General features: G+C 34.9%; 2 protein-coding genes across 2 annotated transcripts; both read right to left on the bottom strand.

The window, feature by feature from the left end:
• Positions 1-24,810: 24,810 nt before the first annotated feature.
• LOC117908497 (cytochrome P450 CYP72A219-like) lies at positions 24,811-37,637 on the bottom strand. The gene is made up of 3 exons (XM_034822120.1): positions 37,343-37,637; positions 25,237-25,367; positions 24,811-25,089 (listed from the first exon to the last, which is right to left on the bottom strand). The coding sequence occupies exons 1-3, from the start codon at positions 37,633-37,635 to the stop codon at positions 25,064-25,066; spliced, it is 450 nt and encodes a 149-aa protein (XP_034678011.1). The 5' UTR covers positions 37,636-37,637; the 3' UTR covers positions 24,811-25,063.
• Positions 37,638-40,925: 3,288 nt separating this feature from the next.
• Positions 40,926-43,322, bottom strand: LOC117908496 (cytochrome P450 CYP72A219-like). The gene is made up of 3 exons (XM_034822119.1): positions 42,875-43,322; positions 41,435-41,652; positions 40,926-41,058 (listed from the first exon to the last, which is right to left on the bottom strand). Exons 1-3 carry the CDS (start codon positions 43,146-43,148, stop codon positions 40,975-40,977), a joined length of 576 nt encoding a protein of 191 aa, XP_034678010.1. The 5' UTR covers positions 43,149-43,322; the 3' UTR covers positions 40,926-40,974.
• Positions 43,323-66,666: the final 23,344 nt, after the last annotated feature.

Genomic DNA, 66,666 nt, shown 5'->3' on the forward strand with positions numbered 1-66,666 from the left:
CTTTCAAGGGAATGTTCCTAAGTCCTATTAGGGGGAAGATGTTCTTACTACCACATACATGATAAATAGAATTCTCTCACAAGTGTTAGACAACAAAAGCCCTGTAGAGATACTTAAGACTTTCTATCCACACTACAGAACCTCAAATGGGCTCACTCCTAGGATATTTGGGTGCACTGCATTTGTTCATGTCCATAGCCAACATAAACACAAGCTAGACCCCCGAGCCATAAAATGTGTCTTCTTTGGTTACTCATCCACTCAAAAAGAATACAAGTGTTATAATCCCTTAACCATAAAATTTTACATCTTTGCAGATGTCACCTTCACATAAAATAAACCTTTTTTCCCCAAGTCCTCTCTTCAAGGGGGGGAGATTTCAATGATGGAAGATAGTCTTTGTGAGTCCTTTGAACCACTTGACCTTTCTCATGTCTCAACCCATGGTGATGAAGAACCTGAGTCATCCAAGCCAATCACACCCGAGTCACCCAATTTTATCACTGAACCCATGTCATCCCCTGTTCCAGCCAGTGTCACTCGCAATTTTTCACAGTTTCCTAAGGTTTATTCAAGGGAAAAGGCCATTCTAGAAAAGAAAAAAAAAAACAGGTACAAGAATCCAACTCAGACCCTGGGAATGAAATCACAGTAAGATCACACCCACCTTTACATACACAACCTGGTGAAACTTCCACTGACTCATTAGACAACCTAGACCTAGACCTTCCTATTGCTGTCAGAAAATGCACCAGAGAATACACTAACCGACCACTCTATCCACTATCACACTATGTGTCTCTTAAGCACCTATCACCAGCCCACAAGAATTTCATTGTGAGTCTAAACACCACTATCATCCCTAACATTGTTTTTGAGTCATTGACAAAAGGGGAATGGAAGGATGCTATGAGAAAGGAGATGAGTGCATTAGAAAAGAATAAAACATGGGAGATTGTTGAAAGACCGAAAGGGAAAAACATTGTTGATTGTAAGTGGATTTTCACACTGAAATATAAGGCTAATGGAACTCTTGAGAGACATAAAGCAAGATTGGTAGCCAAAGGGTACACTCAAACTTATGGAGTTGATTATCGAGAGACTTTTGATCTAGTTGTAAAAATGAATACTATAAGAATCCTGTTGTCATTGGCTGCCCACTACAATTGGAAACTCCTATAGTATGATGTTAAGAATGCATTTCTTCATGGTGATTTAGATGAAGAGATTTACATGAACATCCCACCGAGATTTGAGGGAAACACAGGTAACAACGTGTGCAAGCTGAAAAAGACCCTTTATGGGTTAAAACAATCTCCTAGGGCTTGGTTTGGGAGATTTGCAAAAGTCATGAAAGAGTTTGTGTACAAACAAAGCCAAGGTGACCACACTCTCTTCATTAAGCACTCAGCTGCAGGGGGAGTAACTGCTCTTCTAGTCTATGTTGATGACATCATAGTGACTGGAAATGATGAGAGAGAATAGCATGAAGTGCAGCAGAGAGTAGCAACAGAGTTTGAGAGAAAGGAACTAGGGAAACTGAAGTACTTCCTCGGTATTGTGGAGACATATTCAACATAAGGGATCTTCATCTCTCAACAAAAGTATGTGACTGATTTATTGGTAGAAACAGGGAAGATTGGGTGTAAACCAGTCTTTACCCCAATGGATCCAAACCACAAGTTGGGAGAAGCTAAAAAAGAACCAATGGTGGATAAAAGAATGTACCAAAGGCTGGTTGGTAGGCTCATATACCTTGCTCACACTCGGCTAGACATTGCCTACTCAGTGAGCGTGATTAGTCAATTCATGCATGATCTAAGAGAACCTCATCTTCAAGCTGCTTACAGGGTGCTGCATTACTTGAAAGGCAACCCCGGGAAAGGAATTTTGTTCAATAAGAACAATACTCCTGCTCTAGAAGCATACACCAATGTTGACTATGCAGGTTCCCTAGTGGATCGAAGATCAACTACAAGGTATTGTACTTTTCTTGGAGGTAATCTGGTAACATGGAGAAGTAAAAAGCAGAATGTGGTAGCAAGGTCATCTACAGAATCAGAGTTTAGGGCCATTGCTCAAGGGTTGTGTGAACTACTTTGGCTGAAGATTATTCTAAATGATTTGAGAATCAAATAGGAATGTCCTATGAAGCTCTATTGTGACAACAAGTCAACTATCAATATTGCTCATAACCCTATACAACACGATAGGACAAAACATATTGAGATTGATAGGCATTTCATCAAAGAAAAATTGAAGGAAGGAGTAGTGTGTATGTCCTATGTTCCATTAGAACATCAATTAACTGATGTCCTAAAAAAGGGTTGAACAGTTCAATATTCACGATCTTGTATTCAAGCTAGGAATGGAAGACATCTATTCTTCAGCTTGAGGGGGAGTGTTGAGTTGTAAATAAATAGTTTTATTAGTTTCCTATTTTTGTAAATAGATAGTTTTATGATTTAGGAATAAGTTAGGTTCCTATTATGTCTCTTGTTTCCTATTTCTTCTTTTGTAATCTCCTATATAAACTATGTGTATAGTCAATCTAATATATAGAACTTATTATTTTTCATCCCATATTTCATGTCAAGAAGGTTACATACTGTCAAAAGGTATGATCATTTCTACTAGGGATCATTTTAAACTACACATTTTATTTTATAGAGCCACCTTGACCTTATAGGGTAAACTTAGGCCTAATTAGGTGATTCGTCCCCATTGCAATCATGCCATTTGATTCTGGCTCAGACGGGTGTTATCAACAAAATTTATAAAACCTAAATCACCTCACGCTAGGGAGCTAACATAGTATAGTGGCTCTAGGATCGTCCACAGGGATGGGTTTTCATCGTACAGTTGACTTTAGTGAAGAAACTAAAATGGTGTTTTTCCTTATGAAAATTAGCTTTTAAAGAAAATGGAATTGTGGTTGCAAAGATTGATTTTAAGTTAAGCAAAAATAATAAGTGAAATTAACTACAAAGAAAAGGTCTCTTGAAGCTTTAGGTCACTAGGATTGGGTTCCTTAGACAAATGAGGAGATTCCGGATCTTCTCCTCATGTTGGGGACAATAACATAAAGGATGGTTATCTCCTGAACCAGTTTTATATTTAGCAATTAAGATTTGATCCAAATGATTCATGAAAAATAATAGTTACTTCCCATTAATGGCTTCAAACACTAAAGACCCTCACCTTGAACCACCTTCCAATGGCTCGTAAATGTTAACTAATAGACATCCATGGATCTAGCAATAAGCATCCATAGAATCCGGAAAGCTTACCAAGTATTGGCCATTCAAGGTGATTTTAAGGGATTTAAGGTTAAACCTTGAAATAAAAACCATTGAGGGTTAACAACTACTGTCATTTAAAGCAAGGACAACTCCCACCTTTGCATTCAGGTCCTTCACCTAGCTTCCATCACTCCAAGAAACGTAAAACCTAGCCACTCATCCCCTGAGAATTCATCCTTAGAGGTTGCCTGGCCAGAAAAAAGAGTGAAAACAAAAAAATGAGAAGGAAAGGCAGAGCAAAAGCTCTGTATATTTTTTACTATCGGGAATTCACAAGTGTTTTATGAAAGACATTCTCCCTTTGTCTCTCTCTCCTTATATATGATGTTACCTCAAAAATATACAAAAAGATATAAAAGAAAATATCTAAGTTGGTTACAAGGAGAAACTAGGAAATTACACAAAATATCTGAAAATAAAAATCTAATGGAGTCGGTGCATAAGAAGATTTCGCATACCATGCGAAATTTGGCATGGTGTGCGAAATCCTTTGGCTGCCTCAAGTGGTTTCGCGTGGTGTGCGAAATTTCGCACAGCCATGCGAAAATGCTGGTTGTTGGATTTCTTCCTCTGGTTTTTTTCCTTGCATCTCTAATTGGCTTGGAAAAGGGTTATGAAGTGCTCCAAATCTTAGATTCTTCATGTATTTGAGCTTTAACTTGCATTGCCATGAATTTCACCAAATTTTCCCTCATTCTTGGCTTGTTTCAATGATCGAATAGCTATCAAAAACACCAAAACTTGCCAAAAACTTATTAGTAACCCTTGCTAGGTTCCTTAATGTGCTAATTGAGTTAAAATGTATTAACTACTACTTAAAAGTATTTAAAACAGTTAGTTTCAAGCTATAAAAGAGTACTTTTTTAGTAGTAATCACTCCCCCCAACCGACATATTGCTAGTCTCTTAGCAATGAAGGAGAGATAAAGAAGAATAGACAGTAAAATAATTTACAAAATCATGCTAATCACTCCAAAAAATTTTCAAGTGGCATGATGTGGATTATTCTCTCTCATGGAACATCAAAGAGGCAAAACCCAACCTTCAACAAGAGTCATCAAATCTCCTGCCTAATTACAATCTATAAAAAGTAGGTATTATGCAAATTTAAACATCAAAAGAATTTCCACTCCCAAAGGTTCAATCCTTATTTTTCCACAAAAATCTAAGTGTTAAACTTATTAGTTTGTGATTATCTTATGTCGGACTATTCTCTCCCCCCAACCTAGATCTTTCTCAAACTTTAGCAACCTGACCAACCTCCAATAGGCTAAGAACACACCTCTTTTATTTCACAATTTTTTCATTGTAGGAGTGCAATGCTAAATATATTGTTTTCTAAAGTGTCCATGTAACAGGGATCCATCGATGACTCCCAACCAATCAAGGTTTAGGGCATCAAGCTTTAAGGATCTTTCGACCACTAACTCCTTAGATTTTTTCTTGAACTTTTGAGATTGAAATTCAATACTTAAGCACTTACAATATGTTAAACTCCACCTATTCACCCTTGTAACAAGCATTGAGGTCGGTGACTCCCAACCAATCAAGGCTTAGGGCACCGGGTTTTAAAGACTTTCGCCGTATACCTCTCGAACCTTGCTCGGGTTTCAAGGCAAGCAAAACACTTTGTTCTTTCTCTTTTTTTTTTTGAAGGCTCATTAGCCTTTTATAAAATGTCCCAACACTATTAAAATGAGGTCAAAAGTGCCAAGTTGAAATTTTCCTAAGTTCAGGGGGTGAGATATTTTTTCATCTTATAATCGGAATCTAATGTGAACAGTATGTGGTAAGATTAAAGTGGAAGAAATAAGGTTGAATTTCATAGAAGTTTTAATAATTCATCAACTTCAATAAGCATAATACAAATTCTAAGATTCAAGTAAAAATGCAAGAATTCGATTTCCCCCATTTCATTTTGATTTTTCCTTAATAACCATGAAGAGTATGGTAAAAAACTTTTAAAATTAAGCAAAAAGTAACTAAATTAACAAATTAACCTAGCATTATTAACAAAACTTCCTTCCTCAACTCTCCCCCCAACTGAGATCAACATTGTCCTCAATGTTTCAAGAGCAATTGAAAATAAAGGGAGGAAGTGGTACCTCTAAAATGAAATGGAGTTTGGGTCATATAGGAGAAACCACATGAGTAAAAAAAAAAACAAAAGGGTAATGAGTAGAGGAAATAGAAAAATGCCAAGTAATATGAGATATAAAAAATAATGTCTATATATTAATATGAAAAAGTACAATATTAGATATGATCAGGTAATACATCCAATCCCAGAATATAAAGTATCAAAACAAGGATAAATCTCCAATAATATAATATGTAAATACAATAAGATAAAGAGATGTCCTATGATCAAGTAGTGGGAGCCTCAGGTGGAGATGATGCATCCTTAGGCGTAGCTGTGACTATGGAAGGCTCATCCTGAGGTGGTGGAATCTGAACCTCTGCTGGTGTAGTGTCCTCAGCTGGAACTATAGGCTCTGATGATGCGGAAGGTCAGGTTGAGGTGGAGGTAGAAGTCCCAGGTGCTGCTGAATCTGGTGGAGCATAGCAGTCTGCTGGTCCTAATGGGCATGCATATCAGCCATCTACTGGAAGAGAGCATAATGGGTGGTGGTGAGTGTCTGAAAGGTATGCACAAGGGCGCGAAACTCCAAAATTGATATGGTAATGGAAGGCTCGAATGTAGTAGGCGCGACTGGTGGAACCGTAGGAGTCATAGGCGGAGTAACAGAAGTAGCCTCGGGTGTGGGCACTAGTGGTGCAGTCTCTGTCGGGAGCTCGCCCTGCTTTGGCTGTGGGGGGCACTGGAGGTGCTACCATGTGAGGGACTCCTGGAGGTGCAGAATAGCCCGCCAACAAATTCCATTTGTCGAGAGTGAATCACTCTCAACAAAGGCGGCGACGCTCGAGCCGAGGCTTAGTAGGAAAGCCTAAATACTCTAAGATCTGGCATAGCAACCTCGGGAATAATAATGGAATGGTGTCGGCCCTCTAGAGCTTCTTCCTATGGACCTTCTCCTCAAAGTGAATGAGGGAGGCCATGATCAAGTGGTGCGGGCCAAAGTAGAAGCCCTCTGATATACGGAATAGCGCGTCCAAAATAGCTCATCTCCTTTGTATTGAATGCTGTAAGGGAAAGAGGTTGGAGCGTAGCACCACGTCTATGAGGAGCATCCCAGGTGGAAGCTCCTTTCGTAGAAGGATCGAATCAGTAGAGGTCTCCCTGGATAATATGTGAACCATGTCCCTTTGAGATACTGGGGACCATTGTTGGAAAGCAAATGGATCCTCTGGCTCGTAAGGAATCTGTAGAGCCACTGCAATATATCTGGCCTCGAGGATACCATGATGTCCATCAATGGTGAAGTGAATCATGGTAGGACTCGGGACGCCATGAGTAGTCACAGACTGGTAAAAGTCTAATGCTACTCTGGGATAAAAGAACTCACGAGGAGTCATGAGGTGCTCAAGGTGGTACCTCTGGAGTAGGCTGTAAGAGTCTCAGAGCTCAAACTACTGTCGCATGGCCTCCTGATCAAAATATAGCTCCGAGTGGAAGGGTATCACTCTACAATCTGAGTTGCCCTCAATGGGCGGTGCTGTGACCATAGGGTGTCTGATAATAGTCTCCGGTGACAGGTCAGAAGGAACCTCCAAATCTATAGGAGACTCAGAAGCTTTGGATGACTCGCTTAGGGTTGAAGTCCTGGCCCTCTTTGCAGGAGGGCGCCGTACTAAACTCTCGGGGCACGAAGTAATCGTCCCTAGGGTAGTAGGTGGTCTCCTCATCTCGTATCTGCGTTGAGGAGTAGGTGATGAAGTACCAGTGGCTGCTCCACCCTCGAAAGGTGGAATGCGCGGGGCCTCCATGGCCTGAGATGGGGAATCACTAGGTACTTGAGTAGATGAGGCTCTCTGCCTCAGAGTGCATCTCGGTGAAGGGGCGGGAAGGGCTCCTTTGGTCCGCGCCATGTCGAAAATAGAAGGCGACCCTCAGGTCCGTGCTTGAAAGAGGCGTGGTATTGAATGATGAGGGGTTCGCAGGGTGGGGGGTGTTTGTGAAATGAGGATTTTAGGACTCGGGGGGATTTAAAAAGAAATGGCAGGTGACCTTTCATTTTCGCACAACACCTCTTGGTTTTCGCATAGCGTGCGAAATAGCGTTGGGGGTGCGAAATTGGTTTGCAGACCCCTTAGGGTTTCGCATAGTGTGCGAAATGGTGTTGGGTGTGCGAAATTTTTTGCATGGTCTGATTATTTTCGCTGGGTGTGCGAAATTGATTCGTAGGGTGTGCGAAATTTCACACCCCATGCGAAATGAGTTTTGAAATTCACATGCCCTTCGAAAATTTCGCAAGGTGTGCGAATTGTTTTGATTGTTCCTCTGTTTGAAATACCCCCTGCAATCGATCATCAAAAACCTAAGTTAAATCAAACCAAAATAAAATTATAATGAAAAACAAAGAACAAAACAAGTAACAATACCGAAAAAGTCTTAAATCAGAATTAAAATAAAAAGATATGGACTCAATTAGTCTTTAGAAAGACTAAGTCCATAAAAAAAAACTGGACTTGTCAAGTTTGATGTGGATCAAGGAAGATGAATTCCTTCTTGTCGCAAGAAAAAAGCTCCACAAAGGGCTTGAGACGGTGGCCATTCACTTTGAAGCTCCCTGTGCTGTTGGAGTGGAGTAGTTCCACTACTCCATTTGAATGCATTTGGTGAATGGTAAAAGGATCTATCCACCTTGATTTTAGCTTGCTCGGAAAGATGTGGAGCTTAGAGTCATAGAGCAAGACTCTTTATCCCTTTTGAAAATTCTTGCGGGAAATCAACTGATCATAGCACCTCTTTAATTTCTCTTTTGTAATTTTTGAATTGATGTAGGCCTCATTTCTCAATTTCTCCATCTCATTGAGGTCTAAGAACCTCTTCAACCCAGATCTGCTCAAATCCATGTTGAGTTTTTTAATTGCCCACCAAGCTTTGTATTCCAATTCCACAGGGAGATGGCATGCTTTGCCATAGACTAGGCGATAAGGAGACATCCCGAGAATGGTCTTGTAAGCTGTTCTATATGCCCATAGTGAATCAAGGAGCTTGATTGACCAATCTTTTCTATTTGTGTTCACCGCCTTCATTAATATTTTTTTAATCTCCCGGTTTGCCAACTCAACTTGCCCACTAGTTTGAGGGTGGTAAGGTGTAGCTACCTTATGCTTTATCCCATACTTGGCTAGGAGAGTTTCAAACGGCTTGTTGCAAAAATGAGTACCTCCATCACTAATTATGGCTTTGGGCACCCTAAATCTTGAGAAGATGTTCTCCTTGAGAACCACTCTATGGTCATTGTGCTTACATGGGACTGCCTCAACCCACTTAGAAACATAATTTACTCCTACCAAGATGTAAGAGTAGCCAAAAGACATAGGGAATGGTCCTATGAAGTCAATTCCCCAAACATAAAAAAGATCAACTATCAAAATGGGGTTCAAGGGCATCATGTTCCTGCATGTTAGCTTCCCAAGCCTCTGACATCAATCACAACTCCTATACATGGTGTGGGCATCTTTGAAAAGAGATGGCCAACAGAAACCCGATTGCAACACCCTCATGGTTGTCTTCTAAGAAGCAAAGTGGCCCCCACATGCATTTTCATGGCAATGACTGAGGATCCCTTATTGCTCTTCTTCAGGAACGCACTTCCTTATTATTTGATCTGCACAATACTTGAATAGAAATGACTCTTCCCAATAGTAGGCATGAATTTTTTCAAAAAAGTGTTTCTTATCTTGTGCTTTCCACTCACTTGGAACTTCTCCTGTGACTAGGTAGTTCGTAATGTGAGCGTACCAAGGAGCAACTTCTACCAACATGAGAGACTCCTCTGGAAAATCATCATTAATGGGCAAACCATGAGAATTATGTGCGATAGCTAGCCTTGAAAGGTGGTCTGCTACCACATTCTCCACTACTTTTTTGTCTTTGATCTGGAGATTGAACTCTTGAAGCAAGTTGATCCATCTAATCAGCCTTGCTTTAGCATCTTGCTTAGTCAACAAATACTTCAAAGCAGAGTGATCAGTGAAAACCACAATGAAAGACGCCACCAAGTAGGCACGAAACTTATCCAAGGCAAAAACTACAACTAACAATTCTTTCTCGATAGTTGTGTAATTTCTTTGTGTCTCATTCAATGTCTTACTCACATAGTAGATCACATAGGGTTTTCCATCTTCTATTTGCCTAAGAACAACTCTTATAGCAAAGTCATTGACATCACACATTACCTCAAAGGGTAGTTGCCAATTGGGAGCCCTCACTATTAGTGTGGTTGTCAGAAATATCTTCAATTCTTCAAAACTCCTTTGGAATCTATCATCCCATATGAATTTAGCATCCTTGACCAATAGTTCACAAAGAGGTCTTGCAAGCTTAGAGAAATCCTTGATAAACCTCCTATAGAACCCGGCATGGCTAAGGAATTGCCTTACTCCTTTGACATTTGTTGGGGATGGCAACTTAACAATGAGTTCAACCTTTGCTTTGTCAACTTCAATGCCCTGCTTGGAGATGATGTGCCCAAGGACAATCCCTTGGTGTACCATAAAATGGCACTTCTCCCAATTAAGCACTAAGTCTTTCTCAATGCATCGGTTCAGAACAGCTTCTAAGTCGACTAAGCATTCATCAAATGCACTTCCATATATGGTGATATCATCCATAAAGACTTCCATAATACGCTCCATCATATAATTAAAAATGCTTAACATGCATCTTTGGAAAGTTGCGGGTGCATTGCATAAGCCGAAAGGCATTCTTCTATATGCATAGGTTCCAAATGGGCATGTGAAAGTGGTCTTCTCTTGGTCTTCAACATCAATTTCTATCTAAAAGTACCTGGAGTAGCCATCCAAGAAACAATAGAAAGGATGCCCAGAGACCCTCTCAAGCACCTGATCAATAAAGGGCAACGGGAAATGGTCCTTCCTTGTCACTGTATTCAATCTCCTATAATCGATACACACCCTCCAACTTGTAGTGAGGCGTGTAGAGACCTCTTCTCCCTTATCATTTTGCACCACCGTGATCCTAGACTTTTTTGGTACAACTTGAGTAGGACTTACCCATGGGCTATCTGATATGGGGTAAATAATACCAGCTTGAAGTAGCTTAAGAACTTCAACTTGCACTACCTCTTGCATGTGAGGGTTCAACCTTCTCTGAGGTTGACGAACTGGCTTAGCTTCATCTTCCATGTAAATATGATTGGTGCAGACTAAAGGGCTGATCACTTTCAAATCAGAAATTTGCCACCCTATTGCCTTCTTACATCTTCTAAGGACTTCAAGTAGACAATCCTCCTTATGAATGGTAAGAGCTGAAGATATAACAACAGGGCACTTCTTGTCTTCTTCTAAGTATGCATACTTCAACTCTGTGGGTAGTGGCTTAAGAATAAGCTTTGGGGGCTCCTCCTTAGCAGCTCTTTGTGTCTCATCCTCATTGAATAAGGGTAGAATTTCTTCTCTCTTCCTCCAAGGGGGCAAGGTAGCAAGCAAATCTGAGGGTTCAGGTAACCCTTCATCAAGATCCCCATAACTCTCAATCAAATCCTCTTGCATTCTCTTATCACAATGCTCCTCCACTAAAGTGTCAATCATGTACACTTCCTCTAGGCCTTCTTCTTCTTCTGGATGGATATGCTTCTTGTACAAATGGAAGATGTTGAGCTCTAATGTCATGTTGCCAAATGTGAGTTGCATGACTCCATTCCTACAATTGATGATTGCATTTGATGTGGTTAGGAATGGTCTTCCAAGTATGATAGGAACATAATTAGTTCATTTGACAATTGGATCCGTATTAAGAACAACAAAATCCACTAGATAATAGAATTTGTCAACTTGAACTAAGACATCTTCGATCATCCCTCTTGGAATCTTCACTGATCTATTTGCCAGAGATAGAGTGATGGATGTTGGCTTCAACTCTCCAAGTCCCAATTGCTTGTAGATAGAATAGGGTAGCAAATTCACACTTGCTCCCAAGTCCAACAAAGCTTTCTCCACATAGGTCCCTCCAATACTTACAAAGATAGTAGGGCGGCCCGGATCTTTGTACTTCATTGGAGACTTGCACTGTATGATGGCACTCACTTGCTCAATCAAGAAGGCTTTCTTTTTCACATTTAACCCTCTCTTTATAGTGCACAAGTCCTTCAAGAATTTGGCATATGTCGGCACTTGTTTGATTATGTCTCGCAAAGGGATATTGACCTTCACTTGCCTCAAAACTTCAAAAATTTCTAATGCATTATTGGTTCCCTTTTTTCCATGCAAAGCTTGGGGGAAAGGTGGAGGCATGTGTTTCTTTATCATATCTTCTTTGATCACTATCCTCTCGGGTTCTTGTTCTTCATCCACACTAGACTCATGGTCATCTGTCTTTGTACTTTTTCCTTTTCTTTTCCCTTTAATTTCTTCACTCTTTTCCTTTTCTGCTACACTTTCTTTATCATGCTTTGGCTTGGATGTGGGCTGATCAACCTCTTTACCACTCCTCAAGGTGATAACTGCTTTAACTTCCCTCACCTTTGAAGATTCTCCCTCTTGAGACTCCACTTCATGGATACCCTTGAGATTTTGATGAGGTTGAGAAGGAAACTTTCCTTTCTCTTGCACTGTGTTGAGGTTGGTAAGCCTTGAGTTTGCGTATTGGACGCTGTCTATCTTGTGAGACAGATCATTTTGCATCCCATCCATCATCTTGTGAGACGTTCCCTTGGTGTACCAATTTGAATTGTAGGTGTTTCCATATGAAGCATTGTTATTGGGCTTGAATTGACCAATAACATTTGCTTGATCTCCAAACATCTCTCTCACTACTGGAATTGTAGGGCACTCTTCCACCAAGTGCTCATAAGATTGACAAATGGAACAAGGCATAGATTGCACTGATGTCTCAGAAATGGCTTGCACTTCTTGTATCTTCTTCATTTCTAGCTCTTCCAATTTCCTTGCCATAGTTACAACCTTTGCCTTCATGTCAATGTTTTCATTCAAAACATACATCCCACCCTTAGCATTAGGTTGAGACTTCATTCTTCCCACCTCTCTAACGTTTGGTTCATCCCATCCTCTTGAAACTTCAGCCATATAACTCAAAAAGTCCATGTCTTCTTCCTGATTCTTACTCATGAAGTCTCCTCCACACATAGTTTCTAGGAGTTGCTTCATTGAAGAAGACATACCATCATAAAAATAGCTCATTAAGAGCCATGGTGAGGACAAGCATTAATAGCTTCCATGTACCTCTCCCAACACTCATAGAATTTCTCTTTCTCTTTAGCTGAGAAGTTATAGATTTGCCTTTTCAAACCATTGGTCCTATGAGTAGGGAAGAAATTCTTAAGAAACTCGGCTTGCAAATCAGTCCAAGTTCGGATACTCTTTGGCCTTAGAGAATTAAGCCAAATCTTGGCCTTATCCTTTAAGGTGAAAGGAAATATCTTGAGCCTCATCAAGTCAATTGAAGCTCCTCCTTCTTGGAATGTATTACAAACCTCCTTGAATTCCTTAATATGCGAGTAGGGATTCTCACTTTCCATCCCATGGAGAGTAGGTAGGAGTGGCACAATGTGAGGTCAGATTACTAACTGCTCAGTGGGAGGCATTATGCATGATGGTGCACTCATACGAGGTTGATGCATGTGGTCCCTCATGGATCGATATGCGTTGAAATTATCCTTTTGACCATGTTGGCTATTCTGGTCTTTAGGTGGAACATCCATGATGTTCAAACACACTTCCAACTCAGTTTCTTGAGGAGTTTCAATCTTCACAAGTCTTCCCTCAATATCCCTTATCCAATAAGGCATACACAACTAAAGATCACTGAAACAAAAACAAAGAAAACAAAAGAAATACAATACTAGGAAAAAGTTAAGGTTAGCCAAAAACTAAATAAAAGATAAGCTAAAATATAGACAAAGAAAAAGAATTAGTAAAAGAAAAATCACCAAACTTGTGATGAAGATCACAAGTGTTCACCAAAGGTCATGTCAATGTACTTTGGCACCATCCCCGACAACGACGCCATTTTGATTTGTCCCCATTGCAGTCATGCCATTTGATTTTGGCTCAGACGAGTGTTATCAACAAAATTTATAAAACCTAAATCACCTCACACTAGGGTATCATAGCTAACATAGTATAATGGCTCTAGGATCGTCCATAGGGATGGGTTTTCATCGTACAGTTGACTTTAGTTAAGGCAATAAAATGGTACTTTTCCTTATGAAAATTAGCTTTTAAAGAAAATGGAATTGTGGTTGCAAAGATTGATTTTAAGTTAAGCAAAAATAAAAAGTGAAATTAACTACAAAGAAAGGGTCTCTTAGAGCTTTAGGTCACTAGGATCAAGTTCCTTAGACAAATGGGGAGATTCCGGATCTTCTCCCCGCGTTGGGAACAATAATATAAAGGATGGTTATCTCCCAAACCGGTTTTATATTTAGCAATTAAGATTTGATCCAAAAGATTCATGAAAAATAATAGTTTCTTCCCATTAATGGCTTCAAACACTAAAGACCCTCACCTTGAACCACCTTCCAATGGCTCGTAAATGATAACTAATAGACATCCATGGATCTAGCAATAAGCATCCATAGAATCCGGAAAGCTTACCAAGTATTGGCCATTCAAGGTGATTTTAAGGGATTTAAGGCTAAACCTTGAAATAAAAACCATTGATGGTTAACAACTACTGTCATTTAAATCAAGGACAACTCCCACCTTTGCATTTAGGTCCTTCACCCAGCTTCCATCACTCCAAGAAACGTAAAACCTAGCCACTCATCCCCTGAGAATTCATCCTCAAAGGTTGCTTGGCCAGAAAAAAGAGTGAAAACAAAAAAATGAGAAGGAAAGGCAGAGCAAAAGCTCTGTATATTTTTTACTACGGGGAATTCACAAGTGTTTTATGAAAGACAACCTTTTTCTCCCTCTGTCTCTCTCTCTCCTTGTATATGATGTTACCTCAAAAATATACAAAAAGATATAAAAGAAAATATCTAGGTTGGTTACAAGGAGAAACTAGGAAATTACACAAAATATCTGAAGATAAAAATCTAACGGAGTCGATGCACAGGAAGATTTCGCATACCATGCGAAATTTGGCATGGTATGCGAAATCCTTTGGCTGCCTCAAGTGGTTTCGCGTGGTGTGCGAAATTTCACACAACCATGTGAAAATGCTGGTTGTTGGATTTCTTCCTCTGGTTTTCTTCCTTGCATCTCTGATTGGCTTGGCAAAGGGCTATGAAGTGCTCCAAAGCTTAGATTTTTCATGTATTTGAGCTTTAACTTGCATTGCCATGGATTTCACCAAATTCTCCCTCATTATTGGCTTGTTTCAATGATCAAATAGCTATCAAAAACACCAAAACTTGCCAAAAACTTATTAGTAACCCTTGCTAGGTTCCTTAATGTGCCAATTCAGTTAAAAGTATTTAAAACAATTAGTTTCAAGCTATAAAAGAGTACTTTTTGAGTAGTAATCGTTAGGATTTCATTCCTACATATGGGCACATCTATGGGCCTTAAAAGCCACCTTGGTCACAAGTTTGGGTCTAATATTCCCTTATTTTGGGTCTCCTTTTAGGTGTGCTTAGAGTTTAACGTGAGTTTGAGTATTAGTGGGACTTTCTTTATGCATTGTATAATTTTCTTTTATCCTTTAAGTCTAACATACACTCTCCCTTGGTCTCCTGTCAATTTTTCCTTCTCCATGTATGTGTTTCACGATGTATTATCATCTTAGTGTCTTCTCTTGTGTCTCTCATCATCCTGTTATGTTTTTTTACCTTGTAAGAAGTTAGTTTAGGTGAGTTAGTTAAGTTTGGAGTCGCAATGTTGAAAGAGAGTTAAAGGTAGATTGGTTAGATTAGATTCTCATCAAAGTTTAGATAGATCAGTAGAGATGTCAGAAGAGTTGACTTCTACAATTGTTTACATTTAAGAGGTCATGACAAGATTTAGTCGACGTTTAGATCAGATAGAGAGTTCATGTTAGGAGCATCAACCAATAGGTGTGGGTACAAATGAGACAACTCTTCCTATATCTCAAGTTCCACAAGTTCTTCCGCTCGGAGTTTCACATAGTACTCCATTCCACTTATCATATCATTATAAGATTGTTCCACCACCTATTACCACAATTCCACCTCCTTCCATTCCTACTGTTGATGATGCAAGATTGGAAGAGTATGAGGCTAGAATGGAGAGACTCGAGTCTAAGATGAGGTAGATGAGGCTGTAAGAGGGGAGTTTGACGTAAGATGAGAAATATTATATATTGGTGGCTAGCTTACCCACCAAATTCTACATGCCAAACATTGAGCGATAGAATGGAGTGGGTTGTCTGAAGATTCATTTGAGGCTCTATAGTATAGTCATGAGAGCACACAAATTAGATGATATGTAGTTGGTTGCTCTCTTCCCCATGTCACTTAGTTGAGCAGCATAGAGGTGGTTGGCATCAATTAAGCCTTCAAGACTCTGCACTTGGGAGGATGTGGCCTATGAGTTTCTAACACAGTTTACCTTTAGTGTCGATATTGATGTTTTCTTTACTAAACAAGACGTCGAGAGTGTTACTTAACCATCCCTATAGCAAAAGAAAAAGTTGTTGCCTTTAGTGCTAATATTGATGTTTCTAGGCGAGAGTTAGAGGCTACTAAGTAAAGGCTAAATGAGTCTATTTCTTCATTTATTAATCATTAGAGGGTTAAGGTGGTTAGTATGATAGATTGACTTAGAAGTAAGATCAGATTGACATGGTTCTTCGGAACCTTTAGTCGAGATTTGCCAAACGTCTTGTTGGTATTCCATTTCAAGACTTCTGAAGTTTGGTTCAAGTGGCTTTTAGTGTTGATGAGGGTATTGCTAGAGGGTTATGGAAAAATGCCATTCCTTTCCTAGACAATAAAGGAAATAAGCCTGTAGGATTATCAGGGAGGCCTGGAGAGGTTAACACTATCAGTTATCATCATCGAGGTCAACTTATCAATCATACTAAAAGCCTCCTACAATCAGAGCCCACTTTCCTCATCCATTGTACCAATAACAATTAACCTATATTCAACAACCTTTCATTGCTTGGACCAGTATGCAACCACGACCGCCATATCCTAGAGCCATTGGTCCTCATTTATTACTCATGTTCCCACTCATATTTTTTACACACGTGATCTTCATCAAAGAGGGGCATATTTGTAGACCCTCCATTCTGTCTCCTTAATACATGCCCTATTAAGTGTTCTTCCAATACTCCACAATGGTTCCCTAGTGGCTCTTTGCTGCTCATATAGCCTACCTTTTTTAGCCACCTTAGAGACTTTGGTTGAGGAATTTATTTGACCCCTCATTATGACCCTTGGCAGAATCAAGTTAGATTTAGGTTTTTCTTTTTTCTTCTTAGGATAGCTCCTTTAAGTACATCTCTAGGATAGAATACTTAGGCATCATTTTTTTTTATCACCTTGGACAATTTAGGCACATCCAACCCATTTAAGATCACCCTAACCCATTTAGATCACCTTGGCCAATTTAGAAACATTTGGCCCATTTAGGTACATCCAACTCATTTAGGTCACCTTGGGCCATTTAGACACATATAGGCTTATTTAGGTCACTCAGGCCTTAGGCACACTTGGCCCATTTAGGCACATTCAACCCATTTAGGATCATCGTAGCCTATTTAGACACATCCAACCTATTTAGGATGACCTTGTCCCATTTAGACACATTTGTCCCATTTTTGGACCCATTTAGGTCACCCTAGCCCATTTAGACCACTTAGGCCCGTTTAGGCACATTAGGCACATTGGACCCATTTAGGATCACACTGGCTTGCTTAGGCATGCCTTGACCCATTTAGGTCACTTAGGCCCATTTGGGAACACCTTAGCCCATTTAGGTCACTTAGCCCATCTAGGCACATTTGGCCCATTCAGGATCACCCACACCCATTTAAGCACATTCAACCCATTTAAGTCGCCTTGGCCCATTTAGAAACACCCAAGCCTATTTAGGTCACTTAGGCCCACTTAGGCATGCCTTGGCCCATTTAGGTCACTTAGGCCTATTTAGGCACATTCGACCCATTTTGGATCACCCTGACCCATTTAGGCATAGTTGGCCCATTTAGGATCACCATGGCTCATTTAAACACACCTTGACCCATTTAGGTCACTTAGGCCCATTTAAGAACACCTTAACCCATTTAGGTCACTTATTCCCATTTAGGCACATTTGGCCCATTTAGGATTACCCCAGCCCATTTAGACACACCCAGGCCCATTTAGGTGACTTAGGCCAGTTTAGGCACATTTGGTCCATTTAGACACTTTGAGCCCATTTAGGATCACCTAGTCCCATTTAGGCACATCCGGCCCATTTAAGATCACCTTAACCCATTTAGACACATTCGGCTCATTTAGGATTGCCTTGGCCCATTGTAACACATTTGGCCCATTTATGATCACCTTAGCACATTGGGCCCATTTAAGGTCACTTAGGCCCATTTAGGTACATCCTAAGCCCATTTAGGTTCACCTTGACCCATTTAAGAACATCTTAGCCCATTTAGGTCACCCGTTGTCTCACTTCTTATTGCATGGTTTGCGTGATTGCATTGCTGAACTTCTTTGCATGGCTTGCATGACACTTTTTTTTTGTTATTATTAATTACTTATTTATTTTTATTTATTATCTTGCTATTTATTTATTTATTTACTTATTTATCTATTATTATTTCATCATTTTCTAAATTATTTTTAATTATTATTCATTTGTTCAATCTAATTTTATTTCTGTGTTTTTGTAGGGAAATTTACTAAAGAGAAAGCCAACAGAGATGGAAAGTAAGAATCACCTAAATGAAAAAGGAAGATAAAGGTGAAAGAGAGTAAAACTTACCAAAATGAGAGGGGATTGTGAGTTGCATTATGAAAGTATGGAGAACACATTTTGGGAAGTTTATCAAAGAGAGAGTCAATGGAGGTATAAAGCAAGAATTACCAAAAATGAAAAAGGAAGACAAAGCAGGAGAGAGTAAAACTTACCAAGAGAAGAGGGGATTGAGGGTTGCATTATGAAAATATGGAGAACATGTTTTGGTAACTGAGAAATTCAGCATATGGGAAAGGTTTTGGAGTAAGGAGAGGAAGAATTTAGTCAAGGTGGAATTTTAAGAAAAAAAGGATATTCAACGTGGTAGGAAAGAATTTTTAGCATATTAAGGAAGAATATGGGGATTGGTAGGGGGGAAAAAGAACGATTGCAATTTTTATTTTTATTTTTTGGTAGAGAGAACACTTTGGCAAATTTTTAGAAGGTTCAACATGCATGTACAATAAGATCTCTTCAGAGAGCACGTATAGAAGAGGGCACAAATTTTTTTAGGAGAAAATTAGTTGCATCTTAAAGGGAATTGAAGGTAAATATTGATGATGATATTGATTTTATTAGTTTCGAAAATATTGATATTAGTTTCATGAATATGAATGTTTTAGTTCAAATAGATATTGATGTTTTAGTTTTGAAAATATTGATGTTTGCTTAGATGTTTTGATTTAGATAAATTTTGACATTTTAGTTTTGATAAATATTGAAGTATTGGATGTGTTTCCATGTTTGTTTTTTTTTTAAAAAAAAAATTCCCAGAATGTTAGTTTTCATGAAATTGATTGTTAGTTATTTCTAAACAAAAATAAAAAATAAATAAAAAATAAAAATCTTGGAATGTAATTTTGATTAAATTAATTGTTAGTTGTTTTTTAAATAAAAAATAAAAAATTCTTGGAATGTTCATTTGAATAATTTTTTTTTGTTAATTTTATTTTAAAAATTTATCGAATGATTAGTTTGGGTATAATTTGTATGTTAATTTTATTTTAAAAATTCATTGGATGAGTAATTTGTATAATTTACATGTTAGTTTTATTTTTAAAATTCATTGATTATTTCAAGTATAATTTTTGTTAGTTTTATTTTAAAAATTCATTGGATGATTAATTTGAATATTTTTTTTTATTAATTTTATTTTTAAAAATTCATTGGATGATTAGTTCAGGTCTAATTAGCATGTTAATTTTATTTTTAAAATTTATTAGATGATTAATTTTTATAATTCACATGTTTGTTTTATTTTAAAAATTAATTGGATGATTAGTTCTGGTATAATTTTTGTTAATTTTATTTTAAAGATTCTTTGTATGATTAATTTGTATAATTTTTGTTAGATTAATTTTTAAAATTCATTAGATGATTAATTTGTATAATCGGCATGTTAGTTTTATTTTAAAAATTAATTAGATGATAAGTTCAAGTATAATTTTTGTTAATTTTATTTTAAAAACTCTTTGTATGATTAATTTGTATAATTTTTCTTAGTTTTGTTTTAAAATTTAATTGGATGATTAACTTGGGTATAATTTTTGTTAATTTTATTTTAGAAATTCATTTGATGATTAATTTGTATAATTTATATGTCAATTTTATTTTAAAAATTCAGTGGATGTTTAATTCATATAATTTGCATGTTAGTTTTATTTTAAAAATCCATAAGATGATTAATTTGTATAATTCACATGTTATTTTTATTGGATTATTAGTTTGGTTATAATTCAGATGCTGGTATTAATTTAAAAATTCATTAGATTATTATTTTGAGCATAATTTTTGTAATTTTATTGGATGATTGGTTTGTATAATTTTAATGTTAGTAGATTTTAAAATTTTATTAAATGATTGTTGGGTTAAATTCTCATGTTGAATGTGTTTTAAAAATTCATTAAAAAAATAAAATAAAAATTCTTTGAATGTTTGTTAGGTTAAATTCTCATGTGAGTACGTTTTTTTTAAAATAAAAAAAATCATTTAATGCTATATTTGGTTGAATTTTCATGTCAGTAGTTTTTTTTTTATTAAAAAAATTAAATTGTTGAATGTTTGTTAGTTTAAACGTTTATGTTAATATATTTGTAAAATTCATAGGATGTTATTGACTTAATTCTTAGTTCCCCTTATCTTGATACTTATTTTGTCTCCTTGAAGAATTCTTATATTTGATTTTTTTTTAAATATATATATTTTTTTACTGTTATTTTGAGTGGAATTGAAAATTACTTTTTGAAATAAAAAAAGGAAAAAAGAAAAAAAAAATTTCCCATAATGAATGAGGCTGCTTGTTTCCAAATGAAAGACATATGAAAAAGGAGATCCAAGTTCACTTTTTCTTTTTCTTTTTTTTTTCAAATCTCTCTCAAAAAGAAATAAAAATCCTTATTGTGTATATATTGTTTGAGGTTTACTAATTCACTTGATCTTTTTTTCTTCCTTAAAAAGGAAAAAACCATCTTCAAAAGTATTTAAACCATGAAAAGGATTTGGAAACAAATACTCATTCTAGGTTTAAGGCAAGGACCATATTTTCTTTTAAAATCATGCAATTTCTTTCATCTAAGTTGCATTCTACTTTCTTTTTTTCCCAAAATGTTGTTTTTTATTCCACATACGTTTGAACATATGCTCTCAGGCTAATGAGAATACATAGGTTAAACTTATGAATATTAATCGGGGACTTGATGAGACCCCAACATAAAAAAATCATTTCAAAACTCACATTTGCTGCCACTTTTGCTACTCATTGTAATCATAACCATTGTTTTTTTTTTTTTAGGAAACATATACATGACTTATGTGATAATTGATGATTTCATATACCCTGGCTATTTATGTTAAGTTATTTAGGTGCAATGCTTGATAGGATTTAGAATCACATTATTTGTTTTTATAATTTACTCTAACCTTCTTTATCTTATGGAAGCACTTTGTAAATTACTCATGCTATCCAGGTATGCTCTCTACTTTAGACGTTTAAATTTTATGAATGTGTATGCTTGTGTGAACTATATCCATGTTTGATATTGTTCTTGACTGTCTTAGTTTGTTTCATTTCTTTTGATGAGATGCATGTTATATTTCTTTTTGTTTGATGTAACCTATTGTCTTATGATAGCACTTTAAGAAGCACCACAAGAACGCTTGCTAACCCTGCTTTATTATGTGATTAAGAATGATTGTTTGTTAGCTCAATATGCTATTAGGATTTAAGTAAACACCTTTGCTTTCTTGGTACCCTAGGTAAATCAATTAATTGTCACACTTCTCTTAACCCAATCAATAGAGACCTTTTTAAGGCTCATAAGGATGTTACCTTTTAAGGTACCTTCCTGATAGGTAACTTGATTCCCAAACCTAGACTCGGGTTTTTTTTGAAAGACACTCTTTTCCAAAATTCAACGAGTCATTTTTTCTTAAGGTTTTAGTTTCTTATTTTATTTTCTCTTAAAAAATAATAAAAATAAGTGGCGACTCTAGGTTTTTTTATAAAATATAATTTTTCATCTTAAAAAGTGAGTCTCATCATTAGGAACGCACATGAAAAATGTAGGTCCACAATTGAATTTGTAGAAGTGCTGGCTAATACAAAAAATTAAAATTTGAACCAAACTTCCAATTACATATTACAAAAAGTAGATTAAAATGCAAGATAATCACTTCAACAAAGTAGTAGAAAGAAAGTTCCAGTGTGTTTATGGAGGATGGCAAAGCTAGCTAATTCCTAACCTCATATTGGCACCGAATCGATTAGCATGGAGGTTATGAAATCCTATAGAACAGTCCCAGAATTAGTATAGCCATCTTCATACCTATATATAACATCTATAACACGTGCAAGATTTACAACTCGCATGAGGATGGGCATTGGAACAACTGTTGGAACGAGGCACTCTTCATTGATATATATCCTTCCATACATCTCTTACTTGTTTATTGAATTCCTTGTGTGTTTCCTGTCAATTAGAGTTGTCAAGTAGTTAACAAGTGATTCGTCCCCAATTGGTGTACCCTTGATTCAGTCCTTAGATAGGAGTTATCAACAAAAATTATAAACCTAATTCACCATATACTAGGGTAGCATAGCTAGCATAGCATAGTGGTTCTAAGATTGTTCACAGGGATGGGTTTTCATTTCACACCTGATATTAGTTTAAAGAATTGGATTGGTGTTTTTTCTTTTATAAGTTAGCTTTAAAAGAAAACATAATCTTTGGTTGAAAAAAGGTTGGTTTTAAGCTAACAAAAAATAATAACTGATTTTAATTACAAAGAAAAGGTTTCTTGGATTTTCAGGTCACTAGGTTCAAGTTCCTTATACAAAAGGGAAGATTCCGGATCTTTTCCTCGCATTAGGGATTTAACCTATAGTTATCCTCCCAACCGGTGTGTTACAGTTGCTTCCTATTAATGGTTTCAATGCTAAATCCCTCTCATTGATGCATCTTGCAATGACTCGTATCTCTCACTTAGCATTTCCATTCAAGGTGATCCTTAACCTTGGATTACCCTTCAAAAGCTCGCAAGAGATAACTAATAGATGTCTCCAGGGAGTCCAAAAGCTTACCAAGTGTTGGCTATTCTAATTAATCCTACCTTTAAACCACCTCCCAGACGCTCGCAAGAGATAACTAATAGATCTCTATGGATTGAGTCCGAAAAGCTTACCAAGTGTTAGCCCAGGTGATTATAAGGGATTTTAAGTTAACTAAAAATATAAAAACCATTAACAGGTCACAACTTCCTCTTCATTAAAAACTAAAACAAGGAAAACTCCCACTTTGGTATCGGGGTCCCTTACCTAGCTTCCTTCCGTCCAAGAAACAAAATCTTAGCCACTCATCCTCTAAGAAAACATCCTCAGAGATTATTTGGCTAGAAAGAAAAATACAATCAAAGTGAGTAGGTAAGGCAGAGCAAAGCTCTGTATATTTCTTACTAAAAAATGTACAAGTGATCCCCAAGAATGTCTTCCGAGATTCTGAGATAGATATTACAAAGAGATATCTTAAGATATATAAAGAGATATTTTCAACCCCTCAATTAGATATCCTAAATATATTAAAAGATCTTCAGCTGATTACAAGAAGAGAATAGATAATTACACAAAATATCTTAAGGTAAAAATCTAACAAAGTCGATGCAAAATATCTGAAGATTACATGAAGATTTCGCAAGTCAAATATGGAGTTGCGAAAATTTCACAAGAGGAAAAGGAGTGCGAAATTTTTGCAATGCTGAAAAGGAGATGCGAAATTTTCGCAAGTGAAAAGAGTGGCTGCGAAAATTGTGCAAGTGGTGAAAGGTGGCTGCGAAAATTTCGCAAGTGGTGAAAGGTGGCTTCTTCTTCTGTCTTGCAAAAATTTCGCAAGTGGTTGCGAAATTCTTCAGTGTTAGATTCCTCATCCGATTCTCTTCCTTGCACACTTGATTGATTTGGCAAAGGCTTTGAAGCTCTCCAAAACTTGGATTCTTCATGTAATTTAGCTTCAATCTTGCTTTGTCATGGATTATACCAAGTTCTCCCTCATTCTTGGCTTGTTTTAATGATAAAAAAGCTATCAAAAACATCAAAACTTGCCAAAAACTTATTAATAACACTTGGGTCCTTAATGTGCCAATTGAGTTAAAATGTGATAAATACTACTCAAAAGTGTTTAAAAGAGTTTATAAGAAGCTATGAAAGAGCACTTTTTGAGTAGTAATCACTCCCCCCAACCGACATATTGCTAGTCCCTTAGCAATGAAGGAGAGAAAAACAAAAATAAAAATAGTAAAATAATTTACAAAATCATGCTGATCACTCCAAAAAATCATAAGTGGCATGATTGTAAAGCATACTCTCACATGGAACATTAAAGAAGCAAAACCCATCCTTCAATAAGAGGATATCAAAAATCTTACTTGATCATAATTCATACAGAGTAGGCATTATACAAATTTAAGCAATGATAGGATTTCCACTCTCCTAGGCTCAATCATTATTCTTCCACAAAAATCTGTGTTAAGCTTATTAGTTTCCGAATATAGTACTTTGAAATAATCTCTTCCCCCAACCTAGTTCTTTCTCAAACTTTAGCAAACTGACCACTTCCAATAGGTTAAGAATGCACCTCTTTTATTTCCCAACATGGATGTTCGAGTATCCAGCTCTTTTCTTTAATTGTGCTTTCTTCTTTTTGTGCTAACATCTGCTTTCTCTCCAGCATGCAAGTGTGTGTCCTAGGCAGCTCTTTTGTGCTTTAAATGAATTGAATACTTGATCTTATTCTGCCATTGTTTTGGCTCAAACCTAAGAAGTATATTTACCCTAACTTCTTTTCATGTCTTCAACTTATTGAAAGGCTCACAAGTCTCATTGGAAATAAGCAGTTAAGGATTTTTGAACTAAAATTATCAAACATAGTCTTGCAATACTAGCATATATACTAATAGGTTATACTCTTTTCAACAGTTTAAATTGTTTTTGTTGATAGATTATATGGATGTTTTAACACTCCAAGAAATTAGAATGAAGCAAAATATGCAGAAAGAAGAAATGACTGTCAATAGATATATTTATTCTCTTTTATTTCTATTGATACTAAAATTTTTAGGGATGAAGGAATTGTTACTGTTGTCCAAATATTTAAAATTCATCTGGATCTGCAAGAAACCTACAAGGGAATATTTTCTTACAATATGAAATTAAGAACCAAAAAACAATAATATTAATGATTTAAGGATGACGATGTATTCCAGACTTCCAATTACCTGGTTTCCACTGTGATTTGATCATTAAGGGTAATTAGCGTTGGAGGCTGCTGATGGAAAAAAAAAATGTATATAATTGTGTGAGAGTGAGAAAGATTAATGGTTACATTCATCAATGACATCTTTGGCACTCATTCCAATCTTCGTGTTATTTTGATGTTCTCGAATTTCTCTAAAATTGGATTCCATTAATATACCTAATAAGTCACTATTAGCAGTTTTGCCAACCTCCATTGCCTTCTCCCTTTTGTTGATGATGCCCCCCAACAATGCATGTACTTCTTTGCTTATTTGCTTCATCCTCTTGTTCGTCTTTGTGGGAAAAAACTTGCAACTTAGTAATTCCAGTAAATAAAAGATCACATGAAGAACACTGACATTAATTTTTTGAAGCTTGTATAACACTTCATAGGCAGAAACTATCAGACAATAACTAATGGTTTCATCTACACATGTATTGCGGTGGCATCTTATCATCTTGACACAATATCCGGCCAACACAAGGCATGGGGATGCTAGACCTCAATTTATGAAACAGACTACTTTCTAAGTGCATGCTACACAAAGAACAGAAAGAACAATCCTAGTAAATGAAGTATAGAGGCATGAAAACATAAATCACAACCACATAAATCAACCACCCACCCATTTTTCAAACTTCCAGCTCTCATGCACTGGAAGAGTTTGATCCTTTTAAAGATTAAAGTAGGCATCTAAAATTTTATTGGTTTCAAGGTATATGGTGCACTAGGTTCCAATAAAGAGAACCTTTTTATTCTAAATATTTAATAGTAGATTCCTTTCTAAGCTTACCAATCAATATATAGAAATTACTCAGGACCTTAAGAAGTTGATATTACAATTTAAACAATGTTATATCATGTATTAGGAGAGAACCAATCTCACCCACAAATCAAGAGCACTCAATTGTCAATTCTTAAGTTCATGACTAATATATGTATACTAATATAGTTTATGTATCTTTTGGAAAGTCATTTGTATATTTAAAAGATTATAGTGTACACCAATAATAATATACTTGCAACATTCATCTATGTACCTCTTTCTGGTATCAGAGCAATTCTAGCTCCCATGAGTTCTTTTTTTCTCCTTCATCCTATGTTTCACCACGGCTGATGCAAGCTCAACCATGCTATCCCACTTTCCCTTACCTACCAATACCACCATGAACCTTAACAATCTCATTGCCATCAACACAATTAGCTAGCCAACTTCCACTCAAGCTCACCCTCACTAACTATTACTCATGAAAAACATAGTTTGGTGCACTGCTCTTTGGATATGACCTACTTGGCTACATTGACGGAACAAAGCCAGGACAAACAAATCTCAATCCTAACTACACTTTTTGGACAAGTAGGATAAACTTCTTATAGGGATCATCGACTCTCTCAGCCACAAAGTCGTACCTGTTGTTCATTCATGCAAAACTTCCACTAAAGCTCGACATCATTTTTCAAAGCTCTATGTCAATCCCTCATTCTCCAGAACCATGGGATTTGTAGAGCAACTCATTCTTCTAAGCCATGGCTCTTAACCAATGGTTAACTACCTTGCAACAATCCATGATATTATTGATGAATTGGACCTTCTTAGAGAAGCCATTCCAAACCAATAACTCATCACTTACGCATGCAAACGTGTCGCCCCCGAATTCAATGAATTGTTGTTGTTATATGCGCATGAGATATTATGATCACATTTGATGAGCTGCATGACAAATTAGTGGAATGTGAAGCCTTCCTCATGTAGGAAGAGCTTTGTTCCACTAGCACTCTTGGTACCATTAAAGTCAACAATACACAATTTTTATCTTCCCATAGTGACAAAAACACTATCCAAAAATATTTCCCTAGTAGGAAAGGATACCAAGGCCAACGTCCTCCTCATTTTGGGAATCAACACCCCAGCAAGAACGCCACTATGATTTGCCAATTCTGTGAGAAGAAATGTCATACAGCTTGCTAGTGTTACATTGCTAAGAAATTCTTCCTTTCATCCACACCTACTACTAGTCCAATTATCCCCACAAACATCTCCTTAACCAATTGGTTCGTAGATATCAGTGCCTCACATCTTGTTACATCTTATCTTAACAACTTGTTTAATTCTCTGCCAACCAATGAATCTGGTCATTAATATTTTTCACATTTCCTATACTTGGAGGGTTGTTCCAAGATTAAATAAAGTCTTTTCCCATGCTAGTCTAAATATAGTCTTTCCCTTTTCTTGGAGGGTTGTTCCAAGATTAAATATGCTCAGTTTCAGAATTGAAAGGATTTTTTCATATTGGTAAGAAAAAAAACCTGTGAGTTTGATTTTTCTATCAAAGTTCTTATCTCTAAGGTGGATTCCTTTAATGGTGAGCTTAATTGTGAGTTCTTATCTTTAAGGTGATGAATTTCTTATCCTTAAAGTGGTGAACTTGTGTTATTAACTTATCGTCTTATTTCCTTAAAACGGTATCATTTTGAGTCAGAAAAAGTAGTTACAGGCTCCCTTCAAGTTTCTCATGTATCAACCCACAATCAACTTGTGGATATACTCAACAAACCATTACCCAAGTCCTGCTTTACATCCTTTCAGTCCAAGATTGGCATTTTTTATGGAAGCACCATCTAGCAAGGGCATATTAGGAGAGAACCAATCCCACCCACAAATTATGAGCACTCAATGGTGAATTCTTAAGTTTTGGAGTAATAGATGTATACCTTGTATAGCTGTTGTATCTTTTGGAAAGTCATGTGTATAAGATTGTAGTGTACATCAATAATAATATACTTTCACCATTCATCTATTTACCTCTTTAAGGTGGAATGACAACTACACCAAAAGATAATTTGGTGCCTATACATGTAGTAGTTTTTCAATTGAATTGGTGAACAAATGCCATGAATTGAGGTATTACGAGTTATTAAAAAGTTAAACTTGATTTAGAAAGTTTCTAAAAATTAGAATTTCACTTAGTTTAAGCTAACTAGAATATTTTATTTTTGGCAATTTATTATTTTCTATATTTTTTTATGAAGTTTTATATTTTATTATTAGGAGTTTTTATTTTATTAGGTGTTAGTATCTATAAATAAGATGTTATTTAATAGTTGAATAAGAGTGGTGAAAGACAATAAATTTTTTCTTAATTCATCTCAGTTTCTTGTCTCCCTTTATGTTATTATTTGTCATATGTTCTTTCAATCCTATTACTCAACAAATGGCTATCAAGGTCATTCAAAAAAATGGAAATTGGGATGTATCTATTTCAAGTCCACAAACTCAATAAATGCAATTACAATAAAGGGATATGAAACTACTCTATCCTAAAATTAATCAAAAAGATTTTTTTTTTAAAAAAATAAAAGTAAGAAAGATAAGAAAGCTCTTACCTTCATCAATTAAGCAATGGATGAAGGTACTTTTGAGAAGATTTTCAGTGCAACCATAACGAAGGATGTATGAGAAATATTACATTTTAAGTACACATAACAAAGTTAACAATATACAAAAGGTTAATCTTCAAATTCTTATAAGAGAATTTGAAAGTTTGAGTGAGAAAAAAAAAATCGAAATAAATTTTTAATTATTTTTCTAGAGTATTAGCTGTTGTGAGTTTACTATAAAAATACATTTGAATGATAGTCATGTGGTAAAAAAATATGTTTAATCTTTAGATTCCAAATAAGTTTAACTTCTTGTTGTTGTCATTGAAGAATCTAAACATTTAGATTCTATGACCATTGATCAACTCATGAGATCACTACAAGCTCATAAAAAGAGATTAAAAAGAAATAACTAAGAAAAATTACAGCTTTTTTAAACAAATTAAACTTACACTAAAGGAGAATGATGAAAACATTAGTAAAAGAAGTCAAAACAATCATGGATATGTCGAAGACATGGTCATAGCCATGGCTAAGATAATAGAGGAAGAGATAGGTTTAATTTATTAAACAGTGAAATAACAAGTCAAAATTCACATTCCTCAGGAGGACATGAAAGATGACACAACTTAAGGCAGAATAAAAGAAGACGATATGATAAATTTCAAATTGAATGTTATAATTATATAAAATATGGTCATGATGCTTATGAATATAGAAATGCTACAAACAATATGAAAAGACACATCAAAGGTACTAAAAATAAAGATCAAGAAGAGCCAACCTTATTATTGGCATATAAAGGAGAAAGCTAGGAGAAAATTACATGGTATCTTAACCTCTAAGTAAAATCATATGTGTGGATTCAAAAATGTGTTTGCAGAGCTTAATGAATTTGAAAGTGGCAATATTGCCTTTGGGGATACATGTAAAATTCCAATCAAAAGAAGAGGTAAAATCTTGATTCATATGAAAATGGAAGGCATATTTCAAATGTCTACTATGGTGTAACATGAAAAACAATATATTAAGTTTAGGTCAACTCTTAGAAAAGGGCTATGATATTTATCTCAAAAACCAAAGTCTCTTAATAAGATACTAACATGCAAATATAATTGGTAATGTGCCCATGATATAATGTTTTTGAATAACATTGAAAATAATATTGTAAAATGCCTAAAATCTCATGTCAATAATTCCTCTTGAATTTGACACTTATGATTTGAACATCTTAATTTTAGAGGATTGAAATTGTTAAGCATGAAAAACAATGAAATAATTGTTCTTTAATAATTTGTGTCAATTGTGTGAAAGATGTTTACTTAGAAAATATGTCGAAAAAAGTTTTCCAAAGGAAGAAACAACAAGAGAAGAAGCTTTTAGTGCTCATTCATGTGGATAATCCAATTTTAATTTTTATGGGTGATTCTAGTAAAAAAAAAAAAAAAAAACTTGGTTGTATCTTTAGCTCAAAAATTTGTTGAAGAAACTTAATTTACCACAAGAGAAACCAATAAACATCTATATGAATATAAAATTGGTGATTGCCTTATAAAAGATATCTAGTTCTCCATGATTGAAGCAAGTATATTAATACAAAATATCATTTATTAGAAAGTATATTATGAAACATGAAGTACAAATAAAATTTGCAAAATCTCATAATCAAATTTCGAAAATACTTATAGAGCCTCTCAAGTTTAAAGATTTTAGATAGCTAAGTATGCTACTTTTACAAATCAAGTTGAAAAGGGCATGTTAGTTTAACTATGTTTAGCAAGTTTCTAAAAATTAGAATTTGAGTCTTTCTAAATATTAATTAAAATATTTTATATTAAAAGGTTGATTTAGTTTCACCCTTAGAATCTAAGCCTTTCAAAGTGCCAATAGTTGTTAGTTGTAGATAAGGCTTTCCTTTTTATAGCTCTGGGTTCTAATCTATATGACCTCCTAATGGTACAAAGTGCACCTTTTTCACAGAGACAAGTAGTAACCTAATGCTAGCCCCTTGACATGGACTATGAGGCACTAAGGCCTCATGGGGCAATAGCTTGACATCATGAGTAATCTATGATAGCAATAAGGTGGCACAAGGGCACAATTCCTTGTGCAAGGAGATGACTTGGTGAGCCATGGGCGTAATTCCATGATAGGTACAACACCAAGAGAGACTTAGATGGGCACATTGTTGCGGTGACTTAGATGCAATACATGAGGGTGCAATGCCTTGTGCATGGGGAGTCATAGGTGCAATGCCATGACATGTTGCCACACCAAGAAGAGAGCTTGGGCAAAGCATAGAATCACAACATCAACAAGGTGAATGTCGGAGCATGTTGCCTCAACATGGATGCAATCTAGATGTGCAGACCAAAAGAGAACTTAACATGCGCATGAGCCATATATATAGATGCCTACAATAGCAACATTCAAAGTTGGACTCGAAGTGGGATTGCAAGTCAAGCATGAGTAGGAGTCTTGATGTGAATTGTAATTGTAGTCTGAGTAAGACTAGGACTTATTCCAAGTAAGAGTGGTTATTACCATAACCTATTAAGAAAATTCCTAGTATAACTAGTAGTAGCACTCTTAGTCTAACAAGGAGTGGGTGGTTCCACTCTATAAATAGAGAGGACTGGATAGACTTTTAAGAGAGATCAAGAGGAAGCCTGAACTACCAAAACTATTGTGGGAGTGTGGCTAAAGTCTTGTATTCTTATTCAATAAGTTAATAAAATACAAGTTAGGGTTGATGCCATATAAACCTTGTGTATTGCCTTGCATGTTGTCATCTAGTAGGGAAAGGTGTAGGTTAGCTTAGAGAGCTTCTAAGTATTGCATAGATGTGAAAGTTTATGTGGGAATTTTGCACCTATGACAATTGGTATCAGAGACTAACAAGCAAATGGTTGGGGGAAGTACTACAGAGACCTTAAGAGAAAGGAGCTTAAGACTAGAAGAACTGTCAGGGGAATAGCAAGGTGATAAGGGCACTGTAGCCTTATGGCCAAACCACACCAAGGAAGAAATCCTTGTGCAATAGAATTTCTTAGAGTCCCATGACAAATTCATAGAGGATAAAGTGGTAGGGTTGAAGGTAGATGTCAAAACTTTGATGAATGACTTCTCATCCATTATATAATCTTTTGAGGAAGTCATAAAGATCCTTAAGAAGGTGGTGTTGCAAGGTTCTATCTCAAGTATGGAAGCCCCTCCCAAAGCTCAAGTCCTAGAACAAAAGGGCTTCAATAGCAACTAAAATGCTGAAAAAACCGGAGAACTTATGGGATATGGAGTAGTATTTTAATGTTGCTCAAATCCTTAAGATGGAGATAGTATTATCACCATGATATACGTTACTAGTGATGTGAAGTGATGGTGATGAAATAAGGCAAATGATAATGAGGAGTCTAGAAGGCCTAAATCACCACTTAGGAGACTCTTAAGAAGGAGCTAAATGATCAGTTCCTTCCTACTAACATGACTTGGTTGGCTTGAGAATCCTTGAAACAATTGAAGCACACTATTTCAACATAAGAGTATATTAAGGAATTTTATTCCTTAATGCTCAGCATAAAAAATATGTCCGATGAGGACAAATTGTTCAACTTCATGTTTGGATTATAGGGATGGGCCTAAATTGAGTCACAAAGATAATGGGTACGAGATCTTTCTATTATAATCATTGCAACAAATTGTCTGGTAGTCTATAAGTTGAATGGAGTGAACTCTACCAATTAGAAACCTAAACCAGATGAAGCAAAGAAACCTAATAAAGAGGGGAAATCTTCTAAGAAGTCATATGGGAAGAATTTGAAAAAGCCTACAACATCGTAATCGAGTGAAAAAACTACTAAGTATGGGTTGTAGACAACCAAACCCATGGGTTGTTTCATTTGCAATGGCCCTCACTGTGGTAAGAAGTGTCCAGAATGGGAAAAACTATCGGCCCTTATGGCTACTGAAAGTAGTGGTGATTCTGACATGGATACACCTTTAAGAGTCAATCCTTTGTAGCTCTTGAACATAATCCACACGAATGCACTGATTCAAAAAGGGTTGATGCATGTCCAAGTGCTAGTAAATGGCATGTAGGTAAAACCAATGAAGGATAGAAGGGCAACCCTTAATTTTGTGGCTAGTTAGAAGCCAAGAAGCTCAGTTTGAAACTAGTACAATACACTATTAAGATCAAGGCAATAAATAGCAAAGCCCAAAAAATTAATGACATTTCTAAAAAAAGTCTCACTCTAAGTGGGAAATTGGGAAGGCAACTACAACTTGCTATGTGTACCCTTAGATGACTCTGATTTGATCTTAGGGATCGACTTTTTCCTTAAGGCTAAGGTGGCATTGCTCCCATACCTGGGCAAGTTAATGATCATGGATGAGAGTCAACCTTGTTTATTTTTTCTATAAAGGAGAAAGTCATAGAGAAAGGTTAAACCAAGATGGTTTCTACGCTTCAAATAAATAAAGGGTTGAAGTATGGGAATGTCACATATATTATAGCCTTGGTTGAGAACAAGGTAGATCAGTCAATGGAGGTGCCCCATAGTGTAGCCCATATTCAAAAACAATTTAAAGATGTGATGCCTACAAAGTTGCCCAAGGAGTTGCCTCCTAGGCGCCATATAGGCCATAAAATTGAGTTGCCACCTAGGACCAAACTTCTTGCTAATCAAATCTCATATTGGATGTCACCTTCGAAATTACTAGAGTTAAGGAAGTAGTTGAAGAAACTATTGGATGTAGGCTGATCCAATCTTCATGGGTTCCCTATGGTTCTCCTATTCCAAAAGAAACAAGACGAGACCCTATAGATGTGTGTTAACTATTGGGCCTTGAACAAAGTAACGATCAAGAACAAGTATCCAATCTCCTTAGTGGTAGAATTATTTAATAAATTGGCCAAGGCAAAGTTTTTCTCCAAATTGGACTAATGGTTAGGATACTAGCAAGTAAGGATTGCAGAGGGGGACGGAAAAAAGATGGCATGTGTAACCCGCTATAGGTCATATGAGTTCCTCATGATGCCATTCAGATTAACTAATACCTCAATAACATTCTACAACCTAATGAATGATATGCCATACAAGTTCCTAGATGCCTTTGTTGTGGTTTAGTTCAATGCATTGTTGTCTCTAGCAAGACCTTAGAAGAGCACATGAATCACTTAAGACTAGTGTTTCAAAGATTAAGAGAACATGAACTCTATGTGAAAAAGGAGAAGTGTGATTTCGCACAAAGACAAATTAGCTTTTTAGGACGTAAGATAGAGGAAGGGTTGATCAAGATAGATGAAGCGAAGGTCCATGCCATTAAAGATTGGCATGTTCCAAGCAAGGTGACACTGGCCAACTACTATCGAAGGTACATAAGGGGTTACTTCAAGATAGTGGCTTCCCTTACTAACCTTCTAAAGAAGGATATCTACTAGGATTGGAGGTTTGAATGCTAGAAAGCTTTTGAGAAGTTGAAAGTGGTGATTTTAGTTAAGCTGGTGCTGCATTTACTAGATTTGGTCTCTTATTTGAGGCCCAAACAGATGCATCATCTAGGGCCTTAGGGGGGATCTTGGTGCAGGAAGGGCACCCAATAGCCTTTGAGAGTCGAAAACTTAATGAGTTAGAACAAAGATACTCCACTTACAAGAAAGAGATGACAACGATTATCCATTGCTTATAATAGTGGAAACATTATCTATTGGGGAGTATATTTACTATATATGGTCACAGACAACATAGTTAATACATTTTTCAAGATGCAGAAGGAGTTGAGCCCTAAGCAAGCTAGGTGACAAGAAGTCCTAATCGAATTCAAATTTGAATGGTTGAATTGACCAAGAAGACATAATGTAGTTGTAAATGCCTTGAACCAGAAGGAATTGACAAAGTATGTAATCGCTCAATCACATATGATCTCATATTTTAATGAGAAGATCAAGCAAGTTGTTAAGCTTGATTCTACTTATGAGAAGATGAAACAACAAGTCAAACAGGGGCTACTAAAAAGTATTGGCTAGAAGATGACCTCTTGGTGGCTAAAAAAGGTAGGCTATATGTACCAAGAAGTTGCTTACACAAGGAGTTGCTAAGAGAGACCTATGATGTCAAGTAGGTAGGTCACCCCAGCAAAGAGATGACATCAACAATATTGTCCAACTATTATTACTAGCTAAAAATAGGAGAGGACATCCAGACTTATGTTTTATATTGTTTGATATGCAAGTTGGATAAGACAGGTAAGAAGAAAACAATAAGGTTACTGCAACCTCTCCCTATCCTAAAGAGACCTTAAGAGAACATATTTGTGGACTTCATCGGTGGCTTTCAGTAAGTGAGGGAATTCAAGTCTATCTTCATGATAGTAGATAGACTCTCTAAGTATGTTGTTTTCATACTTACACCACATGCATATCCCGTAGAGGAGGTGGCTAAGCTATTCTTCAACCATGTGGTCAAGTACTTCAAGTTGCCTAAAGACATAGTTAGTGATTGTGATGCTCGATTCATTGGTCAGTGTTGGATTGAGTTTTTTAAACTCCTAGGATTGAAGTTGAAATTCTAAACAACAAATGATTCACAGATAGACGGGCAAACAAAGTGTATCAAATGCGCTACTTAAGGAATACCTCGGACACTATGTTTTTGTAACACAAAAGAACTAGATTGATCTAGTGGAGATAGCTCAATTATCCTATAACTTGCATAAGAGTTCAAAAATAGGGTTGAGTCCCTTTGAATTGGCCACAGGGCAACAACCAATTATGCCCTGGAGATGTTTAAGCAAAAGTTTGGTGGTAATTGTCATGTAGCTTATAAATTTGCAAGGTCTTGGTAGCAGATGCTCGATGAAGCTTGTGAAAGCTTAGAGAAGGCATCTAGAAAAATGAAAAAGTATGCGGACAAGGGCGGAAGACCCTCAAAATTTTAGATTGGGGATAGGGTCCTTCTAAACCCTCATATGTGGAAGAAAATTAGCAGTAAGACTATGCAGAGGGGGTTGATTCCCAAATATGATGGACCTTTCAAGGTAATGGAGAGGGGGATAAGTAGCTTACAAATTGAAGTTGTCAGATAGGTTAAAGATATACCTCATGATCCATGTGAGGTTCTTAAAGCCTTATCATGAAAACCTAGACCCAAGAAGGATACCAACAAGGTGAGTGATTAGAAAGAAATTTGATCGTGAGTGATATCAACAAGGTAGAGAAGATATTAGATCATTGAACTATGGAAATGAGTAAGAAAAATTGAAGAATTGATTTTCTAGCTTAGTGGAAGGATAGTCTTGAATTAGAGGCTAGTTCGGAATGAGATGTAATGCTATGGAAATTTGAGGAGGTAGTCCAAGCCTACCCATAGTCCAAGTCGATGAGAACATCAACTACATCAAGTAGAAGTGGTTTGTTAGTGCCTTGACATGGACCATGCGATACTAAGGCCTCATGGGGTGACACCTTGGTCTCTTGAGTGACCAATGACAACAACAAGGTGGTATAAGGGTGCAATGCCTTGTGCAAGGAGATGACTTGGTGAACCATGGGCGCAATGCCATGACATGTTGCTGCACTAAGAAGAGGGCTTGGGCAAGGCATAGAGCTGCAACAGTAACAAGGTGGATGTAGGAGCATGTTGTCCTGACACAAACACAATTTGAACTACAAACCAAAAGAGGGCTTATCATGCACATGAGTCATATATATAGATGCATGCGGTAGCAGCATGAAGAGTTGGACTTGAAGTGGGATTGCATATCAAGCATGAGTAGGAGTCTTGATGCTTAACGTAATTATAGTCTAAGTAGGACTAGTACTCAAATTCCAAGTAGGAGTGGTTACTACCACAACCTATTAGGACAAGTCCTAGTAGAACTAAGAGTAGCACTACTAGTCTAACAAGGAGTGGGTGGCACTACTTTATAAATAGGAAGGGTTGGAGAAACTCTTGAGAGGGATCTAGAGAAGGAAATCATGAGGAAAGTCGAAACTCACCAAAGCTATTGTGGAAGTCTGGCTAAAGTCTTATATTCTTATTTAATAACTTAATAAAATACAAGTTGGGATTGGTGCTTTGTAAACCTCATATGTTACCTTGCATGTTGTTGCCATCTCATGGGGGAAGGTGTAGATTGGCTTAGAGAGCTTTTAAATGCCTCATAGACATGCAAATTTATGTGGGAATTTTGCGCCTATGACACCTAACCTTTAAAAGTCTGTTCAAGGGAGACCCTTCATCTTCCTTCATATATTTAATTATTTGCTTGTTTTTTCAACCCTATTAATGCAATATAGGTGAATTTGCCCGATGGTTTATAAGAAAATTCATATCAGTTGTGTTCAACATGTTAAATTCTACTAGGCTTATGTACAGGTATGCAGATTATAGCTTCTTCCCCTAAGCCCAAATTTTTCTTTGGTTTCATGGTGTCAACATTTCATGAAAGTAAATGGTCCATTGAAGAATAAATTTACCTAAAATTGAATATGGTGTGCTAGGACATTGAGATTTATTAAATGTTAGGAAAATGTAAGGGTGACTTGAAACCTAAATTTGAGCAAATAAAAAGTCTATTTAATAGTGCTTTTAGAAAACACTTATATTATAGAAAAAAAAAATTTTGAAGAAAAACCAAATGTTTGACAAAATTTAGAAAATACTTTTAAAAAGTTCAAAATTAAATTATTTGTAATGCTTCTTGGAGGAACACTTTACATATTATTCTTCCAAAAATACTTCTAGAGAAAACCCTTCCACTAAAAGAACTTAAAATAGAAACTCAAGCAAATCTACTCTAAATCTGCTGAAGCACTGCTAAAAAAATGAAAAAACAAGCAGACTCGTGTATATTCATAAAACTGAGCAGCATAATTTCTTGAAATATTATATGATTTTATGCATACCTCCATCCTGGGATATAAACTGACATTGCAACCTTGATTGCAAGATAAGTCTGTTCTTTCTGGAGTTGGAATATCCTTCTTCCTTCTTCGTAGCTACTGTCAAATGCTATTTGAGAAATCACATCCCCTGTCAAATTTTCAAGATAGGGCCAAACATCCAACTCACATTGTAACGACCCATTTCCAACCATGTAGATATTGTCCGCTTGGGCCCACATCGGATATGGGAGAAAGTTCTTGGTGTTATATATGTAGAGGCTCCTCTTAACCAAGTAGATGCGTTTTAAAGTCATGAGTGCCCTTTGGGTCCAAAGCGGACAATATCTACACGGTTGGGAGAGGGTCGTTACAAATGGTATCAAAGCTGATTGCCGACCCCAGTGTGGGGGTTTGTTTGGCTCCGTAAGGGGTGTTTGTCTGTTTGACCTCGCAATCCCATGGGACACAACAAGGACGTTGTGTCTGCATAGGGGGGTGTTTGTGATGTTCCACATCGGATATGGGAGAAAGTTCTTGGCACTATATATGTAGAGGCTCCTCTTAACCAAGTAGACGCGTTTTAAAGTCGTGAGGGCCCTTTGGGTCCAAAGCGGACAATATCTACACGGTTGGGAGTGGGTCGTTACAAATGGTATCAGAATCTATCCCCGACCCCGGTGTGGGGGTTTGTTTGACCCCGTAAGGGGTGTTTGTCTATTTGACCCCACAATCCCATGGGACACAACGAGGACGTTGTGTCTGCATTGGGGGGGTGTTTGTGATGTCCCACATCGGATAGGGGAGAATGTTCCTGGTGCTATATATGTAGAGGCTTCTCTTAACCAAGTAGACGCGTTTTAAACTCGTGAGGGCCTTGGGCCCAAAGCGGACACTATCTACATGGTTGGGTACTCTGTCACGCCCTAAAACCCACTCCAAGGGCATGACGGTCATTTCACACCTCAAGCCCAAAGGCTCAAAGTGGAAATGATACAAACATTTGTATTGTAATTGGAAAGAAATTTACCAATTACCAAATTCCTGTTCAGAATAGTAGGACAAAATTCTAAAGTCTCTGAGCATCAACTTTTTTTAAAAAAACTAATACATCAACTAGAGTGTTATTGTCCAAATAACTCCAAATCCAAATAATTTAAACGAAAAATAAATTTTAACATCTAAACAATGTCCAAAATTAAGTTTGAACCAAAATCCTAACAAATAAAAATTTCCCTAGCCTAGCCATCACTCCTTGCCTGAACTAAGAGTATCTGGAAAATTATCAACAAAGGGGCATGAGCTTAAAGCTCAATAAGGAACATCAATGCAGTTTCATGGATCAAATATTTTCAATCGTGTTTGCAAATAGGAGATATAACATATACTTATTTTCATAAAAAAAAACTTTTGAGTTCGAAATACTAATATATTAAAACTTTTCATCAAACTTTCTCATATCGATTTCAAAACAATTTCTTATAAAAACCAAATCAAATGCATTCAAAATATCTTACTCTGGTTATCAAATAACAAATGGTGCCCAATTAGGTGGGACTTCACAAATGAGTGACTAACTTCAAATTTGTTCCATTTAAGGTAAACAAAACCAAAAGTCAACAATTATAACCCGTTGACTATGGGTCATAAGGTCAACTATTATAACTTGTTGACTAGGGCCATATAATATCAACTATTATAACCCATTGATTAGGGCCATAGAAATGTAAACAATTATAACCCGTTGACTAGGGTCATAGGAACCAGAGTCAAACACTTTATTTCATTAATTCAAACTTGCAAAACAAAATATCATATCTCCAAAATTTTCACTTTTCATAAATAAACAAAGAAGATTCTCAAATACAATTTCCATACAAAACACATATTTAATCCATGCAAAAAGATAAAAATAATATTTTTACATTTTTCAAAACACAATATAAAAAAAATTATTTTCTTCTATAAAAATCTGCATTAATTTCCCTTACATTGAAAAAATACTCAAAATCTTGAAGTATTTAACTTGAAGAATTTCCTCCTCACCTAACATAATATCATACACAATATTGATTATTGATTATTTATCGAAACATATAAATTTGAAAATCCTAAAAATATTTTATTTAGTATTAGGGATCCCAATTAATTTCCCATATTAATATTATTACTACCCAATATTATTTTTTTCAACTTACTAAACAATAATAAATTAATTTAGTGAGTTTCCAAATTATTATAAAATTCATTTTCTTTCCTAATCTTACCCACACTAGTTATTTCTTTATATACTTAACTTAAATTAAAACCTATATAGGAAACTATTATTATTATTAATATTTCCTTAGCTTAAAACCAAATATTATAATTTTTATTAATTTTCAAATTCAATATATAACCAACCCATTACCCTCCTATCTTCATTATAGGCACAAAGCCCTAAGAATAAAACAATAAGTCTCATGTTTCTTCTCATTATTTATTATTATAAAATATATTTACATATACAATTTTTTCCAATGCCTAAGTCAACACCTTGGCAACACACGTGTACTCCATTTTTTTTTTTTTCAAATCTAAAGCCTACACAAACGATTTATTTATTTATTTTCTAAATCTAAAATTTCTTTTCTTCCATTGATTTTGTTTTCTATTTAATAGAAAATTTCTAAATTTTCCTATTTTCATCACAAATTAATTCACATTCATAAATTTTCAGTCTTTTGATCTAAAAATTAATTTAACAAACCCTAATCTAGATTGAGATCTTTCAAAGAACATCTAAAGTTTTTAAAACTAATTAACGAATATAAAATATTAATTTAGGGATTAAAATCTTACCTGAAAAATTGATCTTCAAACCCTAAACCTCCAAATCTTCAGCCCTATGCTCTCTGATCTTTCTGACCTCTATGTAAAAGGGTTTTTTGAATAGAGAAGATAGGAAAAACCTAATATATATACAGGGATTTTAAATACGAAAAGACATTTTTACCTTTATTAAATTACTTTAACTAATTATTAATTTTTAAACTACGATTTTACCCCACATCAGATAGGGGAGGAAGTTCCTAGCATTATATATGTAGAGGCTCCTTTTAACTAAGTAGATGCATTTTAAACCCATGAGGACCCCTTTGTGTCCAAAGCGGACAATATCTACACGGTTGGAAACTGGTCGTTACAAATGGTATCAGAGTCGATCTTCGACCCTGATGTGAGGGTTTGTTTGGCTCCGTAAGGGGTGTTTGTGATGTCCCATATCGGATAGAGGAGAGTGTTCCTGGTGCTATATATGTAGAGGCTCCTCTTAACCAAGTAGACATGTTTTAAAGCCTTGAGGGCCCCTTGGGCCCAAAGCGGACAATATCTACATGGTTGGAAATGGGTCGTTATAAATGGTATCAAAGCCGATCCTCGACCCCGGTGTGGGGGTTTGTTTGGCTCCGTAAGAGGTGTTTGTCTGTTTGGCCCCGCAATCCCATGGGACACAACGAGGACGTTGTGTCTGCATGGGGGGGTGTTTGTGATGTCCCACATCGGATATGGAAGAATGTTATGTAGAGGCTCCTCTTAACCAAGTAGACGTGTTTTAAAGCTGTGAGAGCCCCTTTAGGTCTAAAGCGGACAATATCTATACGGTTGGGAGCGGGTCGTTACACACATGATCCCTCCACCAAAAGCTTCTTCCATTTGTTCACCATGTCGCTACAACTCAAATGAAATGCCGGTAACATATTCTATAACAAGTTCAACCACAAAATCAATTAATAAAGGCCAAGAACATCTCTTCGTTGGTAAAATTTTGGAAACGGCCCATTGGAGAAAGGGGGAAAAAGACTCTATATGAGTATGTGAAAAAGAAAGGGAAAAGGAAAGGAAAAGGTAGGACACTTGGTATGTGAAAAACTAGTCACCAGTACTTCATTAAAATGACTGAAATATTTGGGAATTCTGATGTTTATACAGGTTTTTATAGGATTAAAAATAAATTTTCAATTACTTTCACATTTAAAAAAAAAAGAAGAAAGTTTTCTGGATGGAAAGCTGGGTTAATGATCTTTCTGGAAACTAAGGTCAAATATTGTCGTTTGAAAATTGGGCATTGAAAATTACCTTCAGCTTTTCTGGATGGAAAGCTGGGTTGATGATCTTTCTACGTTTGGCCCATTGTTCACCTTCCAAGGCCACTAGACCAGAAACCAGCAACTTGACCAACGGGTGTGAGGGTGTCTTTTGAAAGATATTGGACTTCAACAAAACATCCCTCATTAGCTCAGGCTCCATAATGTTTACCCTTAGACTTGGACCCACCCATGTAAAGAAATTTTTACCTGCATGTTTATGCCATTATTGGATAGTGTTAGTCCTGGATTGCTTTTAGTTTGGATAATTGTTTTAAAGACCGACTGGTCAGCAATTGAGCCGGTAGGGCTATTGAACCGCCATAGAACCGGACGACCAGCGGTTGAACCATTGACTTGGTGAACTGGGTTGCCGGTTTGGGCCTGGACCTATCTCTAATTGAAATTCTTTTGGCCAAAATGGGCCATGGTTTTAGGTTGAAATTGGGGGAGTGGGCTACTGCTTGGGCCACTCACATACATCCACACTCTGGGCATGCCGACTATATAAAGAGATATTCAGATATGGGACTGACTTGGGAAAATTAGGATATCATGACTATGCTATTTATGCCTTACACATTTCCACAACACTAGCTAAAAAAAAAAAAAAAATTCTTCCCAAAATTTTTATAATAATAAAAATGCAAACAATTTAAAGTAAAATAATATAATTTCTTTAAACTATAAAATAATAAGGTATATAACTTCTAATATACATATTTATATATAAAAATTAAATAACTTCACATCTAAATATTATATATATTTTATTTAATAAAATCTTAAAATATTAATAAATCTATATATTAAATAAAAAATAAATATTATTAATTTTTAATTTCTTTATATATTTAAAAAAATTAAAATATTTTTAATTTTAATAATATATAAATTATATATTTATAACATCACTGATTTGACAACCGATCCCATTGATGAATCATGAATCGTTAATTTTTTTTATTTAATAATCGATCAAATTTTAAAAAATTGGTTTGTACTACACATAACTAGTTTTCTCGAGCGTAATAAAAAAATATATATCTAAAACGGTAACATCTCAAAATTTGAGCTTGTGGCAAATGGGAATCACTCATTACATAATTACTCGGGTATGTATTATCAAATATATGTACGTAGAAGTTATTTTAATTATCAACCATAGAATTGGCATGGAATATTATATTTTTAGCACAAATAACTGACATAAAAATTCATCGAAAAGTGCGTTGACTTGAAACATCACAAATTAATTCTAACACTTTAGAAAAAAAAAAAAAAAAAAGGTGAAAAGGAAAAGAAAAATAGTTAGGAAGAGAAGAACAGAAACTAAACAACTGCTCTAGGGCAGTATATAAAATTTGACCATAATTTGAAGAAACCAGCAAAATTTAATACTATGATGAAAAGTAATAACTCATGTTGGTACCATATTTCTTAATGAAATGACAATGGAAGGGCAGAACACGCTGAACGATATCATCGGAGAGGCTGATGGGTCTTGAATATGCTTCCTTCATCATCCTGGACATCTCTTTGGAGTCCCCTTGTAATAGCCTATACGAATTCCCAGCCAGGCCTTGCTCTCTAAGGCATCTCTCTAACCTCTTCGGTCTCAGCCACACCCAATTCAGTAGCCTCCATAAACAGCTTATGAGCACAGTAAGGAACCCAAAAGAAATTGCAACTGAGCTGAGCTCCATTTCCGGTTTGAGGGACTTCTAAAAGGAGAGGTATGTTAAATCACTTCAGATTGAGAGAGTGACCTTATGCTGCCGGTGTATATAAAGTGCCCCTATCCCATTCCCTGGTGTCGGCAAACATAGAAGATTTCTTTAATGCCTATAGGGAGAAGCATGTCTCGTATTTTAAATTGTCTCCATCAATATGGCTTTTCAACTTCTCAATTTGATACATTTCAAAGTTTTGTGTAACCATCACTGCTTATTAGAAACTATATATATGACATGGATGTAAGAGAGATAGAAGATTTCTTTAATGCCTTATAAGTGAAATTTCATTTCCTTTAAAATTATTTTTTATTTTATTCTCATCTTCACTTGAATTATTCAAACATAGGAATTAATCGGAAGAAGAAAGAGATGCACATTCCCGGTCTCCATTCTCACATACCAAACATGGCCTTAGGATATTCTTTTATCAATTTGTTGAAGTAACAAGTCTAAACATACATAATAGAAGCGGGAAAATTAAGAAAAATTTTGTGTTTCTAAACATTATTTCATATATTACATAACTATTTATTTATATATGCATAATAAAATAAAAACTCATATTTAGCTTTCAATCTGATTCATTTGATAAGGACAATAAAAGAAAAATAAATATGCAATATTAATTGTTTTATATATACATCATCGCACCGTCTCTATATGAATACCATCTTCCTAAGAAGAATAACATGACCAACAACAATCCACGACAATAGTTTTGGAACGACTGCCATTTGTTTGTTAATATTCTATTGTCTTGCTAGTAGGGCATGGACCAGCTTTAATAAAGTAATTTTTTAGGAGAGTGCATGTCATTGGATTCTTATAAGTATCTAGGCTTCAAATTCAACGTTTTATCGGTTAATAATGCATTGGGCTCCTCCCATCCGATGTTTGATAGAATGGATTAGAATAAGAAAGTGACGTAAGATCTAAAATATCTGATCACATTTATTTAAAAACTGAATAGGACAAATGGGTGAAATGATTAGTAGTGAGTCCGTGACATTCACAATTGCATTCTTTATAGCTTCATTATTGTTGGTAAGACAGTTGAGTGCAAAATTGTCTTTGATCCATTCCAAGACATAACCTGTGTGTATGAGCTTCCTACTCATATGACATTTCCTCCTAAAATTATAATCACCCTGTTCTGATAACATAGGAAAACAAAAATATTTACATGCGAAGCAAGAATAATAAAATTAAAGAGCAGACCAAAAAAGAAGAAAAATTAAAGAATGGTACTTATAGAAGATAAATCAAAGTCTAGAGTACAAAATTTCATCAACGCATATATATATATATAGGCCTACATCTCAGTTTTTCAAATGAACTACCTAGAAGAAAGGGAGAGACGAAAGGAACTTACACTATAATCCCACAGTGTTTAATGTTATAAAATAAAATGATAAGTTCTTAAAATGCACAAATATTATTAATTCATGGCATTTTCTTTCAAAGAAATTGACTTTTTCTACTAATCTATTTTTCTTTTATTTCCAATATATATCTATCTCTAGGTCTTGGTGTAAAGAAGTTTCAACAAATAAATATTTTCATAATTCAATTTAATATGACCTCAAAAAAAAAAAATCCAAATTCACTTATTCATATATGTTTAATAACCTTCAAAGGAGCAAGGCCAATATTAAAAGGTGACAGTGATAGGGACTAAAATTTAGCACTTTAATGGGTGTAAAGAACTTGTTCAATGTGTTTGAGGTGCTTAAAATCTAGATTGAGGGAAGAAGGTGCTATGTAGTCTAATAGTACCTGAAGAGAAAGAGTTGGCAATCAAACAAGGAACAGTGCCTAAGAATAGAGGATAAGAGCATTTTGGATTGGATCTAGGTTCACTCTTGTGCATAAGAGCATTTTGGTAATTACATAAGATTGCATAGGCAGTAGTGAACAAGGTCTCTAAATTGGGTTAATTGATTAACTAGATGACCCTATGTGGTTAAATAATTAATCAATACCTAGTTTAAGCTGGATTCTAAGGTAGCTAGTACATTTACGAGTCTCATTGGTCCCCACTTTGAGCTCATATACCATGTTAGCATGGTTTATGAGGGTTGGATTGACTCTATGTTCACTCTTGTGCATAAGGGTATTTTGGTAATTATATAAGATTGAATAAGGGATAGTGAACAAGGTCTCTAGATTGGGCTAATTGATTAATTAGATAGGCTTATGTGGTTAATTAATCAATTATGACCCATTTTAGGATGATTAAGTAACTTAAGACCATATGGGCTTAAGTCACTTAAGCTTAATAAGGAAACCCTATAAATGCCTCCTTAAGGGCTGGTTACGGTTTCCATGACTTAGACAATTGTCTTCTACCTCTAAAGAGAGAGAGAGAGAGAGTGTGAGAGAGAGAAAGAGAGTCTAGATTTCCACCATTGCAAAGCCCACACTTTAGAGTGTTAAGATCATGATTTGAGTAATCCAAATCTAGGAACATCCAAACTATTCAGGCACGTTCTTCACTAAGAGGAATTGATTTAGGAACATCAAGATCTAGATCTAGGTATGAGTCTCTCAATCTCTAAATATTTATTCTATAATGATTTTTGAAGTCATTATTTTTATGCATTAGATTTAGAGAACCTAGGGTTAAATGCATGCACCCCACGAGATCTAGGGCCTAGGAATAGAGTAATCCAAGGTTCCTAACAAATACCCCCTTAGAGGTTAGGGTTTCTAAGGTTTTCAATTGTCTTCGACATCTAAAAAGTGAAAGAGAGAGAAATTAGGAATCCTCTATTCCAAAGCCCACTCTTTGGAGTTCTAGTCACTGAGTAGAAGATCTTGGATGTACGTCTCCAAATTCTTTAGGTTTCTTTTTTACCCATGAAATTGATTTGGGAACATCCAGGTCTAGATATGAATGTTTCTTCTATAGTTTTATTAATCTAAATCATTTTAAAACTCATGTTTCCACTCAAATTAGTTTCTACAGAAGCCTAGGGTAGATTTACATGTACCTATACAATCCAAGATATGGGAATGGAGCGATCCAAGGTTCTCAACAGACACACTATCTCACTCCCATGGGATATCATGGTGCTTCTATTGAGAATATTTGTTGCTAGCTGCTCCATATGGATATATGATCATGTTAGGGTCTCACCCATAAATCAAAGTTTCTTGTTGATTTTACATAAATTTAATATATTCTCAAGGTTGAGAGTTTATATATTATAGTAGCTTAGTGAATCATGACAACTAGTAGCCTTATGTCATGATTCACTATAGTTCTTATTCAATATGTAACCATACACACTAATGTACTCACCATGGGAAACCCACCTCGATGGTCATGATAAGCCATCTCTCAATTAGGAGGTAGTGCATTATAGTCTCTATTGAATTGCCCAAATATACGAACTAACTATAAACAATTAATCATCTTGTAAGAAACCCATGACTTATGTCCTTTATGCAATTCCTAGTACATTGAAGTTTTGTTCAGGTAACCAATCAATACAAAATGGGATAGTACGTTGAATAAGAAACATAAATAAATAAATTTATTAATGAATTTAAAACTGGTATATCATGTCATGCTTTCTAAGACTCTATCCCAATAGATTGGATTAGGTGACCCAAGTCTAGTTTAAGCTTAAGTCACTTAAACCCATAAGAAACCATATATAAACCCTCTTAGAGGTTTAAGGTTCACGATTTTAACATTTTGGCCATCATCTTCCTGAGAGAGAGTAAGAGCAAGCCCTATCCACTCTTAGGAGAGGAAGAGGAGCTCACCTTTCTCTTGTGTCAGGATCTTTGAAGGGAGAGATCAGGTGAAAGATCTTTAAATAGATGAACTCCACAACATTCCCAACATCTTTGACATCTTATGAGATTAGATTCGATTTTGGAACATCCAAAGTGCAAGTATGAAACTTTAACCTCTACGTCTAGATCATAATATGGTTTTAGTTACCATATATTTCTACTATGTTAGATGTAGAGAGCCTAGGACTAGATTGCATGGACCCTGCATGATGCAGAGCCTAGGAGTAGAGTAACTAGTGGTTCCTAATAGTTTACAGTTATAAAATGATGAAAACTAATGCCTTTTCACCAACTAAACCTCATAAAGCATTGAAATCATTAGTTTCATTGCAATTTCAAGTTAAAGATTAAAATGCACCAAGTATGAGTCTCACACACAAAATGATCCCTAATGCTCATTAATCTTTTTTTTTTAAAAAAAAAAAGTCAAAAGGATGATGAAGATGATGACAAACCAATAATCAAAGCAAACTTTTGATAATGAAGAAATATGTTATGTTCAACGTCAAAATAAAATCAATGCTAAATTTTCTAATAAAAGAATTTGATAATAGGTTATGACTACAACCTAGATATCAATTTCATATTGACAAAAAAATAGTGCTTAAACCAATTTGAAAAACAAGCATAAAATGGGTGGTTTTGGAAATGATAATAGAATCAATAAGCCATCTCAACTTGATACTCCTTGACAGCATAGAACCATTGTCGATCCCAATATGATAACAAGATCTAGACACCATGAAAATTTGACAAAGCAAAGTTTACCATAAACTTGGTATCAAATCGAAATCAACATGTATTTCAATAAATAAAAAAAAAAATCAATACAACACTAACAATGGTAATGTTATTCTTTAGGATAAATTAATATAAAAATAATAAAGGCTCTAAGGTATCAAAATGTCATTAATGAGTACAAAATCTAATTCACCCAATTTTAGGCATTGTCATATGAATTTACAAGTATAAAATGATGAAAACTAATGCATTTTCACAAGCTAAACCTCATAAAAGCATTGAAACCATTAGTTTCATTGTAATTTCAAACTAAAGATCAAAATGCACCAAATATGAGTCTCTCACACAAAATGATTCCCAACACTCATTAATATATATATTCATATAAGACGAAAACAAATATAATTCAACAATTTTTATAGGGCTAATTTTAAAAAAATGATATAGAATAATACAAAAGAAAATAGAAAGGAGAGGATAATATATTGAATGAAAGCTTGGGGTGCAGTTGGGGAGGCTTTAAGACTTGTTCATAGCTTTGATCTTCCTCTTTGATTTCCAATTTGACAAAGTTTCACGTCCTTTTATTTCCATAGAATCGTCTCATTTGAAATGTAGTTTTCTCTTTGTATTTATTGCCAAAAAGGATGATGATAAATCAATAATCAAAGTTAACTTTTAATAATGAAGAAATATACTAGGTTCAGTGTCAAAATCAAATCAACTCCAAATTCTCTAATAACGGAATTTGATAATAAGTTGTGACTGCAAACTAGATATAAATTTCATTTTGATACAAAAACTGAGGCTGGACTAATTCAATAAACAAACATAAAATAGGTGGTTTAGGAATCGATTTAAAATTAATACTTGAGTAAATAGAACTACCCAAATTGATACTCCTCTACAACATAGAACCAATGTCGATCCCAATATGATAACAAGATCTACGCACCATGAAAAATCAACAAAACAAAAATTACTGTGGACTTGCATTGAATCCAAATCAACACTAATTTCAATGAAGTACTAAAAAATCAATACAATACAAACAATGATAACATCATTCTTTGGGATGCATGAATACAAAAACAATTAAGACTTTGAGATATCGAAATGTTATTAATGCTTCAATAAAAAATCTAATTCAACAAGTTTTATCAATTTCCATTTGAATTTACAAGTATAAAATGATGGAAACTAATGCATTTTCAATAGCTAAACCTCATAAAAGCATTATGTAGACCTTTTTTTTTTGTCCACATAGCACATGCTTTTAATCATACTTAGTACCCCTCACTTTTTAGTAATTTAAATTGTTTTTTTTGTTTTGTTTTTTTGTGTTATAGATTATACGAATGTTTTAACACTTGGAGAAGTTAGAATGAAGCAAAATATGCAGAAAAAAAGAAATAATTATCTATAGCTATCTTTATTCTTTTTTATATGTTTCTATTGACATGAGATAAATCATCAATAATTGTTGTGATTAATAGCGCTAAAAAAAGTCAATGGCCATAATAATATTCTATTGCCATTTTTTTTTCTTTTTGTAAAATAATAGATCTAATCACATCTTCTTGTAAAATTATCATTAAGATTTACATGATTTCTTACAATGGAGCTTAAAACCAAATATTTCATCAAAGAAGTTATCAATAATCAGCCCGACACAATGATATCTATTATAATACAAACTTTCTTCAATATGTGTGTTTGTGAGTATAGAGAAAGTAACAGAGATAAGAAAGTAAAGTAATAGAAATTGAGAAAGTAAAGTGAGAGAAATATATATATATTTTTTGTTTTATTTTTCTCTCTATGTTTATTCTGCTATTTACAGAGTAATATATATAGTAAACCTAACTACCAAAGTCTCTAACAATTCATCTAACAATAATAGAAGAAAACCAATGAGGACACTTGTCCATCTTGTAACCATATGAAACTATTTCTTAACATTCTCTTTTAAACTTAAGGTAGAAAGATTTTCTACTTTGAGTTTGTTTCTTAGATTTACAAATTGAGTGGTTGAGACAACTTTCGTCAAGACATCCACTACTTGATCAATGGAAAGCACTTGTTGGACTAAAACCTTTCTTTGCAGAACATTTTCCCTAACAAAATATAAATCCAATTCAATGTGTTTTGTTCTAGCATGTAATGTTGGATTAGCAACCAACATAATAGTGCTAAGATTATCACACCAAATAACGGGTGGTGTAGGCAAAGTGATTTTAATTTATGAGAGAAGAGATTGTAACCAAGTGATTTCTGCAACCAAACTAGTTAGGCTTCTATACTCTGCTTCTGTACTAGATCTAAAAACAGTATGCTCTTTCTTTTACTACTAAGTGACTAAATTTGAACCAAAATATACACAAAATCTCGAAGTTGATCTTCAGTTATCAAGATTAGAGGCCCAATTGGCATCACAAAATGTTACAAGATCAAGAGTAGGAGACTTTCTTAAATGTAATCCATGATGAAGAGTTCCTTTCAAGTATCTAAGAATTTTTTTGACTACTTTCTAATGAGATTCTAATGGAGCTTGCATATATTAACAAACTTTATTAACACTATAGGCAATTCCAGTCCTAGTAACTATTAGATACTACAAAGCTCCTACAATTGATATGTACAACTTCACATCCTAAATTGATTCACTTTCATAGCCTAAAAGTTTATGTCAATTAGTCATAGGAATAGAAATAGGATTGGCACTTTGCTTTTTAGATTTGCATAATAGATTAGTTATGTATTTTCCTTGAGAGAGGTGAATGCCTTCAGCAATATGCTTCACTTCAATCCTTAAAAAATAGTTGATTTCTCTAAGATCTTTTAAGGTAAACTCTCCATTTAAATTGGTAATGAGATATATCACAACTTGTTTACTACTACTAGTGATAATAATGTCATCTACATACACAAGAATAGAGGTAGAATGACTTTTCGTCACACAAATGAACAGAGACTGATCCGACTTTGCAAAGATAAATCCAAAGGAATATAGGGTTATACTTAACTTTTCAAACCAGGCACTTGGTGCTTGTTTTAAGCCATATAAAGTTTTATGTAATTTGCAAACAAAATGAGATTGGTTGTGCTGAATAAATCAAGGAGGTTGTTCCATAAAAACTTCCTCATGCAACAATCCATTCAAAAAGGCATTATTAATGTCTAATTGATTAATTAACCAACCTCTAGACAAAGCTATAGTAAGCATAACCCCAATAGTTGTAGGTTTAACAACTGGATGGAAAGTTTTAGTGAAATCAAAACCAACAACTTGATGAAACTCTTTTGCCACTAACCTGGCTTTGTACTTTTGAATTGAGCCATTGGGTTTTTTTTTTTTTTTTTTCACTTTAAATACTCATTTGCAACCAATAGGTGTTCTTCCAGGTGGTAATGGGACTAAGGACCATGTATTATTATTCAAAAGAGCCATCAATTCATCAGTCATTGTTTGTTTCCAATGATGTATATGTAAAGCTTCCTCAACACAAATAGGTTCACATGTGGTAGCAAAAACCTTTGGTTTAAAAAATTCCAGCTTTAGACCGAGTGAACATAGAATGAGTATTTTTGCAATGTTGCATTGGGACAGAAGCTAAATCTTCTTGTATTTGGTCATGTGAAAAAACTCTATGGCTAGCAACACTGTCATAAGTATTAGTAGTAAGAGGAGAGACAGTAGGTGCTGAAACATTAGTAACTGATTGGACAATTTCTATATGCATAAAGCTACCAAATGAAGAAATCATTAAGAAAACAGCAAAAGGATAAAAAAAAAAAAAAGGTGAAACAAAATTAGATAAGGATGACTAAATTTTATAAGCAAAATGAAATGAAGACTCATTGAAAATGACATCTTGAGAAATAATAATTTTGCCATTAGAATTAAGACATTTGTAACCTTTATGATTGAGATTATAACCCATAAAAGTACATTAAGTGAATTGGAATTGAAGTTTGTGTTTGTTATATGAACGAATGTTAGAAAAATAGGAGCAACCAAATATTTTTAAGAAAAAGTAATTTGGTAGGGTTTTGAACAAAACTTATAAAGGAGTTTTATGATGAAGAACAGAAGTTAGTAATCTATTTTTGAGATAAATAGAAGCTCTAGAGGCTTCATCCCAATATTCCATTGGCATTGAAGCAGATACTAACAAGGTGAGACCATGTTTTATAATTGTTCTATGCCTCATTTCAGCCAAACCATTTTGTTCATGAGTACAAAGACAAGAATATCTATGAAGAATGCCATTTGAAGTTAAAATATTTGTGAAAGCTTTATATTTTCTACCCCAATCTATTTGTATGGCCTTCATTTTAAAACCTAGTAGTAATTCACCTTGAGTTTTGAAATTAAGAAAGGCTTGAAATGCATTTGATTTATGTCTAAGCAAGTAGATCCATGCAAATCTAGAGTAAGCATGAACAAAGTGAATGTAGTAGTAATAACCACTAAAGGATTGAAGCGGAGAGGGACCCCATAAATCAGAGTATATAAGTTGTAGGGGTTGAGTGTAAATAGTGTCTATTGAAGAAAAATGAAGTTTGTGAATCTTGCCATAACAACAAGCTTAGCAAAATAAAAAATAAATAAATAAATAAATAAATAAATTATTAGGAACAAAAATATTGCAGTTAGACAGAAGAAACTTTACAATTTTAAGGAATGAATGTCCACGTCTGTGATGCCATAGATCTAAAGTATTCAAAGAATCCTTAGGTGCAGTACAAGATTCAAGATTATATTGAAAGGGGCTAGAAACATGATTCTAAAATGAAGAGGTTGATGACTCACAATAGGCTGTAGAAGATGGAACTGATAGTGGCTTTGATGAAGACAGAAGTGTGAAATCATCAAATATATAAAGTCCATTCTTAACTCTCCTTGCCATGATAATTTCCTTGGAATCTTGATCTTTTACATAACAGAAATTAGGAAAGAACTCAAAATACATAGCATTATATTTGGCAAATTTAGAGACACTGAGCAAATTTTTGGTAATAGAAGGAACATGAAGAAGATGATTTAAAGAGAGCAATTTTGAAGTAAATTGAGATTGAAAAGATGATTGTCCAATATGTTTAATGTAAAACCCTGTTCCATTTCCCATCACGATCTTATCTTACCGAACAAATTCAATTTTATTTATTAGATTATTAATGTTTGGCGTGATATGATTTGTAGTTCTAGAATTTGGGTACTAGCTAGAGTCATAGGCAAATTCAGGAGTAGTAGCAACCATGAAAGTCATTCATGATGAATCTTAAGCAAAACAAAATCTGTTCTAAATGAATATGAGCCCTAAAATGATTGATCAAATCTGTAGTAACATTGTTGCACCAAATGACCAACATGACCACACAATTGGCATTGAGGTTTATTGAAATTCCAATAATTCCTATCACCATTAAAGACTCCATGACCACTACTACTAGAACCTCTAAATTTATTGAATCCACGACTACCAAAACCTCATTTACTAGGAAAATTATTAAGACCACAAAAATTGCCTTAAACAAAAGTGGAAAAGTCATTTTCGTAAGAATTGTAAGACTTTTTCTTGTCTCTACTATTCTCACTATGAGTTGCTAAGTTAACATTCAAATTAGAACCTAGAGCTTTTGAAGTCTTCTTAATGCACTTTTCTTGAGCCAAAAGAACAGACTCTATTTCATCAACAGTATATGAATCCATGTGTGTGGTAACAATAGTAATCAAAGTGTCATACTTGAGGACAATCCTTCAAAAATGACATCAATATGATATGAAGTAGAGATAGAATAGCTAACTGATAATAGATGATTCGTGCCCACCTGGTGTCTTCTAATTCAGTCCTCAGATGGGAGTAATCAACAAAATTTATAACCTATTTCACCATGTACTAGGATAGCCTCAGCTAGCATAGCATAGTGGCTCTAGGATCGTTCACTGGGATGGGTTTTCATTTCACACCTGATATTAGTTTAAAGAATAGGATTGGTACTTTTTCTTTTCTAAGTTAGCTTTAAAAGAAACATAAGCTTTGGTTTGAAAAGGTTGGTTTTAAGCTAACCAAAAAATAGTAACTGAGTTTTAATTACAAAGAAAAGGGTCTCTTGGATTTTCAGGTCACTAGGTTCAGGCCCCTTATTCAAAAGTGGAGATTCCGGATCTTTCCTCGCATTGGGGATTTAACCTATAGTTATCCTCCCAACCAGTGTGTTACAGTTGCTTCCCATTAATTGTTTCAGTGCTAATTCCCTCTCACTGATGCATTTTGCAATGGCTCGTGCCTCTCACCTAGCACTTGCCATTCAAGGTGATCCTTAACCTTGGATTACCCTTCACAAGCTTGCAAGAGATAACTAATGGATGTCTCCTTAGATTCCAAAAGATTACCAAGTGTTGGCTATTCTAGAAAATCCTACCTTTAAACCACCTACCAGAGGCTCGCAAGAGATAAACTAGTGTAACTCAATGGACAGAGTCCACTTGCCTTACCAAGTGTTGGCCTAGGTGATTTTAAGGCGTTTTAAGTTAACTAAAAATATAAAAACCATTAACGGGTTACAACTTCCTCTTCATTAAAAAATGAAACAAGGAAAACTCCCACTTTTGTAGTTGGGTCCCTTACCTAGCTTCCTTCAATCCAAGAAACAAAAAGAGCCTAGCCACTCATCCTCAAGGCCTCCGAGGATGTTTGGCTAGAAAGAAAATGAAAACAAAAATGTGAAGGAAAAGCAGAGCAAGTGCTCTGTAGATATATTTCTTACTATCCTCTTCCATCTATTACATTACATTCATACTTTTATTTACATGATATCAAAGATATATATAGAAGATATTTTCTAAGAAATATCCAGAGAGATATTTTTAACCTCCTTTTAGATATCCTAAATATCCCAGAAATATCTTTAGCTGATTACAAGGAGGAAATAGGTAATTTGCACAAAATATCTTGAGAAAAAATCTAATTGAGTCGGTGCACAAATATCTGAAGATTGCATGAAAATTTCGCAAGTGGTTGATGGTGTTGCAAAAATTTCACATTTGGATTTGCTGGTACGAAAATTTTCGCATCGGAGAAAGGTGATACGAAAAATTTCGCATCGGAGAAAGTCAGTGTGAAAATTTTCACATTGGGAAAGTGTGCTATGAAAATTTTCGCATAAGGGAATGTCAATGCGAAAATTTTCGCATCAGGAAAATGTCAATGCGAAATTCCTCTTTAGCTTTGTGTAGTTGACTTCAATTGGCCATAACTTCTTCGTTTCAGCTCCAAATTGCACACCGTTTGAAGTGTTGGACTCCTGACTTCCAGAGCTTCGAAATGATATATAGCATGTAAAAAATGGACTCCAAGAAGTGCTCCAAAATTTTCCTTGAAACTGCTGTCCTTTGAATTTCGCATAGCATGTGAAGATTTCGCATCACCATGCAAAATTGCTTCATGATGGATTTCTTTCTCTGATCCTCTTCCTTGCATCTCTTGATTGGCTTGGAAACTCATTCCCAAGGTTTTCACAAAATTCTCCCTCATTCTTGGCTTGCTTCAATGATCAAAAAGCTACCAAAAACACCAAAGCTAGCCAAAAATTGATTAAAAACATTTGCAAGGGTCCTTAACGTGCCAATTGAGTTAAAAGGTATTAATTACTACTCAAAAGTGTTTAAAAGAGTTTATAACAAGCTATAAAAATGTACTTTTTGAGTAGTAATCAATAGACTATCAACAATGCTTTTGATTTGCAAGAAATAATCATTCATGGATGATGAACCTTTCTAAAAGTTCTTGATTTGCGTCTTGAACTAATCAATCTTGGCATGAGTTTGAGTAGCAAAGAAAACCTCCAATTTCTCCCAAATTTTAAAAGAAGCTACACTTCCAACCATTCTTGTTAAAAGCCCTTCGAACATTAATGAAATGAGCCAAGAGACTAGTAATTGGTCCTGTTGTTCCCAATAAGAGAAATCTCAATTGATTTTACCACTTGTTTCATTAAAGGAAGAAAGAAATTTTGGATGAGCAGTATTGATTCCATTGATAAACTTTGAGAGCTTGTAACCCTTGATTGCAACTTCAACTTGTTGATGCCAAATCACAAAATTATTCTAATAAATTTTTATGGAAATTGAATGATTGAAGGAAATTGGAACAAATTGGGATGGGAACAAAGAAGTGGGGGTGAGGGAATTGGCCATGGATGAAAGCTCCGATACCATGTGAAGAAAGTAGCTGAGATAAGAAAGTAGGGTAACAGAAATTGAGAAAGTAAAGTGAAAGAAATCTTTTCTCCTTTTCTATTTTATTTTTCTCTCCCTATTTATTTTGCTATTTACAAAGTAATATATATAGTAAACCTATCTAACAAATTCTCTAACAATTCATCTAACAATAATAGAAGTAAATCAATGAGAATATGACACATGTACATCTTGTAACCATATGAAACTATCTCTTAACAATTCATCTAACAATAATAGAAGAAAATATATGAGCATATGACATGTGTACATCTTGTAACCATATGAAACTATCTCTTAACAATGAGTAAAAGACAGTTCTTGGTTTATATTCAACAGACATGTTATAAAAGTATTGTTAATAGCAAGTGATAACAAGAATCTCAATACTAAAGTTTTTAGCATACTAGTATTTATTTTTTCTATTATAACAACTATATTAGTATAGAATATTCTAGATATAGTTTGTTAGAATAAGTGTTGAGCTATACAACCTCATTTGGCAATGTAAGACAGAGCACTTTGCTATATATTTTTTGTACTTTCAAACTATTAATTCAATTCAATGAAATGAGAATGTGTTTTCTCTTTTCCATTCTTTCCTTGTAATATGGCATCAAAGCATTTTCCTTTTGTTGCACTTTCATCTTCTTGCTAAAATGGCCCATGATGGTCAAAATAACAACACCAATTGATTTGATCCACTCATACCTTCTTCTTCTACTAGTACCATGGCTTAACATGATTTTTCTTCTTCCATGAATAACACTAGTGGTCCTTTTTTCTTGCACAGTGATGACCATTTCAAATTGGTTCTTGTTTCTCATCTTCTTACTAGTCTTAACTAAAAGTCTTAGAGTCGAGCCATGGTCATGGCTCTTAACACCAAGCATAAACTCATTTCTTTTAATGGATCATTCCACAACTGCCTTCAGAGAATCTTGTTGCTAGGGTTTGGTCAAGATGTAATAGTATGGTCACTTATTGGATTCTTAATGTCATTTCTAAAGAGATTGTTGATAGTCTTCTCTACCTTGATAATGCTCAAGCTAGATCTACATTCATTTTTTAGATCAAGCAATAGCTACATGGTTTGTCTCAAGGTTCCCTCAATATTAATACTTATTATATCGATTTAAAAATTCTTTGGGACGAACTCAAGAAGTTTGAACCCATTTCCCATTTGTCAATCTGGCAACATGAAAATATGGATGGATTATCAACAACATAAGTATGTGATGTAATTTTTTATGGGCTTGAACGAATCCTATGTTGTGATGAGTGGGCAAATTTTGATGCTTGACCCATTACCCTTTGTTGCGAAGGTTTTCAATCTTGTCATTTAAGAAAAATGACAATGCACCATCAGATCCAGTTCCCCTGATCTGTTTGAATCCCTGGTATTTAGCATCTCCTCATCATCTCTCTTTGTCACAAATTTCTCTTCTTAGGATAAGCCCAATCATGATCATCCAATTTTTTCTCATTGTGGGCTCATAGGACATATTATGGACCATTGCTACAAGTTACATGGGTTCCCAACTGGGTACAAGCCCAAACCCAAGGTCTAATTGAGCTCTCTTCAGTCCACCAACAATCCATTATTTTTCCTTGAGCCATCAAAGGACACCCACTTCTCTCGTTTAGCTACAATTGTCATGCCACCCTCTCCACTTTCTAGTTCTCTCTCAACAGATCAAGTTCAATAGCTCATAAAGTAGACTTTGTTCACTTTGGAAGGATCCTTTGTCGTGCTCAAATCTTATTATGCACATGCCTTGTTTGACTAAGATCATTATAATTGTTTCCCAAAGTGAGTCAATGCCAAATATTGAATAATTGGTTAAGCATAACTCTTACACACATTTCAAGATTTATGCCCTTAAATGTATGGGACTCACTTGCAACATTTGGAAATTACCCCAAAGTGGATACAAAGGCAACCATGAATGAAAAAAAAAAATCGATATTGATCATAGTGTACAATGGCTCTATTTCAAAAGAAAAAAATCAATATTGATCATAATGTACAATGACTCTACTTTCAAAAGAGAAAGAAATATGATATCAAATTAAGGGAGAGTCAAGTTGTGTTGTATATAGATCAACAAGACCATGTTAAACAAAAATCCAACAATCTTAAATCAAATTAATTGGATGTGTACTTCAATTAAAATAAAGGCATGACTGGATCTCTTCTAAGTGATCAATTTTGAAATATAGAACTAGACAATAAGTCATATTCCCTTGAACATCAATACTTATGTTTCTATGTTGGCCCTTTTATCCACTAATGGTTATGCATTAGGTTTCAAAACTAAAATTACAATTAACTTTGACCTTTGGACTTGAAACCTCATTCTTGATGGATGGATGTATAGTATCTAAAGTAACTCATTTGCTTTGTAATTGATTAAAGTAACTCTTACAGGCTATTTAAAGCCATCTAGTACACCATTTCTTATTTCTCACTTTTCTAAGTTGTTTCAAGCACTCTAAATTTCCAATTCTTTGTCATTTGAGGTCAATTCTCTTAGTTTTCGCATTTTTGTTCATATAGTATTGTTTATACCTTATTTTCAGTATTACTAGTTGTTTAGGGTTTTTTGTTTTTTGGATTTTTATAATTTTTTTCTTACTTTTAGTGTCCTTTTATATTTCATCACCTTGTTAATGGCAAGTCATCATCATCCGCATGAGGTGACCCCTCCAAGGTCACTTAAGCCTGTTTAGAGCATCGCGCTCTAAGGCCTTTTTGACCAAGAGCTCTTCCTGTTGAGTGTTTCCCTTGGTAGGAGGCATGAGACCGATACTACGCCTCTTTCCATAATTGGTGAATTGAGGTTGAGCATCCGGTTGATCTCAAAGTCTTCTTTGAGACTTCTCTCCTTACTATTGTTAGAGAGTGAGGATAAAAGGCGTTACTCTCTCTTTAAGGGACTTTCTACCTCCATCTTATTTGCATGTTCTATTTGTTATAATTGGAGTTACCTTTCAGGTGATTTCGTATGATCAATCATTTGTTGTCTCTTCTTGTTCCATCCCACGTGTCCTTGGCATGTCGCGACTTGAGTCTTGCTTTGGGCAGAAACTATTCTCTAAGCTAGCATGGTTGCTAGCTACCTTCTTCACCTACTCCTTCTACCATTCTACTCACCGTACCCAGATCTGTCACTCTTCTACTCAATTCATTCATGCCATACTCTTTGGCTACCAATTATATCATTACTTCTTTCTCAGGAGACATCTTCTTCTACCGACCCGACTGCCTGAGAGACATTGGATTCCATGGCCTATCTCCATCAATGGATGGACTCCTAGGATCTTTAGCTTCATGAGATCCAGGGACAACTCCACTATATCATTTCCTAGATCCACTCTAAAGGTGCCTTGAGCTCTGCTTCTCCGCCTCATTTGGATGCTTATATATATATATTTTCTTTTTTTATTGTTGATCTGGATTTATGCTTTTTCTACATATCTTATGTATCCAAAATCATTTTTTTTGCTACATATATATATATATATATATATAAATGATGCATCTATTGATGCAGTTAAGCAATACTTCCTCAAGAACCCCACACAAGTCTCAGCCAGTGATGATATGTCACAGTTTCTCCTTAAAAAGCAACAGCTACAAGCCATGCTCGCAGCAGCTAAGACCCTTCAAGATTTCCAGAAAATCCTTGAAGAAGGAAGCTCAAGCTTTTCCTAAGAAAATTCTTATGTAGAATCTGATGATTCAACAAGCTACCTTCTAGATAATGGTGATGACTGTAAAGGTATCCTTCCTCCAATAAGAAAATTCGAGTGATCATCAGCCTATATATATATATTCTTATTTCTCTTTAACTCTTTTATGCTTTCCAATGTTTATAATTCATATGCTTTGCCATTTTTATGACAAAAAAAAGAAGATATCATTGACCATATTTAATTCACTTAAATAGGGAGAGCATAGGCATTGATATAATAGAAAAAAAAAAAAAAAACTCCTTGACAAATAGGAGTTAATAAGTTTTGAATTATTTATTTAATTCATTCTTTTATTCATTTAATTCTTAAGGGAAATTAATTGAAATATTGGAGAAAATTAAACCAAGACATTGGAGAAAATTAGATCAATTGTTGAAAACATAGCTTGGAAGTTTAAGAGAGTTACCTAATATAGACATTTCCTATAAGATATTTTTGTTTGAATTGTCTTTCATTTTAGAACTATTATGAGTCACAAAAGCTTTTTCTCATGGCTTTCATTGTCTATTTTCTGGTTGGAGATAGACCTCTAGGCATCATAGTTGATCTATTGTGTCTTATCAAGCTTCTATTATGTTTGGTTGATTTGTATAGATTTAGATTCCTCTCGAGCTTTACTTTGTACCTTGTTATCACTATAGGGATATGTTTCTCTTACATGCTTTCACAATGTATTGAGCAAAATCTCCAATTATTATGTTCTATTGCTTTGATCATATCTTATCTCACACATTTTTCTACATTTGTTGAAGTTTTTTTATGTGTTTAGGTTGCAGGGTTGGAAAATATGTACTACAAGATGATGCAAAGCATTTGCTTAGTTTATTTTTATTTTAGCATTAATGTATGTTATGTAAACTCCGTTATAAGAGTTCAGGTGGGTTTATGTAATGATTTTTTGTCACAAGATTTCCAAAGAGGGAAATTGTTAGGGCATTAAGCCTTGATTATATGTCGGCAATTTTGTTCCTTTTAATGTTTGACTATAAAAGTCTTTTTAGATAGTGACTTGCTCTCTATTGAAGATCAAGAATTGTTGTTCGTCTAACCGAAAATTCACATGTACATCTAAAAAAGTTTGGCTCATAGTAAGTTAGGATTCTTTGAGGTATGAAGATGATTGGTAATTGTTTTAAACTTAAAATTAATTTTTATAAAGTTTTTGAAAAACAGGGGATGCTTAAGTGGGGAGCAGTGCTCAATGTTGACCGCTCAAGTGCCCCACATTGCTTGAGCACCCAAAGCGCTCAAGCCACCTTTGTAAGCTCGAGCAATCATGAATGTCTAGTCGAGATTTTTTCACGCAAAATTGATTTGGAAGTCTTCTAAAACCAAACCTTTTGGGGTTTATTCCTACAAATACCACTTTATAACCCCTTAAGGGTTATAAATAGTTTTAGAGATTGGTGAGAGATCTTACATTCTTTATAGAAAGTCTCTTAGAGAAAAAGCCTAACAAGCCTCACCATTCCTGATCTCTCATTCAAGGATTTTATCTTTGAATCTTGGTTTGAAAACCTACATCCCTTTAGTAAGGTTGAAATATATTCACTAGAGTGATAGGACATTGCTATGTTGCAAACATGGATTAAGTTTTAAGTATTGAAGAGTAAGTCTTTAGGGTAAAGTGGCTAAGTAAATCTATGTAACTTGATTTCATATAATGGATTTAGATTAGTGATCATAGACTTCATGGTTTTTTATCTCCATAGTTAGTGTGGGGGTTTTCCATGTAAAAAATCTCTTGTACCTCATTCCTTATTACTTGATATCTTGTTTGAATTGCCTACAATAGAAATGATTTATAGACCCCGATATCTTGTAGGATAAAAATTGGGTATAACATATAAATCTTTATTTAAATTTTTTAATACATCCATTTAGCCCCCCTCCCCTAGGTGTCACCCCACTAGACTTAGGGGCTTTTTCAAACCATAAGTTGGTTCACCCTGAGCTGTTGGTTTATGTTGTTGACCATCGTTAGTTGATTCATTTTGTTCAATTGCACTTGTTAGTCGATTAATATATATATATATTGTTTTCTCATATCCAACTTTGGTTTCTTGTGATTCCTCCACCTAAAACCCACCAATTATTTTACATCATAATCCAGAGCTTCACCACTTGTTTTGTATTCTAACCTTAATAATTCATCTTCTTTAAAACTAACATCTCTATTAATTATTGCATTCCTCAAATTTAGATGCTACACCTTATACCCCTTCACATTAGTAGGATATCCAAGAAATAAACATTTCTTTCTTCGCTCTTGGTTGCAACTTTTTATCATTTACATGTGCATTGTTGTTGACCCAAAAACTATAAGGTGTTGGTAACTTCCTTGTTTACCTGTCCATATTTCTTGAGGTGTTTTGAACTTTATGGAACTCGAAGGGCATTTTTTAATCAAGTCACATGTTGTATGGATAGCTTTCACCTATAACTTTGTAGGTTATCTTATATTTATCAACATGCATCTTACTATTTCAAGAATAGTACGATTCATCCTTTTAGCCAAGCCATTTTGCTGAGATGTACTCTTCATTGTTCTTGTTGGGATTAAGCCCCTAAAGAAAGGAAATAATGTAACGAAGTTAGACTTGATTGTTCTCTTGCCATTCATTTAGTGTATTGACATTGATTTGAGAATTTAGCTCATATCTCTTACATTATTACATGACTTGGGTGCATTAGGAGTTGCACATAAGATACAAATCATTATTTCCTTATAAGTACATAAGTTGTCCACAATTGGTTGATGGATTTGGTCAATCCCATAAAGATTGTGGTGTCAACCTCCTAATTGAACGGATGACTTATCTTAGCCATTAGGATGAATTTTCCATGATGAGTGCACTAGTTTATGTGATGCACATTGGACTGGACCTATGGTGAATGATGATGTAAGGCTATTAAATGTCATGATTCACCAAACTATTATGCTGCATGGACTCTTAACCTTGAGAGGATATTGAGCCTATGTTGAAATCAATAGAAGGCTTTGACCTATGGGAGAGACCCTAAAGTGGTCATATATCCTTATGGATTAGGTCACTGTTAATAGAGGCTAGTGACAATAGTTATTCTTAATAGAGGCACCTTGATATCTCATGGAATTGAGACAATGTATCCCCTTGGGTGATCCAAAGGACATGTGATCATGAAATTTGTGGTCACAATAATTCCTTTAGTGAAATTTGACTTATGCTCCTTGGAGTTGGAGCTTGAGTATGTCAGTTAATCATATAATAAGTGAGATATATAACTCAAGGATTAGAGAGGTAATCTTGATCGGTGATAACACTACCTTGTTAGATTACAAACACCAATTCATAAGGAGTTTACATGCAGTGGATAGTAGGATGTCATGGACCTGAACTTTGTCTCGTTGTTATGTACATATGGTATTGGAGTGCTGTTGATTCTCTTTAGTGGAATGTTGAATCAACTTCAAAATTGGATTTTGATGGAGCCAGTACTCCTATGGGTCCTAGTGGTCCTCGTTTTGAGTTTATATACCATGTGACACATTTTATGAGGGTTGGATTGACTCTAGGTTGATTCTTGTGCATAAGAGTATTTTGGTAATTATGCAAGGTTGCATAGGGATAATGGACAAGGTCTTTGCTTAGGGATAATTGATAAATTAGATGACCCTATGTAGTTAAGTAATCAATTAGGAGCCATTTTGGGCTAGATTAAGTGACCCAAGCCTTGATGGGCTTAAGTCACTTAAGCACAATCGGAAGCCCTATAAATACCCATTTATGGGTTAGCGTTTCCTAAGGACTTTTAATGAGAGTTGCTTTCCACCTCCAGAGAGAGAGAGAGAGAGATAAAGAACCATAGTCTCCTCCCTTTCGTTGCCCACACTTTAGAGTGCCAAGATTGTGGTTCAAATCATTGAGCGGAGGATCTTATTTGTACGAGACCTCCTTAGATGAAAGACTATAACACTTGGACATGCACAGGGTGCAGGCATAAGACGTGCATAGGCCACTTGCATGGGAATTGCACAAAATGAGCACATGGGTAGTAGCATGAGGAGAGAGACTCCAGTTTTTCCAAGTATGTTCTTCATCATATGGATTTGGATCTGGGAACATCTAAATCACAGGTATGAGTTTCAAATCTCTAAAGCTATAGTTATTAATGGTTTTCATTGCTAATTTATTCCACTACAATAGATTTACAAATGCCTAAGGATGGATACATGCACCCTATGAGATCCAAGGTATGGGAACGAAGTATTAATCTACGATTCCCAAGTGATAAGAATAGTAAGATCTTAGGATCGAACCTAGCACTAATTAAACATCTGGTATTTAGACCTAGGTCATATTAATCTAAATAGGATCCAAAGATTGGTAAAGTTTGGACTCTTTGATTCCGAAAGATTTTCTAGTTTATGAATCCTATATAGATGGTAAAATGATCAGGAGGACTAGAGCTAAGGAATATTTGGAGTTAGTGCATAACAACATGTATGGAACTTTTAGTGTTTATGCATGGGGAGGGTATGGGTATTTCATCACTTTTAGTAATCATAACTTTAGGTTTCGATATGTACATAGGAAATTCGATGCCTTGGATACATTCATTGAATTTAAGGCGGGATCAAATAACCTATTAGGTATACATACCAAGTCATTTCAATTATATCAAGTTGATATGTCTAGTAAGTTTGATTCTTTTTGTTGGAGCATAGGATTATTTTCTAGTTATGTTCATCAAGGTCTCTATTGCAAAATGAATAAGTGGAAAGAAGATATCAAACTTAGATGAACATAGTAAGATTATGGATAGGTTTCTCATATTTTCTCAAATTCTTTTGGGGATATGTCTTATAGCATGTGTAATTACTTCTTTTTTTTTTCTTAAGAGGTGTATTAGTTTATAGGATATCTAAAAGGATTTTTGGATTCTAAGGGATCTAGTACTGTCCTATGGGTTCCATTGGCCTTTACTAAAACTCATCTTCCTTGATAGCTTGGTTTATAAGAGTTGGATGGGTTTTTAGTTCACTTGTATGCATAAAGGCATTTTGGTAATTACACAAGGCTACACAGGGGTAACTGTGTAGTATCTTGGAGCTTGGCTAATTGATTAATTGAAGCCTTATTGTGTTAATTAATCAATTAGCAACCTCTTTGGGCTAAATTAAGTGACCCACGCCCATAGTGGGCTCAAGTCACTTAAGCATGGTAGGAAACCTACAAATACCCTTCTCAAGGGTTTGGGTTTCTAATTCAATCTTGTCATTTTCTCCCTACAATCCAGAGAGAGAACCCTAGTCTTCAACCTTGAGATTTCCACCATCTCAGTGCCTAGACTTAAGGAGGAGTCATCGAGTGGATGATTATGGGTTTGCAAGATCTTTCTTAAATTTTGAGCTTTCTATACTAACAAAAATTGATTTGGGAACATCAGAATAACACATATAACACTTTTCTCTAGATCCATGATATGTTTTTGTTTTTTAATACAAGTTTCAACTATGCTTAGATCTAGAAAGCATAAGATAGGATTACATGAACCCTAATGATCCAAGGCCTAGAATAGAGCGATCTAAGGTTTGCTAACAAATATAACCCAATAAGTAAGAATGATTTATAGGGACTAAAATTTCTTTCAAAAAAAAAAAAAGTTTATTGGAGTAAGATAGGTATACAAGAGAAGGAAAAATGCAAAAGGAGTAGAAAAATACAAAGCAACATTGGTGCAAAGGATTACAAGCAAGAATGATGCACCAACAAGAGGAGGGTATTTGCTCTCATTGCTCTTTTAGTAACTATAAGATTAATAATATCTCCGATAGCTCAAAATAGTTGAAAATTTTCAAATGGATGTGAAATCCAATTTTTTGAATTGACATCTTTAAGAAGAAGTGTATGTAGAACAAACCATAGTTGGTATATATATATATATATATATGGGCAAGAGAATAAAGTTCCAAAATTGAAAATAGCCTTGTACGGAATAAACCAAACACTAAGAGCATGGAATAATAGAATTGACCAATATTTTCATGATAATAATTTTGTTTGATACCTTTGTGAACTTGCTCTTTGCATAAAAGTGAATGAAAAAAGTGATATATTACTTGTTTGTTTGCATGTGAATTGTTTGATCTTTATTGGAACTAATCCAATCATGTTTAGTGAGTTCAAAGAAGTAATAGGATAAAAGTTTGAGATGATTGGATTAGTCTCATATCAAACTCTCTTGGCATAGACTTGAAGCTAATTGAAAAGTGTACTTTTTATTTCTCAAGAAGACCATGCAAAATAAATTTTTAGAAAGTTTAACTTGAATATGTGTAATATGGTAAACACAACAATATAATGCAAAGCTAAATTATTAAAGACCTGTAGAGGAAGACAAAGTGGATTCAACATAACATAAAATCTTAGTTGGAACCATACACTATTTGACTCATACAAGTTCAAACATTCTCTTTGAAGTGGGATTTGTCCGTCATTATACAAAAGCACTAATGATTATTTACACTAAGACCCCCTAGTGAATTTTTACACTACATCAACGACACATTTGATTATGACTTATATTATTCACCTTTAACAATTTTAGACTTGGATGATACAAAGAGAACAAATAGCTTTATATTCCTCATGGGAGAGATACCGTGTTCACTTTGACTTCAAAGAAGCAACCTATTGTGAAACTTTCAACCTATGAAGTGGAATTTGTATTGGCATCATGTGTACATAGGTCACGAAATTTGGCTTAGAAATTCTTGAAGGAATTTAATTTACCACACAAGAACCAATAATGATTCCATATGGATATAAAACCAACAATTACCTTGTGAAAAAAATCTAGTTCTCCATGATAGAAGCAAGTACATTGATACAAAATATCATTTATTGAAGAGTATATGAAATATGGAGTGCAATTAAAATTTACAAAATCTCA

This window comes from Vitis riparia, chromosome 19 (assembly GCF_004353265.1).
Source record: "Vitis riparia cultivar Riparia Gloire de Montpellier isolate 1030 chromosome 19, EGFV_Vit.rip_1.0, whole genome shotgun sequence".
Classification (NCBI taxonomy): Eukaryota; Viridiplantae; Streptophyta; class Magnoliopsida; order Vitales; family Vitaceae; genus Vitis; species Vitis riparia.

Bases quoted from the DNA above. Each gene is read 5' to 3' on its own strand.
- LOC117908496 (XM_034822119.1), bottom strand. From the start codon at position 43,148: ATGGAGCTCAGCTCAGTTGCAATTTCTTTTGGGTTCCTTACTGTGCTC. The intron at 41,653-42,874 runs GTACCAACATGA...ATAAACATGCAG, and splicing joins TCATTTCATTAAGAAATATG to GTAAAAATTTCTTTACATGG. The intron at 41,059-41,434 runs GTAATTTTCAAT...AACTTGTTATAG, and splicing joins TCCATCCAGAAAAGCTGAAG to AATATGTTACCGGCATTTCA.
- LOC117908497 (XM_034822120.1), bottom strand. From the start codon at position 37,635: ATGACTTTAAAACGCATCTACTTGGTTAAGAGGAGCCTCTACATATAT. The intron at 25,368-37,342 runs GTATGCATAAAA...ACTAAGTTGCAA, and splicing joins GTTTATATCCCAGGATGGAG to GTTTTTTCCCACAAAGACGA. The intron at 25,090-25,236 runs GTATATTAATGG...TTTTTCCATCAG, and splicing joins TGCTAATAGTGACTTATTAG to CAGCCTCCAACGCTAATTAC.